Here is a 72,089-nt window from a genome sequence, read left to right on the forward strand (position 1 = left end):
CCCCTCCCCCGACCCCGGCGGCGGGCGGCCTGCTCCGGTGTCTGGGGGAGGGGCAGGCTCCCCTGATGCTAGGTGAGCCCGCTCTGGCATCAGGGGTGGGGGTGGGGGCCGCAGGCGGTCTCCAGCAACCAAGCAGCCCCCCCCCACTGCCCCCCCAGGGGGACCACAGAGGTGGCTCTTCACTGTTACATTACAATTAAAAATTATCAACATTTAAAATATTAATACATTTATTACATAATGTGAAAAACGAGGTTCACTTTTTGGTAAATTTTAAAAACTATATTTAATAAAATAATTAGGACAATTAGGAGATTAAAAAAAAGCCAAGTACGGCCAGCCGGGTGACTTGGCATTAAGCCAAGTCCACCCTTTGCTTTCTCAGAGACACTCGTTAAATACCCTTCCCGTTATATCGATATATGAATATTCATAAAATTCCATAAACTAGTTTCCATATTCCAGGAACTGTTTTGCATGGCCCCTCCTTGGGTCCGCCTTTTTAGAGCATGCGTGTTTCATGGCTGTGTCCTTTTTATCGCGTCCAGTTTGGGCCTTGGTCCGTGCTTTCTGCAAGTGGTAGATGCTGATAGTTGGTGTTATCAGTAGCAGAGTCTTCTTTACATGTTCACTGGATGTTATCCCAACCAAACCGACAGTTTAAGCACACTTACATCAACTACTCCCATTATATCTAATCTTCTTTTACCAATAGCAGAAATAAACTTAAATCCTATATCCTTACTATGTTATTAATCATATAGCACACATCTTGCGAAAAGCCAATTTTATAATACACATTTATAACACATAAAAATCAAGAGTTTCAACTCTTTAAATCTCTAACATATATTTAGGAGCTTTCCAATTTTCACCTCTTTCACCTCCCAGGGGATCAGGCTGGGCTCAGGGAGGGCCCAGGACCCCTCCCAGGGGCACTGTCCCCCCTGACAGCCCCGTGCTCCCCCAGCACCTCGGCGTGGGGTGGGAGCAGCTGCTGATGCCCATCGCCAGAACCATCAATGAGGTGGAGAACCAGATCCTGACCCGCGACGCCAAAGGGATCAGCCAGGAGCAGATGCAGGAGTTCAGGGCCTCCTTCAACCACTTCGACAAGGTCTGGGGATCCGGGGGATCATGGGGGATCCTGGGGTTGGGATCCTGGGAATTCTGGGAATCCTGGGGACCCTGGGGTTGGGATCCTGGGGAATCCTGGGGTTGGGATCCTGGGAATCTTGGGGAATCATGGGGTTGGGATCCAGGGAATCCTGGGGTTGTGATCCTGGGGATCCTGGGGTTGGGATCCTGGGGTTGGGATCCCAAGAATCCTGAGGGGGATCCTGGAGGGATCTGTAGGTGACCCCCAGCCCGGGGCAGCCCCAGGGGTTATTCCCAGCTGGAATGTGGGAATTGTGTCCTGTTTTTCCCTCATTTCCCCCTTTCCCCCCTGTTTCCCAGGACCACGGTGGGGCCCTGGGGCCAGAGGAGTTCAAGGCCTGTTTGATCAGCCTGGGCTATGATGTCAAGAGCGACCGGCAGGTCCTGACTGCTGCCTCCTCCTCCTCCTTTTCCTCTTCCTGTTCCTACTCCCCTTCCATCCATCCATCCATCCATCCTTCCCTTCCTTCCATCCTTCCCTTCTGTCCTTTCCTTCCTTTTCTGGGCCAGTTTCCTCCTCTAACGGATTTTCTGCTTTTCTCCTCCTCCTCCCTCCTCTCCCTCTCCTCCTCCTCTCCTCCCTTCTCCTTTTCCCTTTCCTTTCCTTTCCTTTCCTTTCCTTTCCTTTCCTTTCCTTTCCTTTCCTTTCCTTTCCTTTCCTTTCCTTTCCTTTCCTTTCCTTTCCTTTCCTTTCCTTTCCTTTCCCTTTCCTCTCCTCTCCTCTCCTCTCCTCTCCTCTCCTCTCCTCTCCTCTCCTCTCCTCTCTTTTTTTTTTCCTTTTTCCTTTCCTCCTCTTCTCTCTCCTCTCTCAGCCCAAATGCCGCATGGACTCCAAGGATTTCTGAGCCCTTTTGGGCCCCACAGGATCTGGCCTGGTAACGATCAATAATCTCCTTTTCCTGCTCCTGCACCTTTTTCTTTTCCTTCTTTTGATTTTTGATCTGATTTTCCATCCCTTGGATGGGAGGAAGGGGAGGGGAATCACGGGAAAAGCTCCAGAATTCCCAGGGAAAAACCTCTGGGACCCCTTGAAAAGCTCTAAAATGACCCCGGAATTCCTGGGGAATCACCAGAATTCCCCAGAAAACCCCCAGAATTTCTGGGAAAACCTCCAGAATTCCTGGGAAAGCTCCAGAACTCCCAGGAAACCTCAAGAATTCCCCAGAAAAAGCCCCAGAATTCCCAGAAAACCTACAGAATTCCCTGGAAAACCCCCAGAATTCCCAACTTTCCCCCAGGGCAACGCAGAGTTCCAGCGGATCATGGCCCTGGTGGATCCCAACAGTAGCGGCAGCATCACCTTCCAGGCCTTCATTGACTTCATGTCCCACGAGACCACGGACACGGCCGAGCAGGTCATCAACAGCTTCTTATTTGTCTGACGTCTTTCTTTCTTTCTTTTCTTTCTCTTTTCTCCCAGCCACTTCACCTCAGCTCTCCACAGCTTCACACTTTTTCCTTAGCCTTCCCAATTAAACTGACAGAGCCTACAAGACACTTCAAGGCTCCAAAATTACTAAAAGAAGGAGCAAGGCAGCCCCAGCATTCCCACTCTGTGACACAAGAGCGATGGCAGCACCAGCATTCCCCTCTCTGGGACACCACAGCCAGTGCAGCCCCAGTGTTTCCCCTCTCTGTGACACCACAGCCATTGCAGCTATGCAATCTTGCAGGCTACGCCAATTGTGTACGTTTCATGAATAGCATCAGTTACGCAATCTCTCTCTCTGTGGGATGGCAACACAAGCTGGACTCAGAGCCTCAGACAGAGGGTGACCAACCCCAGCAGCAGCACAGCCTTAGGGCCAGAGAGGGATGGAGTGTGCTCAGCCCAGTCACTTCCTGAGAGGAAAGACAAATTTGTCTTTACAAACAAGCAGTGGATCTGCTGGTAGATAAAACCAGCACTGAGAGATAAAAGAAACAATGGGAAGGATTCCACTGATTGATGAATGGAAAAGAAGATATTTGCCTTTACAAACAAACTGTATGTTTGCTGATAAATGAAATTGGATATTGAAAGATGAAAGAAACAGTGCAAAACCCCCATACATTCCATAAGAATTAAAGATTAAAAGGGGGTTATACATTAAAAGGGAATCTTAGGTATTAGGCACTCGGGGAAGTCTGTACTTCTCAAGTACCTCAGCCAATGGGGAAAAAGAGAGGGAAATGTGGCTGAGAAATCAGGATAAATAGGAGGCTGCATCCTCCAAAAATTGGAGAGACCCCAGGGGAAATGCCCCATGGCCTCTCCCTTTGTTCAAATAAAGTAAAAGGACTCCTCTGTTCCCTTTTTGGACATAAACTTCTGGCTTTTGTGGATTAATTTTCCTAAACTCCCTTCTCCTGCCAGGGGCAGCTCCTGCTCCCTTTGTCCCTTGGCTGGGAGACAGTGACTGAGAGAGGGAACTACACCTGGCCAAGCTCTCAGCTGGCAGCGGGGCCAAGATGGGCTCTGAGGAGCTCAGAGGTGCCTTCCCACCACCAAAGGGCTCACAGGAAGTACCTGAAACTCTAATGAGAGCTGGACAGAACCTCACAGTGCTGTGACTGCAGGTCCATCCCTCAGCTGAAATCCTGGAGCAAAGCTGAGATGGTCAGTGAGCACCTAAAAACGGGCTGAGAAGACAAAACCAGGTTTAAAAAGTATGCCAGGAATGAAAATCAATGAAGACAGCAGCAGCAGAGCAGCAGGCTGGTGCAGCTGGTTCATTTCTGCAGCCAGGGAAAGTTCCTGAATAGCCGTTGTGTGCCTTTGAATTCAGTAAATAATTCCTGCCATTTATCCCAAGCAGCCTGGCCAAGCCAGGGGAGCAAAGAAGAAACCTGAAAAATCACAGATATGGGGCTCAAAAGGGGACAGCAGAAGCTGTTTCAGAAAGGAGAACATGCAGAGAGAAAACCCCAGGCAATTATTCTTTACAGAACACAGAGAGGATGCAAGCCAATGTTAAAATCATCATTTTCAAGTAATCAAGTTACATAGGAAAAATAACAAAGTACACAGGCCAGAGTATGAATATAGTGTTTAATATTCTTAAATTGATACAAAAGCTAAAAAAGTAAAATTTCTGTTACCAAGATATGATAAAAACTTTTATCAGCAGAAATATTATACAGAGTCATAACATTTCTAGTCATAACATTTTCCCATTGTTTATACCTCTCCATTTAGCCCCATACTGGTTTATATTTATTTTAAAAAGTAGCAGCCCATTTTGTCCTTCTATTTACAGTCTTTTAGACACTTTTCCACTCTGCACTGATGCAAATAAAACTATTCTGCACAGATTTACTGTTTTACTTGCAGATAAATGGCACCAGTGGAAAAACCACTGTGCATCAGGCACCAATCAGAGAATGCTGCTCTTGAGACTCCTCCAGGCTGCAGCCCCTGGTGCTCACCCCAGGGATTGAGGAGGGGTTTCAAGATTGTGCAGAACTTAAAAATTAAGCAGGTTTTACCGCAAATAACAGCACTTCCTCTGAATGCAGAAACTGGAACTGAAGGGAGGAAGGGCAGAGGTTAGTCTGCACAGAGACTGAGAGGTGCTTCCAAAAGCAAGTATAATATATACAGAAATTAAATAAATTAATGCTACAGATAAAAAATAATCAGTTTCACAAACTGTTCCAAATGCCAAGTGCTGTGCATTGTTTTCAAAGAAAAAAATACATTTAAAAACTTAAATATTCATTGGAAATACCTTGTTTCAGCTGGAGGAGCTTTCAGTGCTGTTGGGGAGAGCCTGTATGTGCCTGCATTTTAAACAAAACAGCCCCAGAAATCCCACCAAGGGTAAGGGACACTGCTCACCTACAGCTCTGAGCTCAGAAAGATGATCACAGTGACAACTCTGTAAATCCAAATGCATTTATTTTTTTCCTTTCAGTGCCCTTTTCCACTTATTACAGGTTGTTAAGACACCATAAAATCCATTCTTAAGCAACCTTGCAATGATGAGAAAGAGCTCCCATGGAATTACTGATTTGGCTCTGGTGTTCCCAACATGACCTGCCCCAGGCAGGCAACCCCAACCCTCCACATCACCTCATGTCCAGTTTGAATACAGTTTGACCTGTCTTCTCCCATTTCTGTTCTTTTACCAAATGTGCAGGAACAAGACAAGCTGTGAGGGGAGATTTGATTTGATTCCCATTTTCTACAATACAGGGATGGAAACCCAATAAATAGAAGACAATAACACTGACAGGTGGTTAAAATAGACGCAAAATGCTGAAGTAAACACAGTCCCAGGTCTTTGCCTTTCCCCAGAAGAGGCAGAAACATTAGGAATAGCTTGTCTATCCAGCCTTCCAAATGGCAATCTTCCCTTCTTCTTTCCCCGAGCCGCTGAGGACGTACCTGTCCTCAGCCGAGCACAGCGCCTTCACTGCGTCCGTGTGCCCGACCAGTTCCTTCTCCACACTCCTCTCAGCACTCACCACATAGATCTTCCCTTTGCTCTTGCCCTGCAGCCTCCCACTGCTGCCAACCCACACCTGGGGGAACAAAACAAACCCACAGCCATTTTTACTATTTCATGTTTCAGCCCAGGACACAGTCGAGGAGGTTTATGGGGCACATTGGTACAGGGAGGGTTCTCTCGTGCTTGGCCGGAAAAGAGAAACACTGAAAATTTCCTCATCAATATAAATAAGGGGCTTGGCCACCATTGGTCCTGGCCCCCTCTAGGTGTCCTCAGCTGCTGTGGCATGAGCTGAGGGCTCTCTGCTCCCCTTTGGTTCCCTCAGTTCAGGAAACTCCCTGTGTCCCACGCTGGAAAGTTTAGCTGCCAATCGTGCCACCACTGGGGCTGCTCTCCCTTACCTCTGTGTAAGGCACAGCGTGCACTTGCACTGCAAGAGGACAGAAAATCCAGGGAAGAGCAACTACAACAGCCAAGAAAAAGGAACAGCTGTCATACGAGCAAAGATCAGAAAATGGTTTGGGTTGAAGGAGACTTTAAAGAGACCAGTGCCATGGTCAGGGACAGCTTCCACTATCCCAGGTTGCTCAGAGCTCCATCCAACCTGGCCTTGAATGGGATGGGGCATCCACAGCTTCTCTGGGCAACCTGTGCCAGGGCCTCACCACCCTCACAGGGAAGATGGAAAAGCCAAAACTCCTTAGGTTGGAGAAAAGGCAGCTTAGGAGCCTTTACAAGAGGTTTATGAACTAACAGAAGTGCAGATAAGCTGAATGTAGAACCACTGTTCCACCCTGAAATTAAGGAAGTCAGGGACATGTGGGAACCAGTCACAGTTCAGTTTCACTGAGAAGAAAGTACTTCTCTGTACAGGGTGGCAGTGAAATTCATGAACCTGCTGCTCTCCAGGGAACTGTGGCACCAGCAAGTGCAAAATGAAATCACAGCCACAGAGATTGGGTCAAATAATAGGTAATAAAAGATATAGGCCGAGCTGCCAGACAGAACACATCCTATTTCAGATAGACACAGCATGCAGCTGGGTTTCTCTCCAGTTTCCTAAAGAAAAACAATGCCTTGTTTTTAATTAAAGCCTGTGACTGACAGTCCCATCAGTGTTGTTGTCAGCCTTTGCCAGGCTGCAAGTTCCCTGTCCATGGCTCATTGCTGGGTTGAGGGAACAGAAGTGTCAGTGGTGGCACACAGGGTCTGGCTGGAGCCTGTCACTAGTGGTGTCCCCCAGGGTCAATACTGGGCTCAGTATTGTTTAACTTATTCATAAATTACTTAAGAGAAAAGAAAGGAAGGAAGTTCTTCAGTAGAACAAAAGAGAGCTTAATGCCCTGGGAGTTCCAAGCAATCTTCTCACTCCCTTGAAACAGAGGTTAAATATATCAATCTCTGCCTTGGGGGAGAATATCCTAAAATGATTTTCCATTGTAGTACAGAAGTCTAACCAGAGGCTGAATACAGAGAAAACTTCCCTATTCTATTTTAAAAAATCATTTTTGAGGAAAGAAGGAGGGAAAATCATAGAAAAAGATTCCAAAAGTTGCTTTCCCAGCAATTTTAGCTATTACATTATATACATTAGCTATTTATTTGCAAAATAACTCTGAATGAGCCCCTGTGGTAGCACAACTACAATCATTTGCACAGCTACTGATACCACATAAAAGCAGGGACACAGAGGCCAACAGTGACAGGGACACAAGATGCCAGCAGGAATCCATTGGATCCTTTGGTCTGTCCTGAATTAGGATGTGGCAACTAATCAAGGAAAAGGTCAGCTACAAAAACAGGCCAATTAATTGGCATTTGTTGTTTGTCTGGTAACCTTTTTTCAAGGCTTACTCTGAGAAGCCCTGAGATAAAATATCAAAGGACCTAAACTTTCAGTTTCTACAGTTCCCTGGAAATGTCAATGGCTAATAAATATCACCACACATTTAATTACTGATGAAGAGGTTGGCTTGCTATGCATTTTGGGGTACACCTACAACAGCCATTTGTGTTAGGCAGTCTTTAGTTTATCTGATTTCAAAAAGGGAACCAACATTCCAAACCTTGTGTACTTATGCACACACCCAGTGAGGAAGCAGTGACAGCCCATGAGAGCTGCAAACAAACAAAACTTCAGTAAAGAAATCCACAGGAGGCAAAACCAGCCCAGATATCTCTCACCTGATCTTTAACTCTTATCATACAAGTAATCTCAGAGCAGTCCTGAAGGTGAATCTTCTGAGGTGCACTTGAAAGGTCTTTGGTGTTCCAAATGTACAGGTCACTACTCCCAGAGTAGGAGGCCCACAACTCTTCTCTCTAAAGCACAGAAAGACACATTTAAGCACTGCTGACTTAAAATGCATCAAAATAACCAGGGCTTGTAATGCCACATGGCCCTGCCTCCTTTAAACTGTACCAACAGAGTAAGTGCAATACCTCTGGAAAGAGCTGGAAGCCAAGGAAGGAGGAACACACATCCTTCAGGTGGTGCTCGATTTTCATCTGTGGTCGGAACTCGTGAGTTGACACTACAAGAATGCAGCTTCTGGTACCTTCAATATTAATGACACAGAATTAGTAACAGAGGTGCCCACTTCTTCTAGCTCCACAAAACACGGATGAAAAAAGCAAAATAAAATGGAACATCCAGCAAACTGTCTTGTTTCTTTATGTGAAGATGATTTCTGTAATTATCACGGTTTGAAGGAGGGACTTACAGCACCACAGTTGGTCATTATGAAGCTTCATGGAGGTGAGATTTTGGCAGGGCAGCTGAAAGACATGGTTCACTTTGAGAGTGCTGATGTTCCAAGCAATCACCATTCCATCTAAACTGCTGGAATACGCTTCACTGTTGGCACAGATTAAAGAAATAAAGAAGTATAGTGTACATTCATGTTCAGAAAAGAGTGCACACACAGAAGAGACTTGCAAAATAACCAATTTTACAGTAACCCAAATTAATGTTCATTTTTTTAATGATCTTCAAGATTGTCCTTTACAAACTCTGTATCAACTAGAAACACTGCAGGCTAACTCAGAACTCAGCAAATAAGAGCACATTACATCATGCATGAGGAGCAGAGCACAACAAAACATTCCCTATAGTTCCTCTGAACAATCTTGCCTGGTGAATTTTCTCTTGAGTTAGAACAAAATATCTCAAAGTGTTCTTCTTTGTTACTGCACCTAAATAAACAAATTATACTACCCCTTTTCTTTTTACCTTTAACATTTCTTGTCTTAGATTGAGCAAATCTTTTTCAGAAGGTTATAACACTTAAACAAATTCTTCCTGGAAACCCAGTTACACCTGCTGCATGACTGGCAGACCTATTGACCCTGAAGTTGCTTTTCCCATGGGAAGACAGCAGGTTAAGACCTTCAGGCAACACTCTTCCCAGTGTTACCAAAAAATCAAAAGCATATTGCCTGAACAGAACAATAAATGTATTATTTCTCTTATTATCAGGCAGGAAAAATCCAGGAGCTTCCTGTTAAAGACGTGGTCAATTATGTGCTCAAAGCAAAAGTGAAGTGGTCCTTAAACTGCATCTGTATCAATATTTTACTGGATGCTGCCAGTTCCTGGATGTTCTCATCCTCATCCAAAAGAGAATTCCTCTATCCTCTTTGTTGCAAACTACACAGTGCTCTTTATTTAAAAAGGAAATTCTCAGTTGACATACACAATGTAGGAGCTACAAAAATGAACCAAATGAAGACATTATTAGCAGGATAAACCCTCCCATTTGAAACAATAAATTCTTTCAACATCTAGGCAAATCAAATTAGATCTACCTGGGTGTTCCATTCTTCTTCTCCACAATGATGTCTGTAACATCAGAGCGATGATCATTCAGTTGTTTATTACAAGACATACTGTGGGTGTTGATGATATAAATAATGGAGTCCTGAGAACCAATCCACACTTGACTCTGTTCCACCATGACCATGCAAGTCTGGGGAGAAAAAGCTGGGTTAAATGAAGTCCAGAAGAGAAATCAGTCTTTAATGTAACATGGAAAAGACTGTATTCAGATTCTACAGTGTGCTGGTGATCACTGTAGATAAAGACTTGGCTCTCCAGTGTTCTATCCTTTGCTCTGCTCTATAAATAACGAGAGGACGGATCTCTTCGCAAAGTTTATCCTTCAGTAAACAGGATTAATATCTTATTTATCTTAGGGATCATTTATAATGTCAATTAATATCTTATTTAATAAGATATTAGTTTATCTTATCAATACCTTATTTATCTTAGGGATAATTTATTAATATCATATTTATCTTAGGGACTGACTAAAGGTGTGCTTCCTGGCCCAAACAAAGTAAAAGTTACAGAGGACATCAGGGGAACCACAGAAATCAGTGCTCCTTTCCTCTGGACTGGAAGCCAAACTAACTGTCCAATATATCCACACTTCCTGCTTCCGTTAAAACTAGTGTTTGAGAAAATACTGTCTCCTCTACTGTCTCTGGAATGTCCTTCCCCTCCATCACACACTCTTCATTTATCTCCCTCTACCCATCACTTGCCTGCTTTTTTTGTCTTCTATCAGGTATCTGGCTCTTCTGGAATTCCATCTTTTCTCCACCCAGCTCTTCACCATCAGCTTTACCCCTCCCTTTTTGACTTTCTCCCACATTCATCAACAGCAATCTCTCTTTTCTTTCACAAAAGGGACATGTTCCATTCCTTTCCCTGTGTGTTCTCTCTACTGTGTGTTTTTCACCCAGGCTGCATGCCTGGTTCAGATTCCCTTTTCACAGAGTTACTCTTTCAGGTGGTCTTTACAAACCACTCCCTCTCACCTGCCGGTTGAGACACTTTCTTTTAGAGCTCCATTTCTCTTTCAATAGCATTTACCTGGTTTCCTTACACCTCTTCCCAATCTCCAGTTCTTCAGTATGGGTGAATTTTTAGCTCTACCTAGGATTCCCCTTCTCATCTTCTCTTTCGGTTAATTGTCTTTTATTCTTTCTCCTCAACTGTTTCAACCCTGCTTTCCTGCCCCAAGAACCCATCAGGCCCTCCCAAATCCAACCTATCACTTCTCACCAGTTGACCTGTTTTATTATTAACCCATTTAGCCTCCTTTCAGCTTTTCTCAAAAATCTCCACTTTTCCAGGTTAACTGCAGGTTAACTGAAGCCCAAACAACTCAACAACTTTTTAAGGAAGGATGTGATTCAGGGTCAGACAGGCCACAGCCACAAAACCACAGCCAGCTGAAGCAGGAGCTATGATCCTGGGCCAGTCTTACCAGTTTGGAGCGGCCCATTTTGAAGCAGTGCTGCTGGATGGACCAAGTGGAGGCATCAAAGACCACCACCTTCCCCTCACTCAAAGCACACCAGAGCTTTGGATGAGCACTGTCCAGTCTTTCTGAAGGATCAAGATGACCTAGAAATAAAGCAGAGAAGATGAGAGAGGTAAAAGAACACAAAATACTTTTGGAGACCTGTGGGAAAGCCATTATTAGGCAGAGCAGGTTTGCAAATGAAATGCATCTTCTGGAATTTACATCATCAGTTATTGACTAACACAGTTCTCACAATGCATTTGTGCTTGTTATCATCTGTTTGCTGAGTTCACCCAATGATTTAATTTTACACTCCAAAGATACTCAGAGCAAAGATAATCTTTTTCATTGATGACTAAGAGCTGAGCTCACTGAGATTTCAGGAAGGCTTTTAGGCCCTATAAACACAACTAATAAATCTACTCACTCTTGTCTACTCCATCAAAGCCTCTCATACTATGAAGAAAGAAAGAAAAGCATCACTGAATCCAACACCCTCCACACTATTCCTTGCACTGTGGTTCAAATTAACTCCCCCATAGGACTCTACTGAAAAATAAAAACCTAACAATGAATATTGATCAGTGGGGGAGCATCATCCATCCACCCACCCGGCTCAGTGAGTGAGCCAGAAACCTTAATGAGAAATCAGCCCATTAACACAGAACTGAAGTCTGTGATAAGGCACATGTGCAGAGAAAGGCAAATTAGGACAGTGAAAACTATGCCTTGGAGTATCTTAATATGCAACATTATTGTTCTTTTAAAATGATTTTTCTGGTTTAGTATTCAACACACAACCAAACCATGTCAGAATGTGAACACATCAGGCAGGCATAATACCAGGTGCTATAAGATAATGTGCTTTATAGGCTAATTAAAGCTGGGCTAACCTAAAGAGAGCACAGCACCTTACCTGGAGTATAAAGCAAAACATCTATTGCCCGTGGAAATGTCTCACCAGCTGAGGGGTTGATCTTGTGCTTTAGTGTCTCTGAAGTTGTTTTGGGGACCATCATAGGCACTAAAATAGATTTTTAAAAGGTAATTAAGTGCACATTTAAGTCTGAAATAGAACTGCAATTCTTATGAGATAGCAATTCTACACCATTCATTCACATTTTTCACATTTTTCTTTCCCTCTAGCTTCAGCTGAGAGGCCAAACATCATTTGTATAAATTCTGGTAGCAAAGACACCCACCACCCAAGGAGTCTAAAAAACCAAGACAAAAACACAGCATCCAAGATGGAGACAGAAGCAAAAACAAAAGCCAAAGCCAAAACCAAAGCCAAAACCCAAAACAAAACAAAGCAAAACAAAAAGGGAGGGGGTAAAAAGAAAAAAAAAAGGGAAGAACAAACTCTTAAGCTTTCTATTTACTATTAAATAAATTGCATTTGTGAAAGTGCAATCAGGCGAATGTCTTTTTGTATTTCTACACATAACCAGGTTGAAAAACAGAATACACACTGAAAGAGCAGAAAGAGACGATGCAACACCCACAGGCTTTGTAGCATCGCTGTGACTGACCTTCATTTTTCATCCTGTCAAAATAAGCCAGTTTAGAGGCTGCATAGATGCTTTTGGAGGACTGCAGGGCACCAACCACAGCATCCATCAGGAGAACATTTGTCAGTGCTTGCTGGATATACTGAGGATCCTAAAGACAGAAATCTTACTCTTTATCTCTTGCTTATTATTCTCACAAGACACCATGCTCAAAAATCACAACATGTGTCATGTTTAGCACAAGCACCAAGCAGTTGCTGCCTGTGCAGCACAATTCCTGTTCCTTGCTGTCAGACCCCACTCCCACATCCTATGTTCCAAGCCAGGTTTTGGGGCAGGGAGACAGAAGCCAGTGTTATTACAGATCTGACACAACATTGATACAGGATATGCAAACATATGAAAATATACAGACATAGGATGGATACCCATTTTCAAGCTGGATCTTTCTTTGTAGGAGAGAAGCACCATGAAATTCTAATATTAGTGCATGAATTATTTAGAACAGAGACAGAAAGCACATTCTTCATATTATTTGGTTACAAATTCCCATATTTATACCTTGTGATCATATGCCATTTTCTTTCCAGCCCACATTTCTTTTACTATCAGGTTCCAGAGATCACACTCAGTTTTAAGGTTGGCTTCAAAGACTTCTTTTTTAGATAATGTTTTAATCCTCAGAGTAGGTATTTTCAACAGAAGGAAAGCTACAGTTGTGCTCTTAACATCCTGGAAAGTTACAGGAAAGAGAAAGCAAGGAAAATGTACCCAAATAACAGATAAAATTCAGTACTCAGCCCATAGGGCAGCTTTCTCTAATTACAGCTAATTATTTCAGTTGTCCATACACACCATTAAGCAGAGCTGGATTTATGAAAATAAGTTTAAACATCATCATACAGCCTTGGCTCCACAGTGGATATAAGGTGACCCACTGACACCTCAGTCACAGGAGCACATTTAATGCTCTGTTATTAAACTTATCCTACGTGCTGCACTCCACATTTCTCTGAGGTTACAACCTCTTGTATTTCAGCCATGAAATTTTTGGTCCAACCCCCCAGAATTTTACCTAATCACTCACATAGTGACTTCAGCACTGTTTCCTACTCTCCTTACTAAAACTTTACATTGAGAGGCAGCTCACTCTGGAGAATAGGACACAAGCTATACCCACAGGCATGCCAGAGGACAGGAAGCTGATGCTCACCTCTATATCCCTGAAAGCAGCAATTGGGACATAGCCAGGACGGCCTCCCTCAGTCAGCAGGAACAAACGCTTCTGGGTCAGAGCTATTTTCCCTACTCCATAGCTGGTTTTAACTGAGCAGGATAACTTGTAGACACATTCATTTTTATCTAGATGCTCGATTACTGCTGGTGGCAGATTCACCTCTTGAGCTTCTGCTTCAGTTTCTTTCCAGTAGTTGTAGAAGTCTCTGAATGTTTCAGGATCAATCTGTTTCTGCTGTCCTGAAAAAATTTCAAAACCTCTTTAGTATGAGAAACTGTTACACAGATTTGTACAGGAAGATGGGTTTAGAAGGACAGTAACTGTCAAATTGTGCATAAAATAGACATTCTAGGCACATGTCCCCATCCCAAGGGCCTCAGGCACTATGCTGAGATATTCCCCCCAGGCTGAACCACCCCTCACTGGATAAAATGTGTCACTAAAGTCACTCCAGCTCCGCCTAAATGTAAAGGAATAGAATAAAAGTGAGTTAAGAATGGGGAGAAGTTAGAGAAGACTCCATCTAAATTCTGGAATCAGTTAACAGGCTGAACCTGTCTTTTCCCCCATAAGATCACCTACTGGGTAAGAATCATACTCCAAGCACACTGAATAATTATTTCAAGCTGGCTCTTACTGGGGATTAGAGCTTGTCCATGTAATGCTTTGAATTAATACATTGCTTTAAATGTAATTTTGCAGTCAGATATTACAACCAGCAATTCTCAAACTTTAACCTCTGATAATTCAATTCTCAAAGTTTAACCACTGATAATTTTAATAATAGAGAGTGTTTTTCTTTAAGCTGTTAATGTGAGTCCTGCAAGGGTGCTGGCAGCAGGTAAAGGACACACAGGAGATGTCTCTCTGTTTGGCAGGTGACCCTGGACAAGTCAGGACCCTCCCTCCATGCAGCAGCTGCTCAGTGTTCCACAATGGAACACTGACAGACAGGTCAGGCACAAGGGGCTCAGCTTTCCCAGGGCACTGACAGACCAATCAACACCAAGGGTTTGAGTAAATCTCCCTTTTTCATGTGCCAATGCTAAATAATAATCAAAAAAACCCCAACCAACTTATACTTACCTACTGTCAGGGCATCGAATAACCGGTGGATAGTGTCTATATCCCTGACAATCCCAGACTCCTGGATTCTCTTCACGAAATCACCCAGCTGCATGTGTGTTTTTGGCAATTCGAAATTCTTCACGTGGTCATCTATTTTCAGAACTTCCCTTTGTTTCTCCATCACTCGACTTATAAGCCTCTTGAGCTCAGGTTTGCGGTCTGCCTGCAAGCGCTCCGAGCGAGGCAGGCTCTCCACTATTTTTCTTACAAGATCAGTAGGGAAAATTCTTAAGTCTGTTTTTTCTAGGTTCTGAAAGTCAGAAAGTGCATTTAGTAGTTTCCCTTGCATCAAGCTAACAAGGCCCCGGAGGTAGAAGTACCTTGCCAGCAATGCGGAGTTCTCGGGGGGTAAGGTACTGATAGCTTTGCTCAGGTGGTTGAAGAAGTCTGTGTAGTAGGAGTGAACACACTGGAACATCAGAGGAAAGTGAATTTCGGGGATTTTGAACGTGGTGATGGATTTGGAGGGTGTTCTCACAGCTAGAAACAAACACCAAGAGAGTACATTGATAAGTGAAAGGGGTAGGAGTGTACATATCTTCACAACCAGCAATACTACAAACAACAAACAGAATCCCCATCACAGTAACCAGTAATTACAAAAAACAAGAAGGACACAAATACATTTCTGTATCTATTATCCCTATTAGGAGAATATTTCCTAATCAGATAACATCAATTCTGGAAAAGTTAATTTTAAAAACGGAAATAACCCTCATGGAGTTCTTCTAAACAGTGATAAGCTTAAGCCTGTATTTAAATTAAAGGTAGTAGAGAACTGGACAGAAGGTGGGTGAGGACCCAGGAATCAATTCTCCAATATCAATCCCACTGGGACCAATCACTCTTTTGTGGTCCAGCAAAACTTACAGCAGGCTACAGACGGACTTCACAACAAGGAGGGGCACAGACAGACAGGCCCCAGCTCGAAGTGACTCAGCCCATCATTTCTTCCCAGCAGCTGACAGCGTTTCTGTGACAATTACCCAGTACTGTCACCCCAACAGACACCAGAAGTGTCTTTGTCCATCCCAATCCTCCCTTACCAACACCTGTGTCCACTTTTCCAAGTGAGGGGTTCCTGGTGGGGCCCTCTGGCAGTTTGATGTCCTGCAGGTTGGGCATGCTGATCACCTTGCGCCGGCTGGCCTTGCGCTCGGTGCTGATCCGCCTGGAAGCCATTTTCTCTATTGTCAGCCTTCTGGGGGTGGGAAACATCAGATCTAACCTGAGGAAAATAAAAATAACACACTATTAGTATCAGACCTTAGTACACATACACGTTAAAATACTGCCTGGTTTGATTTTTTTTTTGTATAATGGTATTAAGTCTACAATTTCAATGACCATCTGTTCATGTAATCCTTTTACAATAATTATAATTAAATGAGTTAACAATTGATCATAATCTTATTTATAGATGACCTGATCTCATAGCAATAAGAGTCAAAAGGACTTTTATCACTGATACCAACAGAAAATTCAAAACCAGAGTAAGAAATGAGAAAACTATACCTGTCCTCTTCAGGCTGAGTACTCAACTCAAGTCGAGCAAAAGCATCCATCTTTCTGTTCAGACGAGCTTTAAGGAAAGAGTGAAACATGTAGGTCTCTAAAACCTGTAAGACACAAAGGAGGTAACTGTGGATCATTTATAAATTTACATTTTTATTAGCAAGTTTTGCTCATTTTTATTACCTTTACACATGCAAAACCGAGACCTTCCAATTTAGCAATCACAGAAATAAAAAGATCGAAAGCTTCAAGAGAAAACTAATTAAGTTTCCATTCACTTTCTAGACTTTGATGATATTTGCTTAGTGGCAAACAATAATCTCAAACTACCCTCCAAGAAGTGAAACCAAACAAAAATGAGAAATACTGAGCAAAACACAGTTACAAGTTTAATATTAGCTTTTCTACACAAACCAAGTGCTGATAATACTGTCTTATGGTTCAGAATAAGAATTTTGGGACAGTCTAAATCGACATTATATCATCATAGTGAAAAACAAGTGAATCATCTTTTCTTCTGGTAACCCCTAAAATTGTTCCCTGCTCAGGTAATTATTGTGGTATCATCTAGAAATAGCTTCCAAAAGATCAAATTGCTACTTTTAGGATAAAGGACACCACAAAAAATGCCAGGTGTGAATTAAAAAGAGGGAAAGCCACCACCTTTCATCACTGCACAGTTAAACAAGGTGAAATCTGGGATCTGAGGCAACACAACATGTCTACTATATAAACGTTCAAATGCCTCTCACTAATCCACTTGAAATGTCCAGTATAAAAGATCATCTCCAAAAGTATTAGGATTCCCAATTTCCAGTGTTTATCCAGTAGGTGGCATATTTTGCTAGCAATTGTATGTCCAGGAGATGGCAAATTTTAGTCCTTTCTAATGGATTTTTTTGAGTTTTCCTAACACAGTTCCAGAGCCCACTAATAACTAATAACTCCATATTGTGTTATTTTCTAAGATTCACTTGAAAGCAAACCTGCCACTTTGCTATTTGGTATTTAAGTGAGTCAGCTGCTCCAAGCTCTTCTTAAATATGTACATCTGAGTTTTAAACTAATATTAAATTTCAATTCATAAAACTGCTACCATTTCATTTATAACATTAGAAATTGCTGCTGAAAATATTTTAATTATTTCTAGTCATCTGAAATCCTGTTTTTTTTCCAATCAATTTCTCTCCTTAGGATATATTAGGAGGTCCCTTTTAGGTTTTCCTTTTAATCTATTTGTTTTTAAGAATGTTTGCACATATTGGAAGCTTTATCCAACAAACATTGTTTCTCATGTAAGATTCATCACTTTGTTACCTTTACATTTTTAAATATTTTCATTAATCCCAAAATACAGATATATTACTTACAGATAATCACAGCACTGAATTTACCTTTTTGTAGAATGGCTGGTCTCCAATTGCCCTTGTTTTCAGAAATTCTTCACTGTTGAACACTCTGTGTTCATAATTTAGATGGTCTTTTACCTCCCTGGAGACAAAAATAAATAAATAGATAAATTTGCTTGGAGATTTGTGCACAAGTTGTTTTTGCAGCAGCAGCAGCTTTAGCAATAGCAGCAGCCCACTGGTACTACTAGAAATATGCTGCAGCATCGGAAGAATAGAAATGTGCTGCAGCATCAGAAGGCAAACTCAGTTTTGATGAACAAGTCTAGTTAATGAACCATTGAAAAAAAATCGAATTTTTTAGAAGTAAGGTAGGCTATCTGCTGCCAAATTCACTTCACTCTGTGAGATTTAGTAAATCACAAGGGAGAATCTGTGTAAATCATGACTTAGGCTCCAATCCTGGAATTCCATTTACATATACAGCTCCTGAATCACACACAACCCACTGGAGCACAAAAGACAAGTGCACATATCATGGGCAATTTGAAAGATGTGACCTGTCCCATCACATTGCATCTGAAACAGGCACACGAAAAACAGGGATCTTACTACATCTTGTTAACAGCTCATCCAACCATATGGAGTCAGGAAAAAGTATAGTCAATAAAAACACATAGTTCTGTGTAATTCTATATAATTTAGCACTGTCTGCTTTAAACAGGGAACCTCCACACACACAAAATCACTACAATGCTTTGCTGAAGACAGAACTGGCAGCACAACTGCATCAGAGTGTTACTTTCCTTCATGCCTGGGTGCTGGTAGAGTTAGAAGATAGAAGAAGCAAGGCTGAAAAAAAGAACAAAGAAAAAGTTTGAAGGAAAGGAGAAAGAAAGCAAAATAATCAACCCCTTTGTGATACCTATTATCTCTTTGAGAGAAAAGCATCTGTTCATTTTTTGCAGCCAAATGTTTAGTGCATTAAAGAGTTCAAGCTGTTATGAGTGAAAACGCATTTCTCCTCGTCTTTGTCTGGAATTATTGTTGCCAGACACTGAAATCCACAAAATCCCACTGTGGAAATAAATGCATTTCAGTTTCCATAATCATCTATCTGTAAAGGCTGTTCTGTTCCCCACACTCAGCAGCTACTGTCCTTCTTGGAGGGTCCAGACACTTGCAGGAACACTCTTTAAGCTCATCCAATAACAGACACTTGGTATTTGGACTGTAAATTAAACCAGCACCTTCTGACTGCAATTGTCAAGGAGAATTACGATGAGCAATTTCAGTAGCTGATCCAAAGGAAAGAACCACCTTCAGCAAGAGGCCATATAATTATTAAAATGCCACTCCCAAACACAGCCAATACCCCACATTTCTTACCACAGAATTATGGAACACCTTGAGTAGGAAGGGACCTACAAGGATCATTGAGTCCAGCTCTGGCCAATTGTCCCTTCTTGTGCCAACGCTTTGTCCTTGAGCTTAAACAGCTCCTCTCCCTCCTTCATTCTCAGGTATCTTATCCATCCTCAGTCCAGACACACCCAGGTGTTCTGAACTCTTGTTCCCGCTTTCAGCTTTTCTACCCTGTCCTGGTTTGAATTCACATGCCTCTAACAAGAGTGACCAAAACTTGACTGATATCCCTGCTGGGCCCTAAGCTTTTCCAAGGACTGCACTTCTCTTCCTGAAATCTTCCCACAAAAGACCAGCTCAAAATCAGAAGAGTTTTATCGAAGGTATTCTAGCAATGCATATATACATCAAAACACCAATGACTCACATTCCATCAGGCTACAGGACCTCCTTCTCATATTCCCTAACAAAATCTAAGCTCTACAAAATCTCTATAAAGTAAGACAAAATGAGAATATTTTCATTGATGCTTAAAGTGTCTTAACCAGTACCACAAGCTCTTAATATAGAAAATACTACACCCACTTACCTGAAGATGTTAACAATTAACTGCAACATGGTTTGCTGCACATCCATGTTCAGTTTCTGCTGCCAAGCCCTCCTGCAGGTTTGGAGCTCACCAAGGTCTGTGCTGGCTCGGAGATGGCAGAGCTCCAGATCAAAGTGCAGCTGCAGACCCTCCACTCTACACACAGAAGAAAACTATTAACTTACATCCTAACACCAACAATTTTTTTCATACCTTTTTTTTAAAAAAAGGTCATTTAGGCCTGTGCATCTTATAGCTAGAGAAATGCAAGATTGATTTATAAGTGCTGACAAGCTAACAAGATTCCAGGGAGCCTCACTCAATTAAATCACAGTGCACTCAGTCTTCTTTGTAAAGTTCAGAGTACAATCTGTATCAATAATAAAAAAACCCAAGCATTCCAGTTGTTGCAAAATATTTTGGTGATTATGCCTGCTTAAAGCCACTTCTATACTAATTAATTGAAATTTTCAATTTGCCTTTTTTTAAAATACAGTGGAGTTTATATGAATGAAATAATAGTAATAAATAATACCAAATAAAAAACCTGGAGCATCAAGCATGATTTCTGCACTAAGATAAACACATCTTCAAGATCTTGTCACCTTTTTATGAAAGTTTCTGCTGCTTGTGCTGGAACATCTGGAATCTCAAATTCCTCTTCAACCATTTTTGTATGTGAAATATCTCCATTATCTATATTAATTAGAATTAAATCTTCACCTTCCTTTTAACAAAAGAAAATACAATGAATGTACATATACTTATATTGTGAAGATATTTACTTCTCATTTACATACTCCCCAGACAATTAATTTCATCAAGGAGGTAAACCAGAAAAGGACTGAATTTTTTTTCCACAAGTAGAAAATTGTGGATAACTGAATTGTGGATAATTAAACAATTACATTCAGGAAAAATAAATGTAAGTGTTAACATCTTAATAGATGTTAATCCCAGTACATAAACACTCAGTAATTTAATTTGCTCTAGTATGGAAGGGGACAAATGCACTGCAAGTAAAAATCAGGAGTGGTAATAGTGTAAAACATACCGTGCTCACTTCACCAAAATGATCAATATGACATCCCATGAGGAAAGATGTTGGAGCCATCACAAAATCCAGCATTTGCCGGGACAGAATAGGCACAAAGGTGTGCTGCCACTGAAGAGGATGAAGGTACAACATAAAGCACTCAGCAACCAGTGTCAGCAGAGCCCAGTCAGAAGAGAAGAAAACAATTCTCTGCTCAGTCAAAATACAGGTCATAATCTGGAAAACAAACCCAGAATGTTAAATATTTGCCAAGAGGTATCTAGAACACACTAGAAATGCAAATATTTCACCTGTTTGTGAGTCAACCTCAAAATGTTCATTTTTAGGAGCTACCTTACAGATGGATAAAATTAAATAATGTCCACTTCAAGATGCATCAGCTGCACCATTCAGGATCTGAGATACTTTTACTTGTAACATGTATGTGTGGACAAAACCCCCAAAAAATAAGGTGGAACTGCCAACTCTCATGATTGAGGAGGTTTCTTAGAGAAAGTGGCTCAAATAACACTGATGACCTTAAACAACCTAATTTAACTTCACAGGTGGCCTGTGAGCATTGTAAGAGTCTGTGAAGAACTGAAAAAAAAAAAAATCTTTGCAAATAGCTTTTTGTATTTTGTATTTCCACACTATTTACACCTTATTTGTATGAGTGCCAATTGTCATCAACCCTTCTCACAGGCCCCTTCCTTAAACCCAAAAAAATTGTTATAAATCTTGTAGAAATGCATGTAGTAAAAATTCAAAATAAAATCTGTCAATTGGCTTGGGTAGTTACATTTTAAAATATATTCTTAAGAAATTTAGCACCCATTTCTAGACCACAGGCAAAGAAATGCAATATATCTTAATCTAAGATGATCTGCCAATAACAAAATGTCTTAAGAAGTATAGTTTATTGGGCCATAGCTCTAATATTCAGAACTAAGACTATTCTGAATTCCTGGGTTTATAAAGTTTTTTGAGTAAATAAACATCTTGATTTTTTCCTGAACTACAAATTACTAGTACTGTCAACCTCTAAAACATTTTAAAATATTAATTAGTTTTACCTGCAGCACCTGCTCTGGCTTGAAACACAGCAATGGAAGATGAAGATTCAAGTCAATAATTGGACTGTCTGGATCCTCTTGAGAAGGAATTATTATTTGAAGGGGTTTCATATGAAATACCTGTAATAACAGATGGTCTCTGTTTACTCTTTAATGAAAATGTTCCCACAGCCCATTTAATTCAGGATTTTGGTACCAACTACAAAATATTAACTTTAATTGAGAGCAAGAAGACAGGTATTTACAGACTGCAGGAAAGTGAAATAAAAGAAGAGAGAAATATTCAAAGATATAATTACTAGTTTGAAAGATTAATATGAACTTGTCTCCTCTCATTCTTACGGGATGATTGGCCAATAAACATTTTTTAGAAAGATCTTTTAACAGAATTAAACTTACTTTATTATAAGCATAACAAAATCACTGAATTTATATTTGTAGATAGAACTGGGAAATAGAAACTATTGATAAAATTCATATTGGAAATAGAAAAAAAATGAACAAAATAAGTGAGCACAGGTTGCCATGCTAAGAAAGTCAAACAAGCCAAAAGGAACAAGGTCTCAGTGTTTCAGATATTGCTGCTCAGATCTCTGGGGGTCAGGTCCTGCACGTGCTGCATATTTCAGCACTCACAGCTGGTTTAGCCAATCACTCAGATATTTTTCAGCTCTGCTATTTTCCTCCACTCCTAACCTCTCATCCCTGGGTCAAGGAAAGCAGCTAAGGAGAATTCCATGGCTGAATTTCTGTTTCCCTAGAAGCCATTACAGTAGAAAACAGTGTTTGTGCTGAAATCACTGACCCAGCTGACATTTGGCTTGACTCAGGAAGGGTCAGAAAAGAACAAATACACAGCACTGAATACAAATGTTGCTGTGAGTTTCCCCTCTCAGCTTAGTCTTATCCAGGCAGCAGACAACTCAACATTTCATCCACCACACAGTGTTCTGCTGCTCCCAGACCTGCCCAGGCATCATCTCAGACCACAAATAGTTGGCATGAACCAAAGCCTTCCCAGAGGAGGAGTGGAAACTAAAGAACATGACTGGTCTGCCAGCACTCCAGCCTGAACCCTGGTCACACTGTTATTTTCTCTACTAATAATGCTTAGCCTGATTTTAAAAGCACAGGTATTGACAGGAATTTCACATCACCAAGTCATCTCTGACCTGACACTCCTGAATGTCACCCAGTTTACTGAAAACAGCATCTTAGTATCTTAGAAGACATAATGTTTAAATCATTATGAAATTCAGGAGGAGTAATTACCAAGTGGAGTGGTCCTGGTGGCGGGCTGGGGATTAAAAACAGCTTTGCTGCAAATTCTTTTATGTGCTCCTCGACATCTAAATCCCTGAAAGGTCGTAGCTGCACTAGTAAGCTGTAATTAAATTATAGGAAATTACTTATCAACAGTAACATGCAAACACAAAAAACTCTTTCTGCTGATAATCTAGAAAAAATTATTAGGAGTAATGAAGCTATTATTTCAGCTAATTAATTTCTAATTTATTAGATACTTGAGCAGCTTCATTAAATTTTAATGATGCTGCTGTGTCAGAAGCAGAGTTTTTTTGCACTCCCATGCATAAAATACTGCTGCATTATATCTATCAGAGGACACAGCACAGTGGTTTGATGTCCAAAGGAAACCACATGTGAGGTGAGATGATGAGGTGTAGCTACAGCAAGTGTCTCGTAGAGAGGAACCAACACCCACAGCTGCAACACGGCCTTGGTGTTCCTCCCATCCCAGGCATCAAACACCAGCTCTGAGATGGAAAAGGGCACCAGAGGAAGAGAGACGTTGTAGACCTGAGTTTGGCTGCAGAAGAATGTGAAGCAAGAGCCATATTTAGCATAAGGCTTAGGCCTGTATGGACACTGCTCTTTGCTGTCATTCCTGCCCACACAAAGAATAAGAACATCTGTGCAAACCTGTCAAATGTTCCTGGTTTAAAACTGAATTAACCTAACAAAGATCACATGGTTTATATTATACAACAGACCAGTTCTGGAACATTTAAACATACACATTATCAAGACTGAAAACTATGAGGTATATGCTGTGAAAACTATGAACTATATGCTCCTACAGCATTTCTGAAATGTAACAATTACCAATTTAGATATTTACGGTCACAAAGGGCATTTTGTTAAACAGAAGATACGCTTGCACGTTTATAGCAAACCCCCCAAATCTTTACAAAATCAGAAATCTAGACCTGCAAATCTACATATACAGAAACTAGGAACTGAATATGGTTGTCTTCTCCCCTTGAAGTTTTACTTCAGTTTGCAGTTTTACTGGTTTCCTGCAGAAGAACACTTGTTCTTCAGGAAGGAATCAACTGAATAGGTCAAGAGATATATAAGGATCCAGAACACCATATCTGCGTACTGCATTTAGATTCCAGGAAAAAAAGCATATTCTGTCATATATTACTGCACTTTCAAATGAAATATTTAAATCCACTATTTTCCTGTTTGAAGAAAGCCCTAGGCTGTTACATACATATTCCCAAAAAGTCCATCAGCTCTTCAGAGGTGCAGAGAAACTGGAATTTAGGAATTAGCCAAGAACACCAGACAGCAGAACCAACAATTTAAACATCTGTCACACTTAGTGACGCCTCAGATTTGGCCCAACAGAGTAAGCAGACCTGTCTTGTTTTTTCTTTCCTTTGAGACAAAAGCTCTTATCAAAACATCCAGTAAATGTCACAACAGAAAAATGACTGAGAAAGCAGCAGACGTACAGAGAGGACAGTCAGAGCTCCCTAACCAGGACATGGTGCCCATTAATGCAGCCTAACAGCAAGCTGTCTGCAGAAATAAACAAAGTAATCCCTGAAACACTCAAGTGGAGAGCTAAGGCGTTTATGAACCTTTCATTACAGCTATTAACTGTCCACAGACAGGTGTTTCAGAAAGCAAGAGCAGCTCAGAATAGGCCCTTTGTACTGCCTCAGTGTTGGGAGCTGTTTGCACACTCCCACTTTTTCTCAAGGCAGCTGAAAGGATGAATACACAGGTTGGAAGATTTACTGTTTGAATGGAGCCTATTCATCCATCCAAGACAGGAGTTCATCCAGGAGATTACTGCCAGGAATATTTCACTTTTCATGCAGTATAACAGATTGAGGTAATACTCAATGTGCAAAGTGCCAAAACCTCTCAAGTTAAACTGAACATTTTCAAAAAAATGTAGAATAATCCAACAGCCACTGTGCTGTGAAACTGTTTAGGTGCACATCTGCTTGCTTTGGAGAAAGACAGACATACTCCACACAAAATGTTCTGTGTGCTAGCAATATTGAAATTAATTATAAAATTAATGGCACAGCATACAAAGACCTTCATTACTATGATGACAGCTTGCAGATTCCCTTGCAGTTCAAAGCACCTACATGGATTTATAACTTTATGTTGCCTGTGCATCTCAGTTTGGTTCAGTTTTCAGTTGTGATTTCTACTCTGCCACTTGAAAAAATTTAGGAACCTGGATTTTATCTAGAAATACTTCTGTAATAAAAATACTTTTGATGATTGTTCTGACTGAAAACAAGTACCACCTCACCTGTAAACAATTCTGTGCACTTAGGCACTGAAGAGAATAATCTATGCACAGAATTCTAGAGGAAAAGAAAATCTTTAGCTGCAAAATAAACATTTTGAATGGAAGCAGAACCCCTTTAGATGCTACTTCAACACCAGATCTTCAGGAGCAACAGCATTCTTGCACTAGGGATCACAATGAAAGGCCTACACTCTAGAAATAGGTGGTTTCAGGTCCACCAGCAAGTGCTTTCAGAACTCCTGACTAGAGAATGATTAATCAGTTGAAGCATCCCGCAAAACACCTCTGCAGCATACCAAGGGTACAAGTGTGCTGTTGAAGGTGTTATTATTTGTTAAGTATAAGAGGCGGTGCTACCTGAGTACATTCAAGCAATGGAAACACTTAGTTAGATTTTTAACCCATTGGTTACCTGATGACACATAATAATTCCCTTTCTGGTTTACAGAAATACAATGTCAGTGCTTTGTAATGTCCCAAAAAGTCAGAACATCTCCAGCTGTACAGGACACTACACTCAAAATATCACATAGAGGTCTTGGCTGCAATTGTTTATGTTGTATTCAGAACAGTCACACACTCCAGCAGCTGTTTCATGCCACATGGAAACATTTCAGTGGTACAAATAAAATAAGGAAAACCAGTACCTCTCCACCCTTTCCCTTCCCTCCACTCAAGTGTAGTCTGGCACAGTGAAACACTTTTTTCTAAAAAATGCCAAGACATCAAAACCAGAAGGGCAGACATTCTGAAATGAGCCATTAAATACTACCAAGAAAAATGAAAATTTTTTAAAGATATAGAATAAAATTTAATGGAAACCAAATCAGTTGAGTTTCCAGTACCGTGGGAAATGCCAACACCAAATTCAGCTCAGTCACTGGCATTACCCACCCCCCTCTTCCAGTTACACACACTCCCATCTCACAGATGCAGCAGCAAAAAGGAGAAGAGCAGTGCAGCTGTGTGAAAAAAATCCCCTGTTAAAAGACCAAGACAACACACAAGACTAATATGGAAGGTTATTGACCTCTTCAGCTTCCTTGTGATTATTTACACATTTACAAATCACTTTAAGCTCAGATTGTAGAGTACTGATCAATCTGAACTCCTCTCAGAAACAAGTACAGACTCAAAAGAGAAAAGCCATCTGTGGACATGAATGCTTTAAATAGGTACCAAACCCTACTATATGTGATCAAGGCAGAGGTGTTTAACTATAATGTTTAAATAATTATAAAGTTTAAAATACCCATCCAGAGGCAGAAGCAGATCTAGAGGGTTAAATCTTACCTGGTCACAGTCTCCTCTAAACAGATACAAGAACTAGAAACACTTTCACAACATCTGGAATTTTCCATAGTTGAAGATTTTCCCACTTTCACTTTTCACTCAGTGGGCTCTTTCAAAATCCATTTGCCAATTGACTGCCTCTCCCAGCTCAGAGATGCCTCACTTCAGAGACGAAATTACTCACTTATGGATACTCTGCATACACCACTGCTGAGCACTGTAACTGCCAAGCTGAACCCACACTATTTTCCCCCCAGTGGAAAGCTGGTGTGAGGTGAGCCCTCTCACAGGCTGAGCTCACAGTATAAAAGCAGCAGGAATCCCACTGTAAAAGCTGGATGGAAACAGCAGCCACAGTTGTAGCCACAGCTCGAAGAGTTCCATATGCAGATTAGCAGTGACTTGAGGTTTGAGATTTACAAAAGGCAGCAGTGAATCAGTTCCTGCAATACCAAGGGCTGATGTAATTCACTTAAATATAAAGGGGGGAGCAAGGGGAGGCAGGTGATCTGGGCAGGAAAGGAGAAAGGGAAACAAACATTTCCTTTTTATTTCATAGAACATTTATTTTGATTTCACACTAACCTGTGCACATCCTGTTTCCATCATGTTGATGTCCCTCGTCCACGGTAAACCCCTTCACTAATGCTTTAAAAATGACAGAGCAGAGGTACCTGCCCTTAAAAGGGCTGCCAGAGTGACTGATTTCTGATCTTGCAGCTTTTTTTTGAGTCAATGTCTAAACAGCTCAGGAGGAAGGCACTGCTTTGTTCCTCCAGAGATCTCTTCCTGCAACCCAGGGAAAGCCAGTCTATGCTCCAAGAAGATGCAAATCCACAGCACAGGGAAGAAGAGGTGCACGGGGTGGAGAAATGAGTGCTCAGGTCTCATTTGGCCAGGAGGCAGGTTAGGGGCTGGGGATGCACCTCAGCTGGTACCCAGGGAGTGCTCCCTTGCTCATCTGCACCAGCAGAACAAAGGAGAAGACTCAAGCTCCAACCTAAAACCCCAACATCTTTCAACTTACATCTTTCAACTTACATACAAGAAGCAAACCCCTGCAACTGGATTCAGATTTGACTCTAGAAAGCTTGACTGACATTTAGTGAGGAAAGCCTCTTCTACCTTTGGACAACAGATCTGCAAGTGAAGACACACAGTCATGTCCAATGTACACAGACAGGTTCCCCAAGGAGAGAGATTTTAATACAAAATAGATGCAAATAGATTTTAGTAATTTAACAATACAGTAACCTCAAAATAAGTGAAATTACTTAATAATAAGATAGACCTATATTCACTTACCTTTTAAATCATCTACACTGCAGAGTATTTGATTGTTTCTAACCAGTGTTAGAACCCTAACAATCCTAAGAATTTCTCTCCTAGTTCTACAACACCCAAGTAACCACTCCACTTCCTCAAGTGACTTGGTTTATTTCCCTAAAGTGTCATTAGCTGCTTATTAATATATATATTCATATCCTTATGACATTTATTTGGTGCATTATAAAAAGCTTTTTGTGCTTTGAAAGCAATTTTCATAAGAGTGGCAAAATTACAGTTAACCATCTTCCAAAAAAACCAATAATATCTGTAAAATACCCATTCTCTACACATTAGCAAAACCTCCCAAAGGAAATGAAGACAACATCATAACTAATTCCCTTGGTATTCAGAATTTGCACTTACTGTCTGGGCAACACTGACATAGCATTTCTTCTTTTCCCTCTCCCACACAACCTTAATATAAAACCAACCATTGCTTTAGCATCACACAGCTCTCCTGACCACACTGAGCAAATTCAGGTATTAAAAACCTGCAGTCATTCCCAGCAAAAAAACAAACAAACAGGGGAGCAGATCTTACCAAGAGAGACAATCCTTGAGGGCACTAAAATACGGGTATCTGGATATAACACAAACAGCACAGGGCACAAAACACACAGGCACCTTCCCAGTCTGTGCAGGCTCCCAGTAGCCCTGCCCATTCGAGGAGGGGGAGACATCCTGAAACAAAACTGCACATTAATATCTTTATGTTATGAATTCATGGCTGATATTTTCTTGAGAACCTTAGAGATGTGATGTCCAATTCCCTCAATATTTCAAAGGGATTTGAATGTCTACCTCCCTTCAGGTCTCCAGGAAAAATGTCAGCCTACAAGACTTAAACAACATTAAAAAGAATTTCAGCACAAAATGTATTTAGAAAGAACATCTTTCATTGTTTGGAAAGAACAATCTTTACCAAAAAATCATCCAGGGGATAAAGTCTGCTCCTAAATATCCAAATCTCCTACGAAATGAAATCCATACAGTTTTTCCTAATGGAATGTGTTCCAAAGCACTCAATTTAAAATGGCAATATAAAAGTATGATTTGTCCTGTTCTCCTTCTAACAGAAAAACACAGCTGTTAACCAATTTGATAAATTAAATCTCACATTATTTTCAATATTTTAATATGTTTTAATAGAAGAATGAGTTAAATAACATACTTGTATAGACTGGTAGTACTGTGCAACAACTCCATATGTTCTGTTACCACAGACGTCAGTGAAGACCAGGAAATGGATGTGGTCTTCTTTTGATTCAGAAGTTACATAAAGTCCTCCTGAAATGAAGGTAGCAACCATATTTTTTATTACATATTTAACTAGAGCTGTGTGAAAGACAATTCGTGACAAATACTGCACATTGCCACTTCATTTCAAGAGAAATGTTTCATTTTAAGGGATTAAAATGTAATATACAGTCCATTAGAACTAAAGGTTGTTACAGAGGCTGTAATCTGTACATTACTGAAGAAGCAAAAATGAAATTATTCTGCATTTTCAGTAACAAAATACAATAAATGGGTTTAAATCACTTTTTTTTCCCCAAGATATTAAAAAGGTCTGCAATAATGACATACATATTAAAACTTTTTCAATTAAACCTGGAAGAAGTATTCATTACTTCAGGTATATCAAAACACCAAATGAAAAGTGAGAGTGTACTCAGCCATTTTGGGGTGAAAAATAATTTTTCACATGTGTGCATGTTTGCACTTCACTCAAACCAAGATTTACCAAAAAAGGCTAAAAAATAAGGGCTGAACTATGGGTCAAGAAATATTTATGTTAAAACAGTTCTCAACAACAAGTGTGAACCCTCATGTACCTGGGAAGCAGAGCTGCGGCAAAGCAATGAGATCAATGTCCTTTGGAATTGTCACATCTTCTGTATCAGGAGCTTTCTGCTGCCCGTTGAGGCTTTTCACATTTTCAATCTTGGGTCTCTCTTTTTTCTTTCGGAAGGAGCGGCGTTTGCTTTTATTCAAGTTATTGCCAGCATTGATCACCTGAACATCATCTCTGCTGATAAACGGAGGAACAAACACAGAAAGAACTTCTGGATCAAGGGGTGGAAGACTTCTGAGTTTTCTTTGAGTGCCCTATAGAAAAAACAAAAAACAAAACAAACACTAGGTTTACACACATATGTGGGGGTTTTTTTCATGATTTTTAACTCTGTGGGGTTTTTTTCCCTCTACCCCTAAAACTGTGGGTTTAGAATATATTTTTCTGCTTCCTAAATAATTAATTTTTCTTTTTAAGTTTTTGTTTTATGCATGTTAATGCAAGGGAAATGAGCATTTTTAACAGGCAAGGAATCCTTCATCATTCAAAATGCCCCATATCAGTATTACGCCTTTGGCAAAAGAAACTAACAAGTATCAAATACCACATTTCCTCCTTTTCAGTGTTAAGATATACTTGAGCTATATTTAAAATAAACACTTGCCATAAGAGAAACCAGACAATAAACAAACAAAAAGAAACAGCTGAGCCTCTCAGGTTCAATTTCAGGAAAAGCTTCCTTTCAACTCAGATAATGTGTACCAAAAAAACCCCAAACAACACAAACAGACTTTCACAAGACAACCCTTAACTTTGCAAGGCAATTAACAAAGCACAATTAAAAATTACAATTATTGTTACAATAAACACAACTTTAAGACACTGAAGCCATGAGAATTCCTCCATACACTGATGACTCAGTTTAACAGGCACCCCAAGAGCACGTATGAAATTACATTTTTCTCAAGAGGCTTTGCAAAGTATGACTGGCCTGAGAGCCCTCACTGCCCTGCAATGAAAAGCTGAGGAGGAAGTGATCAGAGAGATCTCCTTTACTTGGGAACACTTTTTGTATTCTTGACCACTTTTTGTATTCTTGACCACAGAGTCGAGCCAAGTAGCTGCATTTCCAATGACTTCACTGCAATTTTAATTCTTCCTGCGAGGTTAAAAAAACAAGTAAAAGCTTTGTTTGACCAGCGGATGTTTGGAAACAGGAAAGGCAAGCCCCAGCGTGGTAAAAAGTTGTTTCGTTTTCAACTTTTTGCAAACATCTTCCAAGTCAGATGAGGTGAAGCATACATGCTGCTTTTATCACCAGATATGATGCAAGATGCTCCTTGAGAACCAGTGCTGGCCTCACCCATAATTTCCCCTATTTTTTTTTTTCTCAAGAGCTACAACATAGAAAGCTGTTTCCAACCTTCCACTCTCCAGGTTTTGAGACAGAAGTCTCAGCTCTTATGTCTCAGTTTATGACTACTATTAGTTTTTTTCCCACATTTGAGCATCATAGGAAAAATGTGAAGGAATATTTCATTACATATTAGATATGTATCTTAAATTCCATAAACTACACCATATTTATAATAGGATATGCCAAAGAAACTACTTTACTAAAAATATGAAGCAGAAAAAACACACTTTCAATGAACAAAGAGCCTGAACTAGAAGTAAATTGGAGTGGAAAAGAAAAGTTCAGGTAAGTATCCAGTGGGATAGTCAAAAGATAGCAATGACTAAAAAGCATATCCCAAATTGGGGTACTGAGTGCCACATACCCTCATGCTAAGAACTTCAAGTGTCATTTCCTTAGTTGGCAGCTGACAAAGGCAGTGAAGAAACTGGAAACACAGATAAATTCACCATGATCACCCTCAAACTAACATGCAGCTGAACATTTCAGGAGGAAATTAAGAATTAAGGCTCAGCCCTGAGGCTGTTATGCAAGAAAAACACAGACATACTCCAATAGTAGCAATCTCAACTTGGCAGATTTGCCCTGCTGAGGTTTTCATACAGAGCTCCTTTGACAGGGCAGTCCCTGACTTATACTGAGGCATCTCTGTGATCCAAAGTGCTGGAAGGCAGCCAGCAATTTAATGGCCTCACAGCCTAACAGCTCCTGAAATGGCAGAACCTTGATGTCTTGAACTACTACAGAGACATTAAGCATCATTTTTCCCCACAGAACAGCACTGTCAGCACTGTCACTGACCCAGTGACTCAGTCTCCAGCATTTGAGTCAGCTCATATTAATGTCTTGCCCAAAGTCACATCTTCTTACTCCTTGAGTTCAGGGATAGAGAACAGGCAGCAACAAAACAATATTCAATATTAATGTCTCGGCCAAAGTCACATCTTCTTACTTCTTGAGTTCAGGGATAGTGAACAGGCAGCAAAATAACAATATTCACTTGTTTCTGCGCTTCTTTGAACATTTTATCTTTGCTGCTGCTACTGTTACTTCTTCACTTTGAAATACTTCCCTTTTGTAGCTTCTTGCTACCACATCTCTTTGCATCATACATGACTTCTCACAAGTGAAGTGGGGGCTTTTATTTCATCCCCATTTGCTGATGGTGTTCCTGCAACAGCACTGCTGAAAAGGACACCAATACAGACAGACTTTTACAATGACTACAGTATTTAGACACAAACAGAAGTGTGTTGAAACCACAAATTGAGGGCATGACTTCAGCTATCTGGCGTTTCCTTGAACTCATTCTCCTCATCACTGAAGAAGTTAATTTCACTTTGAATGTCAACAAAGAACTGGTTTCTTTAACAAATAATTAGGCAGGGAAAGTATGAAGCCTCAGAAAAATGAGATTGGGCAGAACAATTAGGTTGTAGTAATAGAAAAAAAAAAAAGAGAGAATGGTTTTAAATCAACAGAGGGCAGATTTAGATTAGTTATTATGGAGAAATTCTTAATTGTGAGGGTAGCGAGGCACTGGAACATGTTGCCCAGATAAGCTGTGGATGTTCCATCCCTGGAAGTGCCCAAAGTCAGGCTGGATGGAGCTCTGAGCAACCTGGTTAAGTGGAAGGAGTTCCTGCACCACAGCAGGGGCATTGGAACTGGGTGATCTTTAAGGTCCCTTCCAACCCAAACAATTGTAGGATGATCTCTGCAGATTCTTGTGCAACTCTTCGCTCAAACTAATGATAAGCTTGGCATTAGCTCTGGTTGCATTGGGTTTCATCCAGTCAAGTTTCAGAAGTCCCTTTGGAAGGAGCTTCTTCCTCTCTTATGCCCCAGCCCTCAGCACAGCTTCTTCTGGTCTTACTCCTGTCTGCCAGCAGTTCTACCAGAATAAAGGTACCCAAATGTGGGACAGTATTCCAGATGTGAACTCAAGCGTTTTGAGTAATAACAGTAACAGTAATAATCCCTTCCTTTTGCCCATGAGCCACAGTCCTGAAGATGCAGGCCATTACACAAGTCACTTTTCAAACAACCACACAACAGCTTGGGTTGGGAGGGACCTTACATTGTCTTCTCATTTGAATCCTCCTGCCACAGGCAGGGGCATCTTCCACTAGATCGAGCCACCTAAAGTCCCACCCAATTTGACCTTGAACACTTCCAGGGCTGGTGCACCCAGAACTTCCCTGAGGAACCTGTGCCAGTGCCTCACTTCCCTCACAGTAAGATTCCCCCTAACATCTAAACTAACCCTGCCCTCTGTCATTTGAAGCCATTCCCCCCTGTTCTATCGCTCCATACCCTTGTCTGAAGTCCTTCTCCAGCTCTCTTGGAGCCCCTTCAGGTACTGAAAGTCTGCAATAGGGTGACCCCAGAGCCTTCTCTTCTCCACACCAAACAGCCTCAACTCCCTCAGCCTTTCCTCATGAGAGAGGTACTCCTCTAATAATCTTTGTGGCCCTCCTCTGGACCCAATTCCAAGAGCTCCATGTCTTTCCTGTCCTTAGGACCCCAGAGCTGGATTAGCACTCCAGGTAGAGCAGAGGGGCTGAATCTTCTCCCTCACCTGCTGCCCACACTGCGTTGGATGCAGTCCAGGACATGTTTGGCTTTCTGGGCTGCAAGTGCACATGGCCAGGGCATGTACAACCTCTCATCCACCAGCACTCCAAAGTCTTTCTTGGCAGGGCTCCCTGCAGCACCCAATCTGTACCAATAAATAGTAGGGACTGCCCTGACTCAGGTGCAGCACCTCGCATTTGGCTTTGTTGATTCCCAGGGCTCCCAGGGATTCACTCCAAGACCTTTTCCAGATGATTTTCACTGCAACAAGCACACACTGCTGAGCGATGCTCAATCTGATCACACCTCCTTTCTGTCAGGCACCTTGACAGCCAGGGAGGCATTACAAGCAGGGAAAAAAAAAATTAAAAAAAAAAAAAAAAATTTGGTGGTTATGTCTGCATCAGCAGGGCCAGAGAGCACAAGACAAGCTCTGTACCACTGACTGTGGTGGGCAGATACAGAACCCACCAATGGAACCTGTCAAAGATCTGAGACATGTCATGGACAGCTTGCTCACGCTTGCCAAACAAAGCCAGCTTTATAGCTGTAAATAACTTAGGGAAAAAATGAACTTCTGTATGTTTCATTCTTACAAAATAACACACTCCCAGAGCTTAGAAAGAATCTCTAGCTGAAAATAGCAGCCTTTGATCTTTTCAAATTGAAATCTCAGAGTGACAGTTTTCTTGGCAACAAGGACAAGCAATGGATGACAGCCCAGAAACTTCTGTTTCAGGAGCTTCTATGGAAAACTACTTTTTTTTTTCCTGGAGTCCCTATCAACAGCAGGTCAGTCATATAAAACTTTTCTTACTATGGGGGTGGGTTATATCATGTTCCCATTGACTTAATTTGCTTTATCACTCCATGTTTCAGTACAGTTAAGAATACACCAACACACTGTGAAGATCAGGATTTAAAGCACTATCAGGAATTCACTACTTTCATTTGGAATGTTATCATCTCTCAGTAAAATATTTTCTTTCTATAGTCATTAAAATTAGCCATAAAAACATATTCCATTCTCCTCATGCAGATAGTGCTGCAGAAGGAAAAGGAAGTGGAGTAAATCTGTAAGTCTGCCCTAAGACAGTGATTGAAATCCCCACGGTGCAACAGCTTGCAGGGACTTTACTGAAGTTCACATCAACAAAAGAAGAGTCTACTTTCTTTTCTGACACCTTTTTGTATCCTGAGTAAAGAAACAATTCAGACCCATCAGTGTGATCAGAATATCAGAATGGCTTCTGAATTCTATAGCCGATTTCTTATCTGTTGTTCCACAGGTTTCGTTTTTTTTCAGAAAGCAGTGAGAACAAACTAAGCAAACTGGAATGAATAATAAATTCCCCTTCCTTTGGTTTCATGTCTCACGCTTCTGATAAAACACCATGTACACACCGATTTCACAAGTCTGGTGCTGACATTTAGGAACTATTTTCCCGTTCTGAAGGTACACACGAATGAGATCCCGGAATGTGAACCTCTACTCGGCTGTTATCACTTAAGGAGCTGACATCAGCAAAAGCCGTCTCCTGAGCGAGTGAACAAGCAACGAGCCCAACAAAGGCTTCTTTATCTAATGCTACTAGAGCACAATCAAATTCAAGTTCGAGCAGAGCAATTGAGATCCCTGGGAGATGTCTGGCTTTTTTTTTTTTTTTTTTTTTTTTTTTTTTTTTTTTTTGCACGTGCTGGCACCACTGCTCTTCCCAGGGCTCTTCCCACTGCTCGTAGGTATGGAACAAACCCATCGGCGCACCTGAACCAAGCAGAACCAGGAGGAGGAGGGCTGTCACTGTGAGCGCACGAGTGAACAAATTACAAACCACACATCCAAAGCAGTAACCGACCCATCGGCTCCTGCCGTATCCAAGTGGTTCAGGTTACGACAAACTCAGAGCACTTGAGCTCACGGGGGTTTAGATCTCGTGTTTTCCTGAGGACACAAGTCACCGGCCTTTATTCCTTTGCTTGTTTCTCCAGCAGGAGACAGACAGGAGGTGGATGGAGTAACACCCAGCAAAGAACCCATCGTTAAGCGTTTTGCTGTCCCCGCTTATCTAAACCTACAGCGAGTTCTCCATCTAAACTCAGTTCAGGCCTTCGGGAAAGTGCAGCTGCCTCACACCGCTACCAAATTCCCCCCGTTTTGCTGCCGTTCGCCTGTCAAAACAACTTTTCGCTGGGATATTCCGTCTCCATGCGCTGACAGACCCAGCCCCGCGCACCGGCACCGCCCGCCCGAGCCCCGCTCACCTGGAGCAGCGCCCGCACCTGCTCTCTGGGCGCACCGACCAGCAGACAGATCTCCAGCAGGCCCGAGGGCAGCACGTCCTCCATGGCACGGCGGGGACAGGGCGGCGCCTTCCCTGCGGGCAGCAGCTCCTTCCCTCGGGACGGCAGCGCCCTCCCGCCCTCAGCACCGCCCGGTCCCGCCCCGGGGGCGGGGAGGAGCGCCCGGTGCCGCCTACGGGAACCCGCCCCGTCCGCCGCTACTGTGCGTGATTTGATTAGCTGTCTTCCCTGTCACTCTAAGGTAGTGTAGCCAATCGGAATGGCAGGAGGTGTGGCGGGCAGGCTGTGGGCGGGGCTTTGGGCTGGGAGCGCTGAGGGGACGATGGGCTGGGGTCTGGGGCGCTCCGCTTTGGGGTGTTGAGATAGCAGGACTGGGGGATGAAGGATAAGAGGTGGGAGCTGAGGGGCTGGGAGTTGAGAGTTGGAAGGATGAGGTGCTGGAGAATGGTGGGCTCTACGCTGAGGGGCTCTGGGCTGAGGGGTTCAGGGACTGAGAGCTGGGGGGTTTAGGGGCTCAGGGCTGAAGTCTGAGGGACTGAGGACTCAGGGTGCAGGGCTGAGGGGCTGAGATACCACTGGCCCCGTTAAAAACTTGTGATGGGGTTTGTGATTTACAATCACGCAATTTCCAAGTTGGCATAACCAAGGACTATATTTGCTAGTTTTAAGCAACATAGGACCTAACTCAAACAAGAGGAGTCTCCAGTTGTTGCTCCATCCCTGGAAGTGTTCAAGGCCAGGCTGGATGGGGCTCTGAGCAGCCTGGCCTGGTGGAAGGTGTCCCTGCCCATGGCGGGGACCTGCAGCTGCACGATCTTCAAGTTCCCTTCCACCCAAACCATTCCGTGATTCTTTCCTCACCTCGTTTCACTGTCTCACCGGGACAGCCCCTGGCAAAGACACTTCCGGGCTCAAGGTCGAGTTAATTTTTCTCCCCGAGCTGTTTTCCTGGTGGGGCTGTTAGCCCTCAGGGGTTGCGGTGCCCCGGGGCTGCCTGTCCCGTCACCCTGTCAGATAGGGGTGGTGTCATGGTCTGGCGCCTTGTCGAGCGCAGCCATTCCCTGTGTTTGCTGGTGCAGGTGACTCAGCAGGGCTGTCATTTCAGTATCACTGCCACCACACGGGAGTTTTCTATTTATGTTACCACTGGTCACAGTTTCAATGGACTGTAAGCACAGAGCTGGTGCAGGCTGCGTAGTGTTTCCCTTCTGGAGCAGCACAGGCACAGCACAGGGAACTCCGAGGTTTCTTGAGTTCTTAATACACCATGAGTCACTCTGTATGTATTGGTTCTGTGCAGATCTTCACTGAGAGAATGTAATTCCTCCTGGACCGGAGCATAAAGTACCCGAAACTAGAGATCGGTTTCTCTGAAACTGGAGGTGTGAGATAAAGTTCCGGCACAACCACAAACATTTTTTTGTGGACTAGTGGTCAGGTATTTTAAATGCAAAAAACATTCTCAAGTCTAAGTAGTTCCAGGATTTCATGGACTTCTTGTCAGTTCAGGGGTCAAAACAGGTTTCCTCAAAAAGTATAACGATCGAGGTGATTTTGTTATTTTGTAGCGGGTTTTTTATCTGAATTTTTGTGGTGTTAAAACTCGGGAGTATATGGCCTCTGGTGGTCTCAGATTTTGAGGAAGACACACATCGAGGATATAGGAAATTGTTCATATAGCAGTGACTAAAAGAAGAAAATTCTTGAAAACCTAGAAGTTTTAGGGATCACTTCTCCGAAGTAGTAGAACATCCAAGGCTCAAAGATTTATATTCATGAACTTGGACATCATGAGGGATTGTTAAAATGATCTTGTTTAGCCTGTGTAGCCCAGGTCACAGAATCAGAGTCCTGTGTTAATGCTGTGACTTCTGGCTGAGGCTATGCAGTAGGAACTGTTAACAGTCACTATTAAATGTTGGGCATCTCAGTTTTAGTTTTACTTTTTAGCTTAGCTCTTTGTCACTGGATGATGTTACATTGGCTCTTGCTTGAACAGACTTTTTACTATGAAAAGACCTGCAGAGTTCAAGATTATTCTCTATTTCTAAAAGATCATATAGCTCATATTTTTTCAAACTCTTTTCCTGATCACTTGTGTGCATCCTGTCTCAAAAAATTCAAAATTTTCCAATATTATTTTTGAATTAGGAACACCAAACTCCAAGCTGTGTTACTGCTGAATGCTCAGTGGTAAATCACATTGCTGTTTCTGACTGATATCCCCACCTAATTAAAACAGAGACAGACAGATACATGAATCCTTCAGAAAGGGTGTAGTGTTTAATTAGTTATCCACTGCAACACAATACAGTTTTCTTAGGGTTATTACTGCCAACATGACAATCCTACATCTTACATTGCTTGACCTATGACTATGACCAAGCATTTGACCAAGCATTATAAGAAAATTACAAATGAACCAAGGCTATTAAGCAATTCAGGTCACCCATAGTTAATTAATCAGTGTCATGATTATCTTCTGATTTCTCTGCTATCTGCAATGATAAATACTGGATGATTCTTGTTCATTATTAATGTAGCCCTCAAAGCAAAGATAGGATGAAGTTATTATCGGAACAGAACTCCAAGATGAAAGGTACTAATGTTAATCTGGTAAAATCTCCAGAACCCTGGAAGCAGGAAACCTGCTATATGGGATCACTGGTAAGAGACAAAGTCATTCACATAGAGAACTCCTCTGTGCTAAAAGAGATTCATGGAGTTGAGTAACTTTCTAAGAAAAATTGTCAACTGAGGAAGAGATGCCAGCTTTTAGTATGTGTTTTCATTTTGTAAAACCGCAAATACAGTAAATGTTTGTTTGTTAGTTTGTGAAATCTCTGACGTGGTACTGGGCTGCTGAATGCAAAAAAAAAAAAAAAAAAGCTGTTCTTGATGTGTCTTCAACATGGGAAAGGCTTTATCAGAGCTACAGGGCCATATCTGAATAATTAAAGATTCTCTTGGCATGGAATTTAATTTACCTTCCAAATACAGAAGGTTTCTGTTTTAACCAGACTCTCTCTATTAAGGGGAGAAAATCATTTCACCAGTTGTGTTTCTTTGATGTGATCTTGCTTGTAAACTAACTGAGTGACTTGTTGAATTGTGGATGCCTACACTGCAAACACCTCAGCCCTGAGGGATGTGGGCCAGATAAAGAGTCAGGACTCTGAATTTCAGGAGAGCAGATTTTCAGCTCTGTAAGGAATTAGTGAATGGCACCCCCTGGGAAACCGCTCTCAAGGAACTAAAAAGGGCTGGCAGCTCTCTGAGGACAAAATTCTTTGAGTGCAAGTGTTTAATTCCCATGTGTAAGAAATGAAACAAGGAAGGCAGGAGAATGGCGTGGGTCAGTCAGGAGTGTAAGAAGGGAATGCACAAGCAGTAGAACAAGACACAGGAATCCTTGGAGGAGTATAGGGACACTGCCCAGATGTAGAGATGGGATCAGGAAAGCCAATGGCACAACTGAGGCTGAATTTGTCAAGAAATTTTACAGCTATGTTGGTCAAAACTGCAAGATTAAAGAGAGTCCACACACCGCTCTCCCAACACACACAGATAAATAAGACAGAAGAACTGCAGGAAACCAACATAGAGAAGTCTGATTATTCACTCATGCTTGTGCCCCTTTCCAAACAGTGCTGAAAACTACACAGTGACTAACTGAGGGCTTGTGCATCCTGCAGAGTTTCACCATGATGGGTGTAAGGTCTGCAGGAATTTTCATTTTGAAACTGAATACAGGCATCACTCATGTTCTGCAGGTTTACTAATAGTAAAATCCCTTTCTTGGGCTTAGGATCAAGCTTGTGGCACAGGAGTATCTGTAGGTGACCACTGCTACCTTCCACTGCCTGGCTCACAGGAAGATACCCTGTCCAGAGCAGGGATGGGTGCCCCATCCATGAAAACATTCAGGTCAGGCTGGACAGGGCTCTGAGCAGCCTGATCTAGTTGAAGATGTGTCTGATCATTGCAGGGGGTTTGGACTTGGTGACCTTTAAAGGTCACTTCCAACCCAGACTATTCCACGATTCTGATTTATGTGTCTATGCTAAGCACGATTGCATAAATAAGAAATCTTTATTCTGCCCAGTAAGAACTGTATGTTCTAGCCAAAGAGAAGACATGACACACAGCTTGACCTGTGCTGCTCTAATTCATATCAGACAACTCCTTGCAGTCTGGAAGTTCACTTAAAAACACCACCTCTCAGGATTTTAAACTCCTTATCTCTAAATACAATTCTTATGTTCTTAACATCAAGGTCATTCATAGGGTAAGGGATTTATTTTGAACAAAACTCAGGGAGTCAGGTTGACATATTCTCTCCAACGTTAGCATTTCTCATTTTATATTCCTTCTTCTAGAATAATGAAGCAGGAGACTTCTGTGAATCTGCAGTGAAAGATCTTTACTGACAGACCTAACATTTCTTTCATTCAGGACAGTTCACTTTCTAAATTTACACCAAAATTAGCAACCAAGCAACTACTGGCCATGCAAATCAAATTAGGATTTTCAAATTAGGACCCTGCACGGACTTAAAATTCCTCTCTCAGTGCCTCAGAGACTTGTTGCCATTCTTAACAATGCTATAAAAACCTACTATGAGAATTCTTTATTGTTACAGGTGCTGTCCAACTGAGTGCAATGACTTTGGCCTCAGAATTATTCTGTAAGAGATCACCAGGTTCAGCATAAACGTGTCAGAGGGGAAGAAGGACAGTTCAGCGATCTCTGCACCTATTAACAGCTTCATTTGCATCTTCTTTTTTTGCTTGGCTTGTCTGGTTTGTGCTGTCACCATTTATGGAATTACAGGATGCAAATTTTCTGCAACATTGACTGTCATTTGTCATGCATCTCTTTTAGAATACATGGATGTGTTTCACTGGCATTACAGAAAAATGCCAGCATGGAGCAGGTTTTACAATGTGTCAACTTGTGGGATTTGTGTTCTCAGCTTGAACCTACCCATGTGCTGGAGAATTCACCTACTGCCTCATATTTCCTGACTTATGGGAATGTACCCCAAATTCAACCTTTTGTAGGGAAACACACCCCTTAAAGCTCAGATCCCTGTGATTCATCCACTCGTGCCAAAGGATTTTGTTGTTTCTCTGTCACCTGTGAGAAAGGCAGAACATGTATTAAAATCAGGCAGCAGATGCCTGGAGCTGTGCTGTCTCCATCCTCAGAGGTTTTAAAAAAGAGACTGAAGAAAGCTGTGAGCAAACTGGGCTGACTTGACAGCTGACCCTGCCTTGTACAGGAGGTTGGACTACAGATCTCCTGAGGTTCTCTCTGACATGGATGATTCTGCCATTCTTGGGGGCTCTGTGTACTAACACAGCAGGAGGGTTAAAAAATCGTATATGAGGGAAACAAGATGTGAGAATTATAGCAAAAAAAATAGGGACAATCCTCAGCCAGTTGTACAGTCAGTGACCTTTCAAAGGAGCACAGTTTTTCTGTGATGGAATAACTGAGTCCCAAGGAAATAGCTTTGGGTGTCAATGCAGCACTTACTTCTCATCACCTCTATATTTCTGATAAGGAGGCTGGCTGTAGTTATATATATATATATATATATATATATATATATATATATATATTAAAAAAAAAAAAAAAAAAAAAACCACACCAAAATAACCCGAACCAAAAAAGGCGGGGGGGAAAGTCCTAGGAGAGAAAAAAGGAGATTAGCTTTATCACAGCCCCCGCATCTAGAGAGATGTAGCAACACAGAGCTGTCAGGCCTTGGCAAAGAACCAGACTAATGTGAGTGCTCTGAATATTAGAAACACTTTGCATTGTAGATACTGTGAGATATTCCTGAGGCTACAGAAGAGCTTATTCCTGAATCTCATCACTCCAGGGGCAGTTTTAGCAGTGTTTTATTTATGTGGGATGCATAACATGTCCCTCAAATCTGACTGACTTAATATGACATTTATTATACTTTCAGTTCTTTACCATCTGGCACAATCTCGGGCAGCCAAGGAGATTTTGTAGCTGCTTTTTATAGTAGCATTAAGATTTCATAACATTTGTTCTTTTACAGCATTGCTGTAAGAGAAGTGCAAACTCAGAATTCCCGAGGTAGTGGGACAAGAGAGAGAAGAGGTCAATTAGTGCACAAAGATTGTCAGTCAGATACAGAAAATAAAATTTCAGATAGACCAGGTTTTGTGTAATAGCTTCTTGTATACATCACTGTAAGAAACCTTAAACTACATCAGCATAGATATCATCTTCCATAACTATGAACTGCTTTTTGCTTTTTTTAATTTAATAAAGTATGCTTGCTTTTTCTCCCTGGAATCTGGGGAATCTCCTGGGATACTCCACTGTTTTCAGAAAAGATCTGTCAGCAGTTTCATAGCTCAACAAAAGCACCATATAGTAAACTTCACCCTTAATTAATTTTAGCTTAGTTCGATGTATGTTAAAAGCCAAACACTTTCCCTCTTGATTTTTATGTAGCAGCCCTTACATCACTCTTGTTATGAAAAAAACAGCATATGTAAACAAAATGACCTTTGTTATATAAGAAACAATCTTCTCTAAGCTGGTGAACTGTTTATATATGAAAAGGTTTTTCATTTTCAAACATTCACATAACAAGGCTGCTGAAGAAGATTAATCCAGGCTTGGATCCAACCAGAATAGCCATCTTTTATTCCATATAAAATAACCATCTTCCAAGTGACGTCTGTTTATCTCCAGATAAAAAATGCTTTAAGAAGAACCACAAAAAGGCAGCACAGACCAAGTATCCTTTAGAGTAGCCTAATACAGAGAATTCATTGGTATTAGCCAGTGTGGCTGTGGGTAATGTGAGACCATCCTAACTTGTCAGTATTCCATGCTGCTGCTCCTCATTCCTAGCAGACAGTGCTACGTTGTGAGCAAAACCTCATGAAAAAATCTTCTATAAGCACAGAAGGGACAGAACAATCTCATGTCCTGGTATCCAAAGCTAGGAAGATGTGGACTAGACAGATGGACCACAAGGTGGTTGAAAACTGGCTGGACCATCAGTTTCAAAGGGTTGGGGTAAACAGCTTGAAATCTGACAGCTGAGTGAATGGCATTCCACAGTGTTTGATACAGGGCTAAAAATACTTGGCACCTTCACCATGGATGTGCACCATGCGGTGAAATATGTCCTCAGCAGGCTGTGAACACCACCATGGGTGAAGGCTGACGGGCAGAGTGGCCGTAAGAGAAGGCTGAGGAGAATCCAAGTACCAATCCAAGTACCCCCTGAAGAGGGACCATAAAGAAGAACAACACAAACTCAGAGACACACAGTGGGAGCACGAGAGACAACAGTTGAAAGTTGCAGTGAGGGATTTTTGATTGAATACAAGGAAAAATCGCTTTCACTATGAGAACAATTAAGCGCTTCAGCAGGTTCTCCAAGGAGCCAGTGTGACCTCCTTTCTCTAGAGATTTTTGAAACTTGGCTGGATGAGAAGCAGAGCAACCTGTTATAAATGCAAAGGCAAATTTCAGGTTAATAAATGACAATTTATTAATAACAGAATATCGAGCACCTGAAAAAGAGAAAAACCACAATAATAGGAAATTGTCAGCGCGCGCTGGGTGGATAGAGGTCCGCACCGATGTACCAGATGCCCTAGTCCACGCCAGTGCAGCTCTCAGTCCACCGTTTTATAGGAATTTTCTGCCCTTAGGCAGTCCAGGTGTCCAAGGTGGGTTGAATAGTCCGGATTTCTTTTCGATGGCCCTCCCGGACCTCATTAAGTCTAGTTGTCTCATTCCGGGAAGGCTCCTTTCTTATGTCAATTCCAAAAGTCCGTCTTATGTTGATTTCATTCCGCTTGTGGCACCAGAAGGTTGGTGAAATTGGCATCGTCGTCAGGAAGGAATTTCTCCTTGCCTTGGCGAGGAAGTGATTCTTATCAGGGTTGGCCAGTGTCTTTTGTCTAAGTTGATGACCTTCGTCCTGTCCTTGCAACTGAGATTAGCAGGCTGAGAGAGAACGGTTACCCTTCTATTGGATTTTACAATTTTACTTTAGCTTTGTTTCATTATACATCGAATTATTATTTTATACACGAATTTTTACCCTATTTTTATCACAGTCCCCCACCTAATAATTCATCAAATTAAAAATTCGCTTTTCTCCCTTTATTGACCTCAATTTTAGTTTAAAAAGTCACATTCTTCCCAGTCCTCCTGGGAGGATTCATCACCTTGTTGGAGCTTCCGCTCCTTTTCGAATTCCCTTAGGGCCTCTGCAGCCCTTCTTTTACCTTTTTCTTCCTCAAGTTTCATTATTTTGGACACAGTTTTCCCTTGTGCTGCCTCTGGATCCATGGGAAGGGATGCTATTTGCATCCCTTGGACGACTGAATGTATCAGTCGAATGAAACAAGGGATCAGACACGGGAGGAAGACAATGCCTGCAATGGAGCACGTTATAAAGAATATTACCTTCTTCCACCATTCCCCCTGTCCGAACAGCTGGTCCCACCATGAAGCCTGAAGAATTGAATTCCACTTCTGGACTGGTACATGTGCCACCTTTTTTATTTCCTGTGCTAACCCTTTGATAGTCTCCCCATAGTCATCGATTTCGATGCAGCATTCTGATTCATTGAATCTGCCGCAGACCCCTCCTTCCTCTGCTAGCAGGTAGTCCAGGGCAAGCCGATTTTGATACACAAAAGCCCTCATTTGTGAATGCTGTTTTGCCAGGAGTTCCAAGGCCTCTGAGGTGTGGTTAGAAACCACTTCTACCACTGCTTGCAGCCGAATTAACCTATTCAGGAGGTAAATAGGTGTTCGATATCCCCAACTGCCATCGTTAGCCCAGGTGGCTGGCCCATAATACTCAATGATTCTTTCAGCGGGCCACTCCTCCTCCCCCCATTTCTGGTTGCCTCCGGCTATGGGTAACACTCGTCTTATCTCCCTTCTCTGTCGGTTTAATGTTTCGAACAGAGGAGCTCCTAACAAACTGCTTTCGGCTCTGGGCAAGGTGAAAAAGAAGGGTCTTATCATTCCTAGGGTACAGGACCCCTTCCATTTCCGGGGAAGTTCGCTATAGGCCTTCTTTCCACAAATCCAATATATCCCATCTGGAGCTTTCCAGCCTATATTGGTTCTACCCGGCTCGTCCCAGTACTCTCTCAGTCCCGCTAGTGCCTGAAATGGATTAGCCCCGGGACTTTTGTGCCAACAAAGTCCCATAGTCTCAAACCACTCACAATCTTTTTCTCGAATTTGGCTCCAATATCCGGAGGGTGGTTCAGGTTGCCAGACCCGTGTTTTGTCATTCACCATTAGGGTATTTATGCAAGGAGTATAACCCACCAGGTCGGTGAACTCCTTCCCCTCCCGGCTGATGCAGATAGTTCCTACTATCCTTTTTTCCAAAATCCATCCCTCCGGTCTCTTTACTATTTTTGACAATTTAGAGCTTTCCCATTTTAGAAGTTGTTCCGGGGCTAATCCTTCTCCTTTCCAGGGCCACCTTTCGGCTGACTTTAATCCCCCACAAATCCAGCAATCCGTCAGCCCCAATTCAGTGGCTATCTCCTGCATTAGTTCTACAAAGAGGTTTTGGTTAGGGGCCGGAAATCCCCCATCCCCGTATTGCCTTTCCAATTGCTCGTACTGTTCACTGAGCGATTTCAACCTTTCCTGCTCAATTCTCCTCTTTCTGGCCTCAGCTTCCTTTTTCCTGAGTTCTAATGTTACCTGTTTCATTTTACTTTCAGGGTCCATCCCTTCCTCGTCCCTTGAAAAACAAAAAACTTGGTCAAACTGCAAACACACACGCTTATCTCCCGGAGGCAATAACTCGAAAATGATGGGTTCTGAGTCCAAGAAACCCGTTTCCTCATGTTTGAGATTCCTCCCTTCCCAATACAATTTTCCACCCATATTACATATTTTTAGTTTCGCTTTGTCGTAGCACAGGGGGTTCACCTTATAGTAGGCAAGGAAGGTAGATTGCCTTTTTCCTCCCATCCATACAGTTTTGTTACATTGTTGACATGTTGGTACCGGGTGAGGAGTTTCGAGCTCCCGCCTTCGTCTAACGAGTGAGTGAGCAGGATCCCTGAACAGCCCGCCCTTAGGACTTGTCCCTGAGCGTTGGCACCGGACCCTTCTTTCTAATTCACAAAGGTGAAATCGAGTGCCATTAGCCCAACAATCACCCAACTGCCTTTTTAGAGGACAATCCATTATCGGCCCGGTTTCTGGTGCTGTTAAGCACCATTCACACTTCGCGGGAGGATTCTCCCCCAGGAGCGCCCCTGGAAGGGCCCCCTTGGCCCAGCACACGGCTAGGCTCAGGACCGTCAGGATTCCCCACCGAAAAACCCCTCTGCCTTGCCCATCGCCCGTATGTGAACATACGGCGGGGTAAACCATCTTCCCGACAGCAAGGGTTTGCTTCAGGGGCCCGTGTGGTCCTGATGGCAAACCTTCTCTTATAGGTTGCCCACCGGGATAATTTGATTGTATCTCCTCGGCAAGGTACCTTGATGGTCCTCCGGCACTCAGTTGCTAAGGGTTCTGCTTTAGCGTCCAATTTTCCCTTTATTCCCTTTTTGAAAATCTGATACCACTCAGGAGAATCTAATTCCAAAAGTCCGGCCCGAGTGGCAAGTACTAAGAGGCGGTCTGTGTTAACCTGCTCCTCGATTAGACAGTTAGTGCACAAACCTTTAGGTCGACTCCCTCTCCAACAATGGGTGACCTAAACCTGTTTACAGTACACGCATTCAAAGTGAATGAAAGGAAAGCACTCACAACCTGGGGTATTACAACTTATCTGGTCGGTCATCTAGGTTGACGCCTGAGTTTGATTTTGAGCTCTCCAGGAGGGGTGGTGACCTTCCAGTCCGAGGCTTTTGAGTCCTCGATCTTTTTCACCCTTGATGAATGAGTCCAACCCTTCTCAGCGGTTCGAACTGCGGTGTCAGTTGTGAGTAGTACCAGGAACGGTCCTTCCCACTGCGGGGCGAGAGGAATCTCTTTCCAAGTCCTGATTAACACTTTATCTCCGGGCCGAATGTGATGAATCGCAAATCCGAGAGGGGCACTTTGGGGGATGAGTCCACGCCTTCTGAGCTCCTGTAAATTTTTGTTTACAGTGATGAGATAAGGTTGTAACTGCACATCCTCGACTCGGGGATGTCCCACAGGCATTCCGTGTTTGTATGGCATCCCATACAACATTTCAAAGGGGGACAGTCCCGTATCAGAATGAGGCATGGTTCTTATGTTCAACAAAGCAAGGGGAAGGCATTTTACCCAACACATCTTAGTTTCCAGCATGAGTTTTGCCAACTGAGTTTTTAAGGTCTGATTCATTCTTTCTACTTGCCCTGAACTTTGAGGGTGCCAGGGGGTGTGATATTGCCATCTGATTCCCAAGGCCTCGGTTAATTGTTTTATGATTTTCGAGGTAAAATGAGTCCCTTGATCTGAATCTATGCAATCCACGATTCCGTACCTGGGGACTATTTCCTCTAATAATACTTTGGAAACCGTTTGAGCCGTGGCTTTTGCCCTTGGGTACGCCTCTACCCAATGTGTCAATTTGTCCACAATAACCAATAAGTACCTATACCTCCCGACCTTTGGTAATTCAGTGAAATCCACCTGGATCCTTTCAAACGGCCGGTATGAAAGAGGACGACCTCCCCAAGCCGCTTGTCTGGATCTGGATCGATTCACTTTCTGGCAAGTCACGCACCCCTGTACCTCTTGTTTTGCCAACTCAAAGATCCCCTTGCACCCAAAGAATTTCAGAAACTGGTCAGCCAATGCCCGTGTTCCCCAGTGGGTCTGTTCGTGCAGGCGTCTCAGGATCCCTCTGGCCACACCTTTCGGGACCAATTCCCTTCCATCCAGCAATTTCCATTTTCCCATCTCCAATGCCCCTCCCATCTCCTTAAATCCTTCAATGTCCCTTTCAGAGGGACATATTTGGATTCCGGAGTTTTCCTCCCCAGTCACCTCAGGGATTCTTACTGTGAGTAATGCTGCCCTTTTTGCCTCTTGGTCAGCCAGGTTATTCCCACGCGTCTGAAATTGCAATCCGATCTGATGCCCTTTCACATGCACTACCGCAATCTCTTTTGGTTCCCTGATTGCCTCTAAGATTTGTCGAATCATTTCGCCGTGGACCAAACCTTTCCCTTTTGTGTTTATCAAGCCCCTTTCTTCCCAAATTTTCCCAAAAGTGTGAACCACCCCAAACGCATACCGAGAATCAGTGAATATGGTCCCCTTCTTTCCCTTTAACCCTTTGAGAGCTCTCAGCAGAGCATAAAGCTCACAAGCCTGGGCCGACCATTCGGGTCTTAGGGGACCCGATTCCACCACTCTTCCTGTTCTGCCATCCACCACTGCGTATCCTGATTTTCTTTTCCCCTCGACTACTCTTGCCGACCCATCCACAAACCATTTCTCTCCCCCCTCCAATTCCTGATCCTCCAAATCTGATCTTACTTTTGTCTGAAGTTCCACGATTTCAGCACAATCATGCAATAGTTCCTCAGAAAGGTCTCCAAACATGAACTGTGCAGGGTTTTGTGCCGAGGTGGTTTTCAACTCCAATCCCGGGGAGCTGATCAGAATGGCTTCATATTTCAGAAGCCTGGAATCGGTCAGCCACTTTTCCGCTTTTTGTTGCAGAATGTTTCTCACATTGTGAGGGGTGTAAACTACCAGAGAGGCTCCGAAGGTAATCTTTCTCGCCTCTTCCACCAGGAGTGCCACTGCAACTATAGCCTGCAAACACGTAGGCCAACCTCGACTCACAGGATCCAGGATTTTTGACAAAAATCCTATGGGTTTCTTTTTGTTGGCCCATTCCTGAGTCAGGACTCCCTGTGCAGTTTGCCCACTAACATCTACAAACAACTGGAATTCTTTATTCACATCTGGAAGGGTCAGTACTGGGGCTGTCATGAGAACCTCTTTTAATTTTTGAAAATCTAATTCATCCTGTTCGGTCCACTTCACCCTGTCGGTGTTTAATCTTTCATACAGAAATTTTACCTTTTCACTGAAACCCTCAATCCACTGCCTGCAGTATCCCAGGAGCCCTAATAATTGGCGTATTTGCCTTTTAGTTTTTGGCGCGGGCAACGCTATAATTCCCGCGACTCTCTCAGGGTCCAATTTCTTTTTCCCTTGGGACAGCCAATGCCCCAGGTACTTCACTTCGGGCTCCGTGAACTGCAGTTTGGATTTTGAAACTTTCAGACCCTTAGCTCCAATAAAGTTTAACAATTCCACTGTACATTCCCTCACCCGCTCCTCTGAAGATCCTGCTATTAGCAGATCATCCACATACTGCAGCAATTTCGTCCCTGCCTTTGGGGTAAACTGAGTCAAGAGGTGCTCCAGGGCCTGCCCGAATAGATTAGGGGATTCTACAAATCCTTGCGGAAGCACTGTCCATCTCAACTGCTGTTTTCTGTTGGTATCGGGGTCCTCCCACTGAAAAGCAAAGTAATCCCTGCTTTTCTCATCCAAAGGGCAAGTCCAAAATGCATCCTTCAGGTCAATCACACTATACCACACATCCTCAGGCGTGAGCCGATTCAACAAAGTATACGGATTGGCCACTACCGGAAACCTAGTCCTGGTTCGGGCATTCACTGCCCTCAAATCCTGAACTAACCGATAGCTTCCATCTGCCTTCTTTACAGCCAGTATAGGGGTGTTATGGGGGGACATGCATGGCTCTATTGTTCCTCCCCTCAAGAGGTCATCAATAACCTGCTTCAATCCCTTTCTCCCTTCCAGGGGAATGGGATACTGTTTGACCCGTATAGGGTCCTCGGGGTTCTCGATTATAATATGAATAGGGTCGATTTCTAGCTTCCCCACCTCCCCTTTAGAGTGCCATACCTCTGGATTGATGTCTGCCTCATCCTTCTCAGTGAGTTTAAACATTTTCACCACAAGATCGGAACTTCTTACAACTATGCTAATTCCAAGGGCGATAATCATATCTCTCCCTAGCAAGTTGTAATCAGCTTCCTCTACCAACAACAAATTCCCTAGGCAGACTTTATTTTCTGATTCAATTTCCACGCTTTCTATCACAGGTACTCTAAAGGGATCCCCTTTTGCACCCACCACCACAACTTTCTCCTTACCGACCGTGCACCCTATTGGTAGATTTTGTAAAGTGCTCCTTTCTGCCCCGGTATCCACCAGAAAAACGGTTTCTTGACACTGGGGACCTACTTTTAGTTTTACCAGGGGCTCGTTAGATGTCCTGGTCCCCAAGGTGAAGAGCCCCTGACACCCCTAATCTTCCTGAAATACTTTTTCATCTTTCATTCTCTTTTTGCAGTCCCTCCGAAGGTGTCCTACCCTTTTGCAATAGTAGCACTCGGGCAGTTCCCTTCTTGTGTCTGGGGCTGCTTTTCGGGGGCCTTGAGACTTTCGGGGTAAGGTTTTATATTTCCCCGAAGCCTGTTCCTGTCTCTGGACCTCCTTCACCGCAGCTACCAAAACCTTAGCTTGTACTTTCTGTTTTTCATCCTCCCTCCTCATGTATATTTTCTGGGCTTCCCGCAACAATTCCTGCAAGCTTTTGTCCTGCCAACCCTCTATCTTTTCCAATTTTTTCCGAATGTCCTCCCATGACCTTGCCACAAACTGAGTTTTGAGCAGAACTTCCCCCACAGGGGAATTAGGGTCCGTCCCAGAATATATCTGTAGACTTCGCCTTAATCGCTCAATCCATTCAGTGGGGGATTCATCTTTCCCCTGACATTCATTGAAAACCTTGCTAATGTTCTGACCCCTTGGGACAGCTTCCCGGATGCCCTGAATTATGATGTTCCTTAGATCTATCATGCTCCTTCTCCCGTCCTCTGTTTGTGCATTCCAGTTTGGGCTAGAGCTGGGCCACTTTTGATCCCCAGGTGTCCCCTGTGGGTTCCTCCGGTCCCAGTCTCTGATACCCGCCTGTTTTATCATCTCTCTTTCCTCACTATTGAATAAAGACCTCAGGATTGCCATCAGGTCCTCATATGTATAAATGCTGCTCCCTAGGAACTCATCCAACCTGTCCGCCACACCAAAAGGATCATCCAACAATCGCCCCATTTCCTTTTTGAACGCTCTTACGTCTCCTGTGTTGAGAGGCACATTTACAAATCCAATGATCCCTGGGGCAGTTGGTACTTCCCTTAATGGAAGTAAACTGTGTCCCACATTCTCATTCTCTCCCCATTCATCACCCACCATCCTTGCTTTCAATCGGGTTCTGCTAGCAGGGGGAGAACTGGTAGCAGTGGGTTGTCTCCCTTTCCCGGACTGCGGGGGCGGGACTGCCGCCTGTGCAGCAGAGGGGGGTCTTTCCTCCGCTCGGAGCAACCCTGGTGGCGGCGGAAAAGGTGACCGAGAGTGCCCCCAAGCTGGCGCAGACGGGATCTCAGAGGGGGCTCCCGTGGCCATGGCATCTATCAGCGGGGGCGCCGCCGACGGACCCAGGCCAGACGGGAGAGGCAGGAGCGGGGGTGGCAGTGAGGGAGCTGCCAGTGGGGACAATGGAGGGGAGGCATGACTCCCCACCTGAGATGCCTGTGCCCCCAAAAGCTGGTTTGGAGGATCGGAAGGGGCTGTGGGCACCACTTGCTCTGGAGAGGGTGGGGAATTCAGCCCAATGTAGGGAGGTGGGAGGTGATCTAGGGGCTCCCAGGGCTCGGTCCCGGTTCCGGGCCGCCCTTTCTGTTTTATCGGGAACAAACCAGCTCGGGTGTTTAGCCAAAGCCGGGCGTATTCCTTCTCCTCGGGGTCCGAGGGGCTCTTGTTTGTCACATAGCGATTTAACTTACTACATGTCCAGCTTTCAAATGATCCCATTACTGGCCACGTGAGGTGTTCCCCCAATTTCTCTCCACCCCACACATCCATGCAATAGTAAATCATTCTTTCCTTAGATTTCTCTTTCCTCTGTGGACAATCTCCCCAATGCTCCAACATCCACCCCAAGGGACTATTTCGAGGGATTTTCATGGTTCCCTTTCCCTTACCAGTGGGGGGTCTTTCTGGGGTTTTTTTCTGGGGCTTACTCTTTTTCTGTCCCATGTTTCGCGAATTTCCTTACCAAATCTTCGAAATTCCCTGCAAGTCGACTTTTCTGCCTGTGCGTTGTGTCTCTGGTTGTTTCTCAGGGGATGGGGCTTTTCGATCACTCCCCCTCCAGCGAGCTGTGCCGAGGGTTCCTGATCGGTTCTCTAATCCTTTCGGATTTTCTTTGGACCCTTACCTTGGTCCGCTGGCAAAAAGGGTTTACCGATTCCCGAGCTCAACAGGACGTACCCTTCCCCTTTTTGCCCACTCCGTGATCGGTCCCCGAGACTTCCCTCGTCCCGGTTTTGACGAGCAATGCAAGAGAGTTTCACACGAAATCGCTTCCTTCGCGGCCGACCGCTCCCCTCGCGGGAAAAGACGGAACTGCGACCTTGAAGTCCACACTCGCTTCGTGATCAGATCACGTCTCACACACTCGCCCAATCACCCGCTCAACCAGCAGTACTTACAGCTCCTTTTCCTGCGTGGATGTCTTCGTGCACGTAGACGTTTTACGAGCAATTGCAAGCCGCGGCTTTTCCGAAGGCCCTTTGCCTTCCCGAGCTCTCTTTGCCCCCGGATCCGTTCTTTCCCCTGTCCTATTTTTGTGGTTTTCTCGCTCCTAAATTTGGTTCGGAGGTTCGGGTGGAGCCGCGGGGTCTCCTCACTCACCAGGCCGCCGAAATCAGCGGGGGTACCCCCCTGGATCGCAGGTCCCCGCAGCTTCCTCCGAATCCGAGTCATGGCACCAAATCTGTTATAAATGCAAAGGCAAATTTCAGGTTAATAAATGACAATTTATTAATAACAGAATATCGAGCACCTGAAAAAGAGAAAAACCACAATAATAGGAAATTGTCAGCGCGTGCTGGGTGGATAGAGGTCCGCACCGATGTACCAGACGCCCTAGTCCACGCCAGTGCAGCTCTCAGTCCACCGTTTTATAGGAATTTTCTGCCCTTAGGCAGTCCAGGTGTCCAAGGTGGGTTGAATAGTCCGGATTTCTTTTCGATGGCCCTCCCGGACCTCATTAAGTCTAGTTGTCTCATTCCGGGAAGGCTCCTTTCTTATGTCAATTCCAAAAGTCCGTCTTATGTTGATTTCATTCCGCTTGTGGCACCAGAAGGTTGGTGAAATTGGCATCGTCGTCAGGAAGGAATTTCTCCTTGCCTTGGCGAGGAAGTGATTCTTATCAGGGTTGGCCAGTGTCTTTTGTCTAAGTTGATGACCTTCGTCCTGTCCTTGCAACTGAGATTAGCAGGCTGAGAGAGAACGGTTACCCTTCTATTGGATTTTACAATTTTACTTTAGCTTTGTTTCATTATACATCGAATTATTATTTTATACACGAATTTTTACCCTATTTTTATCACAAACCGAATCTAACTTTGAAGTTGTTGCTGCTTTGAGCAAAGAGTTGGACTAGAGACCTCCAAAGGTCCCTTCTAAACATTTGCCTTTGATTCTATTGTTAAGCCCAAATTGCTTTATTTGCAAGATTCCTTAGAGATTTAACAGTGCAGCAGACAGAGAGCAAAGTTCACCTATTTGCATGGCTTAACATATCATCTACTTTTAGGTGTACTAGAACTACAAAAGGAGTGTATTTAAATATTGCCTGACATATCAAATATAGTAATTAGGCATGTGTTGCTGTGTCATGTATGACTGAAACTGGGCAGAACACAATCTCATAAATAATTAACTCCTAGATAATTATGTGTAAACTTCTACAGTGAGAGCAAGGAGGATTCTGCACAACTGACTTTATAGAGAAAAGGGCATTTGTACAAACATTACCCAATAGTCTGCGCTTGTTTTCCATGTTGCACTTCTAATGTTAAAAAAACACCCCAAATTTTGGGTTGGAAACCTTAACTGACAGCGTGTCCTCACTGTCTTGTTTTCTGTGGTTCTTATTTATTCCTCCATAATGGCTATTTCAGTTTTCTCTAGGGCATCTAGTTAGTTGAAGAGCAAAGAGAGAATATCTCACCTACCAGGGTGAACTATTAATCAAAAATATTTTAAGAAATACTTCTCAGAGCAACTTAGGCTTCCTTTTCTGGCACAGTTGAATCTAATGTTGTTTTCCTTGTTTCAATTTATTGTTCTTTGGTGTTTGGAGAATTTTTCAGGGTTGATTCACCTGTAATCTTCTGTAAGAGAAACTCACCAAAATATAACATTTTACACGAGGAAGTAACATAACCTGACATAAAGGGAAATGACTGAAAATTATAAAAGTGGGTTCAAATTCCACAAGGATCAACCTTATGTCCAATTTCCAAGTGTCAGAGAGAGCAAACCATTAATGACATCTGGCCTTCCTAGTGCAGGATGATTCTCCTGCAGGGTGGCTCTTACTTTTCTGTGTTTGCAGAGCACACACAACACCAGGAGCCCAGCTTGGTTACCTGCCAAGTTATAATGTTACAGGAGTGTTCATGGTGACTGTGGAAAAAGAGAGAGTTCTTTTATTTTATTAAGAGTTGTTGTGAGGGCAAAGACAGTCACTGGAGTGGAAAAGGACTTTGTCATATGATTTGAGAAAGCTTCCACCTAAGAGAAGCAGTGACTCAGAAAACACTGCTCATACCTCCTGTAATATTGCCACCAATGCTGTTCACTCACTGAGAGTAAAAGTGATATAATATAAAAACATAAAGAATTATAGTTTATATTAACTAAATTTGTATGAAAAGCTGAAACCAGATATAGCCCAAGCTAGTGTTAGAAATAGATTTATTAGTACTTTCATATAGAATGGTAATTACTTTTATGTCCTGACTAAAAAATAGAAATTGTTTTGAGTTTTCACGTTGTGCAGACTGAGGGCACAAACAACGTTTTCTTATTCTTTCTGTTCCAACTACATTTTTTGTATTGGCAAGTTCACTTGATGCATCTTGCCTAAAATTAAGCCTTCAGCCCTTTTTTTTTTTTTTTTTTTTTTTTTTTTTTTTTTTTTTTTTTTTTTTTTTTTTCACTTCAGGATCAATCCCACACAACTCATTATCGCATTGCAACCTGAGACTGGAAATGCCTGGGAGCGGGAGGCGTTTCTCCGAATGGAGCTCAGTCATCCTGCAGAGCAGGGCGCCGGTCCAAGGCTGCGGAAACAGCACAACAATAACCAACTACTTTCTGGTATCTCTGCTAAAGTTCTCCATTGTTTTAAAGAAAAGCTGGTTTGCATCTTTCAGCAGATTGCGTTTTGGCCCCTTCACCGAACATGGCTGGGAGGGACATTAATATGAATTGTGAAATACATCTTTCTGCATTGTCCCTGTTGCACCAAAGGAGAGGTGATTTTTAGAGCATGCTAGGAATGTGCAGTTTGGCATTCCCTTTCAGACCTTTCTTCAGGCCCTGGAAGTTGCTCACAGGTCAAAAAGCCAATCATACACTGATAGAATCCATATGTCTTTGATGACCATAGTACATGCTGCTCATAAAAGCTGATTCAACAAAATTTCTGGCATCTTTCTTGTCTTGCCTTGGCTATAATTACAAGAAAGCAGCAGTTTTTAATTGAGAAAGTACATTACTGAAGTTCATAAATGAACAAACAGATTTTCCTGAAAAGTCTCTTGTTTAATTCATATTTCCCTGGGTTTTCTCCCACATTTAACAAGATTTTTCATGAAAGCTTTCTTACAGAGATTTGCTGCCAATACATTGCAGCACCACTAGACAGCTGACTGACTTGAACAAGATATGATCACCTCTTCATAATGACATGCATGATTACCACTGCAAATCATGCAATTATGATAAAGATTTCAAAGGAAAGAAGGTAATTTATTTATGCACTGTCCAGAAACATTCAGTCTCTTGTGGAGCAAAACCTTAATCTCAATATGGAAGTCTTTAGGGTAACTGTAACAAGACCAATCAGCTAACCAGGAAGGAATCAAAGACATTATTAAAGCAGTGCCAAGGAAAGTGTTACAGGGCACTGTGCTGCAGTACAGAGTTACAATATGCTATAAAGGGTGCATTTATTTCAATACTAACGTCTTTAAAAAGCAGCAAATTTTGTTTGGGAGACTGCAACCCTCAAGTTTCCAAGTGATCTGGACCTTTCTAATTCTTGACAAATAACAACAGCCAAGCCCTTCTGTTTTTCAGCACAGCCAATAAGCAAGCCTTAAACATAAACAGCATTACAGCTTTGGCACTGAGTGGAATTTGTAATTCAGCACTAAGCCAACTTATTGAATTTATTTTTCCTAGCACCTAAATATCCCATGGGGATTATAACACCACTGATGCTCGGTGCCCCACAGCCCCATGGCACTGTCTTTTCCCTGAAGAACTTACAGATTCCACAGCCAAGCAACATGGGCTTGTTTTGTCTTTATTCTCTGAGTGCAGATGGTGTTGAGTTCTGCTAAGTTAAAATAAATATCAGAATTTAAATATAACAGCCACATCCTCCAGACGAGTGATTGCATAAATATGCAAAGTCTGTGGCCTTGCTTTCATATTAATTTTAACTGCATCTCACTTGCATCATCAGGCAAAGTTTTCGCCTTATTATCTTTCACTACCTGTCTCCTTTCAGACAGCAAAGCCAACTCCAGCACATTCCAGCTCTATGATAACAGAACATCCATGGCTACCTCTGTGTCAGTAGCAGAGCTCTGAAATGGTGTGCTTACCCCTCCAGTAGCCAGCAAGGAAAAGGAGAAGGTGCATGAGATGAAGATTCAAAGGTTGCCAGTGCATAAACAACAGTACTGATTTCTGCTTTCCCATTCTGTTCAAGGTAGAAAGAGCACGTCCAGCTCTTCACAGTTTTCTCATGAGATTTCTAGCTTGGGTCATCTCATTCATCCTGTTTCCTGTGCCAGGGAGTGCTTAGTCTCAGTCAGGCATCTGCTCTCATTCCCTAGGATGACAGGGGTCAGATTGCCTGTGATCACAGTAACCCTGAACTATGCACACTTGAAAAATAAGGGCTTTTACAGTATTCTCTGGTTTCAGTGCTCAACATTCGTTAAGGTTGTTTTCACCCTGTAGCTAAAGCACCACTGAAAAGCATAATGGAAATGCCCAGTGAATAATTTTGTCCTTTGTCATGTACAAGACCTTTTCTGATTTGCCACAGGGGAACATGCAAGCAAAGGGTCAGGAGTGAAAGCAAAGGGTCAGGATGGAGGCTGAGGACACCAGGTTTTTCTGTTGTACAGAGTTTGCAAAGTTTACAGACCTCCCAACCCTTACCTTTGGAACTGGAGCTCTCAGTGGTTCCTACAGAAGTCATTAGAACTTGTACTCCAGTGGTGCCTAAAGCCATCAGGATCCAGATTTAGTTAAATGCAGTACAAACTTGAAGTCTTTCCCCTATGGAACGTTTTCTCTCCATCTTTCCTCACCCTCATTGCATATTCTGCCCCAAGGCAGAGTGAGTGGAGGCAGTTAGTGGTAGCTGTAACATGACTACTGTCATGTGAACACATCTCTGTGTGAACTGTGGGGATGCCAGTACTGATTTCTCTTCACATTTACAGTTTTGTGACATTCAGTCACCCTTAGTAATGGTTAAGTCCCAATTGCAAATCAGTCTCTAGTCTCCCCTCCTGCAACTCATCTACCCATCCAGTTTTAATTCCTTCTAATTGATAAAGAGAGGTGAACTTCCCATTCCTGGGCACCCTGTCTAATTTCCTTGTTAGCTTTGCTATGAGCAGGGGATGAAGCTAAACACCTCCAGAGTTCCCTTCCAGCTTGAGTTCTTCTTTGATCCTACATTTTGTAAGAGATGGTATATTGAGTGACCATGTCCAGGTGTTGTCAGTGGAGGAGCTGCAGGGGTGGTCTCTGTGAGAAGAGGCCAAGGACTCCCCTGTGTCAGAACCAGCTCCAGCCAGCTCCAGAATGGACCCACGACAGGACACAGCTGGGACAATCAGCTACACTGATGGCACCTCTGGGAAAAGTTAAGAAAGGACAGGAAATCTGCACAGCAGCTGAAAGGAGTAAGAAAAATGTGACAGAAGCAATGCTGTAGACTGAGGTCAGTGAAGAAGGAGGGGAGGAGATGTTCGAGGCAGCAGAGCAAATTCCCTTGTAGCTCATGGAGAAGATTGTGCAGGTTGTCTCCCTGGAGCCCATGGAAGACCTCTCTGAAGCAGGTGGATGTACCCTGAAGGAAGCTGCAGCCTGTGAAGAATCCACACCAGAGAACTCTGGAGCCTGTGGAGAGGAGCGTGTTCAGGAGCAGTTTTCTGGCAGGAGCTGTGGACATAAGGTTAATCTTTGTGGAATTTGAACCCACTTTTATAATTTTCAGTCATTTCCCTTTATGTTGGAACAGTCTGTTCCTTAAGGTCTGTATCCCATGAAAAGGAAACACACTGGAACAGTTCTTGAAGAGCTACAGCCCATGGGAAGGACCCACCCTGGAGAAATATGAGAAGGATTCTATCCTGTTAGAAGGACTCCACACTGCAGCAGGGAAAGAGTGTATGGAGGAAGGAGCAGCAGAGAGGAAGTGTCATGAGCTGACCACAACCCCTATTCCACATCCCCCTGCGTTGAAAAGAGACAGGCAGGCGTGTAGAAGAGTTTGGAAGAAAAAAGCCAAATTGAGCCTAGGAAATACGAAAGAGTGGGAGCAAGGTGTTTTCAGCTGTATTTTTACTTCTCACTACCCTGCTTTATTTCTAATTGGCGATAAATAAAATAGTTTTCCCCAAGTCTCTTTTGCCCATGATGGTAACTGGTAAGGGGTCTGTCTATCTTTATCTTGGTCTGTGAGCTTTTCCATCTCATTCCTGCCCCCATCCTGTTGAAGAGACAGAAGGAGAACAACTGGGTGGCATTTGTCAGCCAGACAAGGTCAAATCCACCACTGCAGACTGAAACAATAAAACTTTCAGCTGTCAATTTAAATTCTTTTTCAATTATCAGTTTAAGTTCTTTGCTTTCATTTCTGTTTTTTTGGGTGAATAAATACAAGCTTGATACATGTAACACAGATGATTTCTCAGCAGGTTAAGAAAAACAAGAATGCAGTAGCAGGGCAGTACTAAAGGCTGGCAAATCAGAGTTACTGCAAACTGAAGGACTGATTGGTTTCACATCCAAAGGTGAGCAGGAGTCATTGCTATCCACCTTCCTCCACTGCAGTTATTTTCCTTTTAAGTTTTAATCCTCTGCTCTCAGTAGTGTCCCCTTTTCTCCAGAAGCAGGAAAAAAAATTACTTCTAGTATCACTGAAAGGAATAAGGAAAGTACCAGCTTGGGAAAAGACTGCACACCTTTACTGGTAAGTACTGTACAGCATTTATCTTGCACGTGTTGATGAAACCTGCTTTGAATGTTTCAAATTGGGTCCTTGCAGATCAAACAGAAAAAAGCTCCCAAACCTCAGCAGCTGTACAACAGTTACAGGCCCAATGACAGCTAAGGAGTTAGCAATGCCAAGTGAAGAATGTCACAGTGGATTTGCAGTTAGATATTAGGAAGAATTCTTTACTGTGAAGGTGTGAGGCCCTGGCACAGGTTGCCCAGAGAAGCTGTGGCTGCCCCATCCCTGGCAGTGTTCAAGGCCAGGTTGGATGCAGCTCTGAGCAACCTGGTCTAGTGAAAGATATCCCTGCCCTTGGCAGGGGTTGGAACAAGATGATTTTTACAGTCCCTTTCAACCCAAACTCCTTTGTGATTCTATGATAATGATTTTCCTGGGAAAGAGAAGGGAAATGCTGTATGCTATTGATGCATTTATATCGCAGATATGACAGCTGTTTGTGGAGCCCTGTAAACATGCAGGCACTTCCTGGAGGGAGCCTGCCTTTGTAAGGGTGTGCAAACATCCTGGATGCAGATCATGGAACTGTAAACAAAGGTCCACTTTTGACTGGTGGTGTGGGCAAATGTGATATAAGAAAACAGTTTTTACTCTGTTTTTGCCTATCCTCCAAGACTACCCACAAGTAACCAACTATGCAAAAGCTGGTGACAGGTAAGGGTGTTCCACAGCATTTGAATTTCTGAGCTTCACTGCCAAGTAGTTTTTTATGTTAGCAGGCCAAAGCAAGTGTTCTCTCCAACCTGTCATGCTTCAGGCCTGTAGATACTGCTTACACCCAGCAGGATATAAAGACGATTGCTAAGTTTTTAAAGTGTACTTCCTGCTTATAACAACTGTAGAGCAACTTAGACCAGCATTCAAACTGACATTGAGGTGAGACCACTGAGAATAGGAGGAGCTTACAGTGGATTTCAGCTTGATGAAACCTTTTTTTCAACCTTACATAAAGGTTGATGATGATAAATCTCAGATTATTTGTTCTAATAAGGATACAGAGAGACAAGAATAAATAATACATACATATGGGGAAATTGCAAGTTTCTCAAGAAACATTTGCATGTCTGCATCTTTCCAGCTACAACTGATGAGGAAAAAATGCCACGCTGGAAGTCATCTGCACATTCACTGCTTAGTCTGTCATTGGAATGACTAAGCAGATGATTATGGAGGGTTTTTTCACCTTTTTGTTTTGACTGCTAACAATTACTAAGACTGGCAAATGACTCTGTCTGAGAGGTTAGGTCAAAGTTTATAGTTCAGATGAACAAGCTGGATTTTCCTTCCCTGCCAGCCCACTTGTGTTGAGTAGTACCAGTAGTGTTTTCTGTATGATGCACAGTGATGCTGTTATTTGGTTCCTGTGGTTTAGAAATAAAATCATTCTATCTGCACCTCTCTTCACCATGTCTCATGTCTGTAATATCACATGGGAAAGATCAGTGTGCAGCTTTCTTCTCTGCCAGGCAAACAGTGTTGGTTGCCATCGTGCCTTGACACTCAGGACCTGAGCTGCTGCCTTCTTTGTCTCACATCTGTGCAGATTAAGCAGGTACAGTAGCTCCACAGGATTTATTTTATCCAGCTTATTTACCTTGCTCCATCTGTTCAAAGCAAACAAACACTGTGAACAGAGCAGGTAAAAGGCTGAACTAGATGTACAGAGGTAATTGCCTGTTGTATTTTATTCAGCTAGTGCTCTTCAAATTTAATAAACAAGGAGATCTTTCAGGCACAGATGAAGAGTGGACTTTCTTCTTTTATTCCTTCTTTGGAGTGTAAGCACATCCTAAATGGAAGCAAGGAATTTCAAAAGTACTTACTGGTTTTGACTATGTTTTTATATATTGAGTTTGAAATATTTTAATAGAAATTTTCAGAAGGACTGCCTCTGTGACTGTGGTTTCAGCCAATATAAATTAGACAGATATGGCCATCATGGCTTCTTGGCAGCTGAGGACTCTGAGGAAACTTCAGGGAAAATTATTTACCCTTTCTCTAAAAAACAGAAATCAGATAAAACACAGTTGAACTGTGGACTTCCCATCCCTTCTCTTATGCTGCTGATAACAGAGGAGAAAAAGCTACAATTATTCATTCCTGCCAAGATATGAAATCAAAGTCATGTTTTCTCCGAAGGATCTATTTGGAGTGAACTGTTTCCTATAACTGAGCTCTTGGTTTTGCCCCACCACAAAGTACTGCTTTTATCTTCCTTTTTATGTGCAGTGTCTTCCAGCTGAGAAAATCCCAGGTCCTTTTGTCTACGGCCACTTAACTCTTGGTAGGCCTAGTCTCAGGTTCTCCTGGAAAACTGCCTATTTGATTTTCGCTGGGACTCAGCAATCCTGTTTCAGGTTTCAAAGAGACTTTAAAAAAATTGACTTGATAAAATACCCCAGCATATGTGTCCACAGCCACAAAGTGAACTCCTGTCTGAGCTTGCCTGAAACTAGAGCTCAGGACTTGTTAAATTAAATTAACATCAGTCCACACAGATCATCTAACCCACCACCTCCTTTCAAGGACAGGGAAATACTTCCCATGTGCTAAACTTCCATTTTGGTGTGGGGTGATCAGACACATAATTGTCTGGAAGAGGAAGAATGCTGTTCTTCTATGGGCTCCAGCTCTGAAGGTCATGAGGAGAAGGCAGGAGTCATTTCAATTGGTAACAACAGAAAATATTCATTCAAATACATTTAGTGTGTCAAGTGACACTTTAATAATCCTTTGAGGGCAAGATGGACACAGCTGCAGGCAACTGCTTCTCTCTAGGCAGGAATAGGGCACAGAGGGGTCACATTTGCTCAGGCCTGAATTATCCTGCACAAATCACATTAGAAAGATTTTTCTAAAGGCTTTTTGGAAGAGATCAGATTTGACAACCCCAAATTCAAGTCTTTAAACTAGGACAGAGAAAATCTCGTAAGTTTAAGAAATAGTAATAGACAAATCTTTGCAGTAATTCAAAAGGATACAAAACCTGGAGGGTCTGTTTTCTGGGAAATGTATTCAAGCTGCTGCTACATGTCACAAATAACTGTAACTTCATACAAAGCCTTTTTCAGAGTGGTTCTCTCAGTTTTCTTCACTACAGACAGCAGATGAAGAGTGTTCAGAGTCATTGGGCCATGTAAGGAATTGCCTCTGAGGAGTTCTATGAAATTAAAAGTTAGAGTTCTTAGACAGTTATTTTCTATTCCAAATAATAGTTTCAAAACCAAATTTTGTGTGGGTTTAGTTATGATGCTTCCTTCATTACAGTTCCTCACTTGTGCTGAGATGGGCTTACTGCTTTGACAGGAACGTGCTGGCTCTAAGTCTTGCTGTGAATTTTTTTCTTCCATGCCAACACACATAAAGAGTTCTCTCACCCCCAGTGAGATGTCTTTTACTTCCTGAAATCAACATACACTGTACTGAAGTCAGAGCAGCCACCAGTATTTTAGCCATTGAAAATGAAAATAAAGCCCAATCTGATACAGCAGAAGCTGCAATTGCTAAAAAGTCCCTTTGGCAATTTTCATCTTTTCTCTGCTGATATCAAAAGGTTATGGCCTAGCAACTTCCAATTCCTGCACTCATTGCCTGGCTAAAATCATGCTGCCCTTTTAAAAAATGATTCTAAGGCTTTTCCCTGGCTTGATTCATTTAACAATACTCTTCAATGGTATTTAAACAACTTAGACATGCTCATGAATTAACCTTCATAACCTCCATTACAAATTCATGGGTATCATACTTACTACACAAATTAGTTACTGTTAGATGTTCAAACAATCAATTTCACGCTTTCTCTCATGCTTTGGGCTTACAAAAATATTTACAGAGCTCTCTCATTAGCTTTTCTCAAATCCTTCATTAAAATTTCTTTTGCAACAATAGAGAAGCCTTGGCAACAGCTCATACCCTGTGCTGGGTGCCTATCACACTCATCAGGATTGCTTCACCGTTGCCTTAAATTCCCCTCCGTGACTGTACCCATCTGTTGTTTCATGTCTTACACCTCAAAAGCAATTTGGGTCAGGATTACCTTTTCATTTCAGATTTTTATTGCTTCAGTCACAGTGGGATCATTTTCTGTGACAAAAATTCCAACTTGCAGCATGCGCAGCAGTGAACAAGTGGGAAAGACAGATAGGGAAAGGCAAAATGAGTTGCTTAAAATATCCTGTGAAAGCTGGGAGTCAGGGCACTATTCATCTTTCTGTGTTTGCACCCTTTTTCTCACAACTGTCATCCTTCTCATTACAGAGGAAGTCCAGGCATTCTAGCAAGGATGAAAAATCAAATTTAAAAAAAAAAATCGGAAGATTACAATGGATAATTCTAGGGAAAGGGAAGAATTACTCATCCAATTTCCCAAGAGCTCATAAATACGAGCCAAGCTCATATAAAACGTGTCATGGGTGTCTCTAACCACTAGGAGCCGTATTCAGACCATCTCCCGCCTGTAACGCATCTGGCAAATTTTAGCATTTGGGTCAGGGGAATAGAAGCATAGAATCAGAGGATCATTTAGATTGGAAAAGACCTCCAAGATCACTGAGTCCAACCAGTTAAGGTCTTCCACCATCCAGGGCTGCCAGATGATGTAATCACTTACACTTCATTCATCTTTGTGTTTGGGATTGCCCAGGAAGTCTCAACAAGTCCCAGCCTGACCCGAGTCTACAGCTTATGCTCTATTCCAGTCTGGCTTTCCTTGCTGTCCCGGTGCAATCCCATCACACCCATCACAGACAGCCGGTGGTGGCAGAGCTGGAGGGAGGGGAAGTGGTTCGGCTGAATCTTACACAAAAACTTCAGGCAATATTTTTAAAGCGTGTTGTAGGCATTTCTGGTTCTGGAGGGGTTTGTAGCTGTAACTCTTTTCAGGACGTCACTTCAGTTAAAGAGCCAGTTTCATTTTCACCCATCCTCTTTTCACAACACTCTGGAGTGGTGGCAAACATGGCTTGGCTGGGATTGTTAATTGCTGTGGGTTAATATACACGTTTTTCCTTCTGTTTGCCTAAAACCCAAATATTTGGCATTTGATTGTTTTCCATACCTGTCCTTGCAAAGCTTGGAATGTTTCCCCTTGCAGGATTTTGCGCTCCTGTGACATTCACCATTTCAAAGCTCAGATATCCCAAATGACTTTTGAAAAGTATGCCAGGTGACCTGCAGAATGACTGGAATCTCTCTATCCACTGCCTGGTTACCAAACAGGCTCGAAAATATGAGAAGCTTAGTTAACAAAATCCTGATCTCTGCCACTTTCCTCAATCAAGTTCTGTCCAGTGTGACCAATTTACACCCACACAAGTCTGCAGAACAATTCACAAGCTGGTACAGAATTCAAAATCTCAGAAAATTATTTAGAAGCCAAAACTTTTGTTGGATTTTTTTGCTATCTGAGGAAGTCAGTAATATACAAATTTTTAGATATTATGGGCCTGATGTATCACAGCAACTTACACAGCCTTGGCTACACTGGCCACCTCCCTGGAAGCTGAAATCCATCATCTCATATTTCCCAGACTACAACAGATGTGACCGGGGAAGATTAATTAATTGACACTTCAAGAGATATTTAATTTCTGTGTGATGCAACAGAATTGCAGAGCTGTGCAGTCCTCAGATAAAGAACCAGTACTCCATGAACACCTGAATAACCTACAGATGAAATTTGGTCCCATGAGTTTTAGAGTTCCACAGGTACAAACACCACTTGCTACAATCACAGGTGTGAGAAGCAGCAGCACTGAAGGCACCTTTAGTGAAGGGTGTGGAAGAGAGTGACCATTGTGTGCTGTTTGGATGTGGGTTTGAACCAAAGTGATTTGCAAACCTCTGATTAGAGGGGTAAATTTGGATGTTAAGTAGTACATTAATTATTTCAAAGATCAGACTCTATGTCCAGCATGGAGTGTGGATGATGGCCTTTTCTAGAAGGAAGCAGTGACACAGCTGTGCACCAAGTTTTTCTAAACCAGCTACAAAGAGAAGTCTTCATAGCAATCTGCAAAACCTGTAATATACCTGCACAAGTAATTTTTGAGCACCAGCACCAGTGAATCCTGGTTTCCTGTAGATCTTTGCCCTGAGTGACTGACTTCCAAGCAAAATCACCACATGAAGGTTTTCCCATAATAGCAGCACCTCCAAGATGTCCTTCCCACCTGAATTCTCTAATGATGCATTATCCTGGGTTGTAGTATGGGATGTACATAAAGTATTTATTCTATCACCATCTTCATGAACTCTTGAAAGCAAGTGGGGCAGAGCTCTAGTGTAGGGCTGTCTTCTGCTAATGGCCCATCAATGCCTTGCCCATGACTCACAGATAACTCCCTCCAGGAGTTATCTCTGTTTAATGGGCCATCAAGGACCCATTTCACGACTCATCATCCCATTGTGAGATGCTCTGCCCAGGGGGAGGAGACAAGCATTCTCACCTGGATATAATCTGGGATTTGGAACAGTACAAGCAGCCCTTACCTACTGGATTCCCAGAGGACCAGAGCTCCCAGACCTTTCTACAGGGTCACTGCTTCAGGAAGAGCACCTCACCTGGACTGCTTCCACCATCCTCCTCAGGTTGTATTCTGACTCTGTCAGTTGGTCCTTTGTGTTATTGCATTTGTTTTATTTTATTTTTACCTTTTTACCTTTCTTCTAATTAAATTATATCTCTGACTTGGAGCCTCTCATTCGTTTTGCTTTCAAACCACAACATTTTTTTGGTGCCCAACGTGGGGCAGAAGCACTGAGAAAAGTCAGAACTACAGTTTTGTATTGAAGAAGACACCTGTTTGCTATGATGCTGAACATGCTTACATGTGTCTTATACCTATCTCTCTATATTTTTCCACACATAGGGCACTATCTGCCAGTCTTAATGCTCCTGCATAGACCAGGGTATGGTACTAAAATTGCTTTATTGGTCTATTATGCCCATTGCTTGATAAACTCCGAGGCAATGAACAGCATTCAGAATATATACCCAGTTTTGGATTCATGTCCTGGTCTAGGATGCTACATCTGGGGCCTCAACAATCTTACCCAGCCCCTGTGGGGAGGAGTAAAGAATGATTTTTTTCCAGCTTTTCAGGCATAACACAGCAGTTTTTGAAAATATTGAGTACCCTCTGGATGCCAAGGACAGTATGATGTTGTTGTTAGTCCTGCTTTGTCTTCTCTGCACAGCCCGTACCATGCTTAGGATCAAAACACTACCTGGTGTGATACAGCGTGCTCTTAAGGAAGAGGAAGAGGGAAAGAGAAGCAAAACAACAGCATCAGCATCTACACAGACCATCACAAAGAAGAAGAGAACCAAAGGCAAGACAACAGTGTCCTCATCTACACAGACCATCGTAGAGGAGAAAGAAGCCAAAAGTGAATCAACAGCGTCCATGTCTACACAGACCGACACAGAGGAGAAGGGAACCAAAGGCAAGGCAACAGTGTCCTCATCTACACAGACCATTGCAGAGGAGAAAGAAGCCAAAAGTGAGGCAACAGTGTCCACATCTACGCAGACTGTCACAGAGGAGAAAGGAACCAAAGGTGCCGTCAGCATCTCCACACAAACCGTCACTGAACTGGAACCACCTAAACCAGTAGCAGTTGCCACCACTCAGAAGAAGAAGTCAAATTAGTCCGCCTAGTGACTGACGAGGATGCAGCAGGACCTTTGCAGCCAGCAGAGGAGACAGAGATAGAGATTATTACTCGCTCTCTATCCCTGAGTGAATTGTGTGACCTGCGAAGGGAATTCACCTGCCAGACCAACGAGTCCATCCTGACCTGGCTGCTCCGCATCTGGGACACTGCAGCCAATGACACCATTCTGGATGGAATTGAGGCCAGGCAACTGGGATCGCTGTCCCGGGATGTGGTCATTGACCAGGGGATTGGGAAAACCCAAGAACCTCTCAGCCTCTGGCAGCGACTGCTAACAAGTGTGAAAGACAGATACCTTTGTAAAGAAGACCTCCAAGTGCACCAAGGCAAATGGAGCACAATAGAACAAGGTATCCAATGCCTGAGGGAATTGGCTGTGCTGGAGATCATTTTTTCAGAAGACGAGAGATTTCCTAAAAGCCAAGATGATGTCCAGTGCACATCACAGATGTGGTTGAGATTTGCACGGCTTGGACCAGAGATGTACTCACGTTACCTGGCAACACTGCAATGGAGGGAAGGTGAGGACAAGGTGGGTGTCTTGGCTAATAAATTAAGAATTTACGAGGACACTGTCACCGCCCCAGTTCGCGCCCATGTCTCATCTGTGGAAACAAGACTGGCTGAGCAAGTCTGGAGCTTGATTGAAGAAGGCTGTCAGAAATTAAAAGAACTTAAGGAAGAAATTTACCATATCTCACCAGAGCTGACGAGAGTCTCTGCCATTAGGAGCAGGCGTCCCCCAGCCAGAGAGAGAGGATACACACCACGAGGTAACCTCTGGTCTTTTCTTCAAGAGCATGAAGAAGACATGAAGAAGTGGGATGGAAAACCTACCTCCTCCTTAGCAGCCCGGGTACGTGAACTGAAAAGAGGAACACCTACCACAAGAAGCCCATCTAGAATCAAGGTTGCCCCAGTCTCTCAGAACTCCGGATGGTACAGGAATGATGATATGACTGATGCTCTTGAAGGGACCTCAGAAACTTATGTACAGGTGTGGGAGTGTGTTTTACTAATTCCAAGCAGTTTTATTATATTGTTCTATTGTTCCACTGTTCTCCATATTGTTCTCTCCCCTCATGATTATTTTTAGCTCCCCAGTTGTTACAAGTTTTGTACCTTACCCTGGAGACAGCTCCCCATTGGTTGAATTTTCCCGCTTCTCCACTTGTTTACCCAATATCTGTTATCTGTCCATCATTTAAGTTATATAACCCTTCCCTGTCCATCATCCTGAGGCCTGCAATGGGTGATTGGCCAGACCCCTATCTTTCCCCCCTCCCCTTGTTTACACTATTGGTTGTTGATGATGTATTGGTTTTATGAGCCACACCTTGCTGCAGTTCTATTGGTTCATGTTGTACCCACCCCTCTTGTATAAAATCTCTTGCATTCTGGTGCTCGAGGTCTTTTTGGGACCTCAGCCCAGAGAATAAACTCTTCCGTGGTTTGACCCCAGAAAGTCCCCTCTTGTTTTCCTTCGTCCTTAGCTCTGGTAGTCGGCTTGTCTAGGCTGCAAGAACCCCAGGTTGTGGGTGGCGCAGGGCTGATGTGGACCGGCACCAGTTGGGACTGAGCCTCCTCCGAGGAGCCCTGCAAAGGGACATCCCCGCATACAGAAGAACAATGTATGCCATGACCAGGAATAGGGGGGCCCTGCCTCTAGCCAGGAAGAGGAAAGGGACAATCGGATCTACTGGACTGTGTAGATCTGATGGCCTGGCACATCTGACCCACAAGAATATACGGCATTGGTTGACACTGGGACCCAATGTACCATGATGCCATCAAGGTATGTAGGAACAGAATCCATCTCTATTTCTGGGGTGACAGGAGGGTCCCAGGAACTGACTGTATTAGAGGCTGAAGTGAGTTTAACTGAGAACGAGTGGCAAAAACACCCCATCGCAACTGGTCCAGAGGCCCCATGCATTCTCGGCATAGACTATCTCAAGAATGGATATTTCAAAGACCCGAAAGGATATCGTTGGGCTTTTGGGATAGCCGCAGTTGAGAAAGAAAACATCAGACAGTTGAATACTTTGCCTGGTCTCTCAGATGACCCCTCTGCTGTGGGACTGTTTAGAGTCGAAGAACAACAGGTACCAACTGCCACAACAACAGTACACCGCCGCCAATACCGCACTGACAGAGACTCTGTGATTCCCATACATGAGATGATCCGTAAACTGGAGAGCCAAGGGGTGGTCAGTAAGACTCATTCACCTTTCAACAGCCCAATATGGCCCGTGCGTAAGTCCAGTGGAGAATGGAGACTGACGGTGGATTACCGTGCTTTGAATGAAGTCACGCTACCACTGAGCGCTGCCGTGCCAGACATGTTAGAGCTTCAATACGAGCTGGAGTCCAAGGCAGCAAAGTGGTATGTGACCATTGATATTGCCAATGCCTTCTTCTCCATTCCTTTGGCAGCACAGTGCAGGCCCCAGTTTGCTTTCACCTGGAGGGGCGTGCAGTACACCTGGAACCGACTGCCCCAGGGGTGGAAACACAGCCCCACCATCTGCCATGGGCTGATCCAGGCTGCACTGGAGAAGGGTGAGGCTCTGGAACATCTGCAGTACATCGACGACATCATCGTATGGGGGAACACCCCAGGGGAGGTCTTTGAGAAAGGAGAGAAGATTATCCAAATTCTGTTGAAAGCTGGTTTTGCCATTAAACAAAGAAAGGTTAAGGGACCGGCTCAAGAAATCCAGTTCCTGGGAGTCAAGTGGCAAGATGGACGTTGCCAAATCCCCACAGAGATAATAAACAAGATCACTGCCATGTCCCCACCTACCAACAAGAAGGAAACACAAGCTTTCCTAGGTGCCATAGGCTTCTGGAGGATGCACATTCCTGAGTACAGTCAGATCATGAGCCCTCTCTATCTGGTTACCCACAAGAAGAACGATTTCCACTGGGGCCCTGAACAGCAGCAAGCCTTTGTTCAGATCAAACAAGAGATTGCTCACGCAGTAGCCCTTGGCCCAGTCAGGACGGGACCAGATGTGAAGAATGTGCTTTACTCTGCAGCCGGGAACAACGGTCTGTCCTGGAGCCTTTGGCAGAAGGTGCCTGGGGAGACTCAAGGCCGACCATTGGGATTCTGGAGCTGAAGTTACAGAGGCTCCAAAGCCAACTGCACTCCCACAGAGAAGGAGATCTTGGCCGCCTATGAAGGAGTTCAAGCTGCCTCAGAAGTGACTGGCACTGAAACACAGCTGCTTCTGGCACCCCGATTACCAGTTCTGGGGTGGATGTTTAAGGGAAAGGTTCCCTCCACGCATCACGCCACTGACACCACATGGAGCAAATGGATTGCTCTCATCACACAGCGTGCCCGTACTGGAAACCCAAATCGCCCTGGGATTCTGGAGGTTTTCACAAACTGGCCAGAAGGTGAGACTTTTGGATTATCGTCTGAAGAAGAAGAAAAGCAAGTAACACGTGCCGAGGAAGCCCCACCATATAATGAGCTACGGGAGACTGAAAGACAATACGCTTTCTTCACTGATGGCTCCTGCCGAATTGTAGGCACTAACCGGAAATGGAAGGCTGCAGTTTGGAGCCCCACATGACAAGTTGCACAGGCTACTGAAGGACAAAGTGAGTCAAGTCAGGTTGCAGAGCTTAAAGCTGTTCAGCTGGCTTTGGATATTGCTGAACGAGAGAAATGGCCGAGGCTCTATCTCTACACTGACTCGTGGATGGTAGCTAATGCTCTGTGGGGATGGCTGAATCGCTGGAAAAAGGCCAACTGGCAGCACAGAGGAAAACCCATCTGGGCCGCTGACATTTGGCAGGACATTGCTGCCCGAGTAAAGAGACTGACCATGAAGATTCGACACGTGGACGCGCACGTACCCAAGAGCTGGGCTAATGAGGAGCATCGCAACAACGAGCAGGTGGACAAAGCTGCCAAGGTGAAAGTATCACAGGTGGATCTGGACTGGCAGCACAAGAGAGAACTGTTCCTAGCTCGTTGGGCCCATGATGCCTCTGGTCATCAAGGAAGAGAGGCAACATACCGATGGGCCCGTGACCGAGGGGTGGACCTTACTATGGACAGCATCTCCCAGGTCATCCACAACTGTGAGACCTGCACTGCAATCAAACAGGCCAAGCGAGTGAAGCCTCTGTGATATGGTGGACGATGGCTGAAGTACAGGTATGGGGAAGCCTGGCAAATTGACTACATCACCCTTCCCCAAACCCGCCAAGGAAAGCGCTACGTGCTGACCATGGTGGAAGCCACCACTGGATGGCTGGAAACCTACCCTGTGCCTCATGCCACTGCTCGGAACACCATCCTGGGCTTGGAAAAACAAGTCCTGTGGAGACACGGCACCCCTGAGAGAATTGAGTCGGACAATGGCACCCATTTCAAAAACAGCCTTATAAACACCTGGGCTACAGAACATGGTATTGAATGGATATATCACATTCCTTATCACGCACCAGCTGCCGGAAAAGTTGAACGGTGCAATGGACTATTAAAGACTGCCCTGAAGGCACTTGGCGGGGGGACCTTCAAGAATTAGGAAATGAACTTAGACAAAGCTACTTGGATGGTCAACACCCGAGGGTCTATCAATCGAGATGGTCCTGCCCAGTCTGAACCCTTGCACACAGTGGATGGAGATAAAGTCCCTGCAGTAGATATGAAAGGCATTTTAGGGAAGACTGTTTGGATTAATCCCACCTCAGGAAAAGGCAGACCCATCCATGGGATTGTCTTTGCTCAAGGACCTGGTCAGACTTGGTGAGTAATGCAGAAAGATGGGAAAACCCGTTGTGTACCACAGGGAGACTTAATTTTAAGTGAGAAGAGTGTGTAACGTTTTATTCTCTATGTGTATGCATATCTTTGTAAGAATGTATTGATTTGGATATGATGTAGATGGTAATAGAATAAAGGGTGGATTATGTCCTGGGTTGTAGTATGGTATGTACATAAAGTATTTATTCTAT

General features: G+C 43.1%; 2 protein-coding genes across 3 annotated transcripts in view; one reads left to right on the forward strand and one right to left on the reverse strand.

The window, feature by feature from the left end:
• The window catches only part of LOC310909004 (alpha-actinin-4-like), a gene marked incomplete at its 5' end in the record, with an annotated part of 4,238 nt that extends 1,665 nt beyond the window's left edge, over positions 1-2,573 (forward strand). The window contains 3 exons of the mRNA XM_083860526.1: positions 971-1,117; positions 1,459-1,539; positions 2,397-2,573. Of these exons, the coding sequence (XP_083716652.1) occupies positions 971-1,117; positions 1,459-1,539; positions 2,397-2,540 (372 nt within the window). The 3' untranslated portion in view covers positions 2,541-2,573. The remainder of the gene's footprint in view (positions 1-970; positions 1,118-1,458; positions 1,540-2,396) is intronic.
• A 1,620-nt stretch (positions 2,574-4,193) lies between these two features.
• DENND3 (DENN domain containing 3) lies at positions 4,194-36,072 on the reverse strand (the record flags this gene model as incomplete). 2 transcript variants are annotated; one of them, XM_083861510.1, is made up of 23 exons in its annotated part: positions 4,194-5,664; positions 7,776-7,913; positions 8,034-8,149; positions 8,315-8,448; positions 9,399-9,559; positions 10,865-11,004; positions 11,820-11,927; positions 12,436-12,565; positions 12,976-13,146; positions 13,628-13,890; positions 14,738-15,259; positions 15,826-16,007; positions 16,295-16,398; positions 17,689-17,785; positions 19,598-19,753; positions 20,203-20,324; positions 20,652-20,870; positions 21,710-21,829; positions 22,982-23,093; positions 28,456-28,595; positions 29,086-29,201; positions 29,750-30,023; positions 35,966-36,072. In XM_083861510.1, 23 exons carry the CDS (start codon positions 36,047-36,049, stop codon positions 5,467-5,469), a joined length of 3,807 nt encoding a protein of 1,268 aa, XP_083717636.1. In that variant the 3' UTR covers positions 4,194-5,466. The 2 variants fall into 2 exon arrangements, with proteins under 2 accessions (XP_083717636.1, XP_083717637.1); XM_083861511.1 differs by having other exon boundaries at positions 35,984-36,049.
• Positions 36,073-72,089: the final 36,017 nt, after the last annotated feature.

The sequence above is a fragment of the Zosterops lateralis genome (assembly GCF_965231275.1).
Source record: "Zosterops lateralis genome assembly, chromosome: 1".
Taxonomy (NCBI): Eukaryota; Metazoa; Chordata; class Aves; order Passeriformes; family Zosteropidae; genus Zosterops; species Zosterops lateralis.